The 72,089-nt window shown below is 38.2% G+C and overlaps 1 protein-coding gene across 1 annotated transcript; it reads left to right on the top strand.

Annotated features, from left to right (window-relative positions):
- Positions 1–13,628: 13,628 nt before the first annotated feature.
- Positions 13,629–34,238, top strand: LOC140170872 (leucine-rich repeat serine/threonine-protein kinase 1-like). Its single transcript, XM_072194079.1, has 18 exons — positions 13,629–13,653; positions 14,509–14,749; positions 15,107–15,733; positions 19,558–19,774; positions 20,021–20,134; positions 20,899–21,066; positions 22,393–22,641; positions 23,075–23,231; positions 24,231–24,501; positions 25,608–25,793; positions 26,287–26,528; positions 27,623–27,673; positions 29,623–29,776; positions 30,188–30,866; positions 31,469–31,804; positions 32,296–32,466; positions 32,709–32,795; positions 33,777–34,238. Exons 1-18 carry the CDS (start codon positions 13,629–13,631, stop codon positions 34,236–34,238), a joined length of 4,437 nt encoding a protein of 1,478 aa, XP_072050180.1.
- Positions 34,239–72,089: the final 37,851 nt, after the last annotated feature.

Genomic DNA, 72,089 nt, shown 5'->3' on the forward strand with positions numbered 1-72,089 from the left:
AGGGTTGAAAGTCCACCCTTGACTGAAGAGCCTCTAATGCATGATGAGAAAAAGCTTTCTCTATTTTTGGCAGCCGCTGCAATTTTCTTATTTTTCTGGCAAACGGTCGATTAAATTTTCCCTTGACTCAAGATCTTGATCTTGATCTTGATCTTGATCAATATCAGCGTGATATAATTAATTTTTTGATATGAGGGTATGTGTTAGCTCACGCGTTGCAGACGATTCATTCTCAGTTGGATTAAACTCGGTAACACACACAAAAAGTCTTCTCACTAAATTCTAGTGAAAAGATTTTTTTTCTATTTCTTTTTGACAAATTCCATAACTGTAGTGTACAACAAAATTCCAACACCCAAAGCTAATGTCCATATGTGATCAGCTAGAAATCCAGCAACAGACCCCGCAGCTTTGAGACAGAAATTCACAACAGCTCCGATGATCCCTGGAAGTGCGATCAAAGCTTTGTCTCCGAGTTTCAAAAGGAGATTGGCTATTTTCTTGAGCTGATCCTTAATCCAATCGGTCCAAGTTTTAGGCTTTGGTGGGGGTTCGGGTCCTGGTGATGGTCCAGGTTCAGGACCTGGGTCTGGTTTAGGAGGACCTGGTTTTGGTTCTGGAGGCTTCGGTGTGATTGCTGAGACTGCGGATTTGGTGGCTAACTCAATGGCCTCGACGACGGTTGCTATCGTCATTCCGATGGCTGTGAGCAGCGAAACTATGGTAACACCCTCTCGTCTAAAGAGTTCTCGAATCCGACTTCCCGTGGTAGCATCGCTGTCTATGAAACTTTCGATCGATCTTCGCAGACGCTGAAGCGAATTTCTGACCTTGGCATCTTGATCTGCGATGGCGTTGTCAAACTCTTTGATATCACTTTCAAGCTCCCTAGCTCTTTCAGCATCTTCTTCGCTGACAGGTAGCAGAGGCTCTCCTTCATCACCTTCGTAAGTTCGGTCAGTAAAACTGACCGAACTGCGTCCTTTAGACTTTAATTCTTTCAGTTCAGTTTCCTTTTCATTCCTTCTTCGGACAAGGTGCTCATAGACATCAGACAGCTTCTTGAGTTGTCCTTGTTCGGTTAAAAAATTTCGGATTTCTTCATGATCTACAAGAGGATCATTTGCCAGTTCATTGGCTAAGCCATCTGTGTCCTGGGTTGAATGATGAAGACTCTTCAAAACTCTTTTAGCGTTGATTGGTATACCAGCGGGTGTACTGGTAAGCTGTGGTACATCTCTTACGCTGACCGACGCTTTTTCAGCTTGTCGCTGTGTTTTTTTAGTGCTGCTCGAAAAGTCCGCAACCCCAAGGATATCCCTTAGGGAGGACAGTTTTTATGGTCTACTGAGCTCAGCAATGCTTTGCTGTCTTCGATAGCGCATTGTATCGGAGAGGTACCTGGCTATTATCAAAGCGCAAACCCATTAAAGCCTGTAGCATACTCATTTAGGCTCCGCTCAATTGACAACTCTGCTCCGATACAAAGCATTGACCAAAATATCGATCGAATCAATTTACGACCATGCTTGAATTAACAACCCCTTGAAACCTAATTACACCACTTTATGTAAACATAAACTTACACACATTATTTACTTTCTATTGAGCGCAGACATGACCAGAGACATGCTTATTTAATGACCACTTGAGTAGTTGATGAGTGGGTTGTTATGTACTTACTGAACACAATGGAAATTGATTTTGGTTTTACCATCGACGGTGTTTATAATCCTGCTGCTCTGCTGAACGCTCCGATAGATATCAGCAAACTCGTATACTGTTCGCTTGTTCCTATCGAACGCTCTAGCGTACATGAACCATTATCGAAGACAGCAAAGCATTGCTGAGCTAAGTAGACCATAAAAACTGTCCTCCCTTACAAAGCCTGTACCTCCATTGCCATAATTATCTTTTAAGGTGCTAGGAGCTAGAAATTTTCGAGGATTTTTGTCGTGGGTCAGTTTGATTTTTCTCTTATTGTATTCAACAAAAATACCTTTATCGGTCATTGACCATGTTGTACCGGACTTAAACGTTTTACCACCGTCTAATTTGAATGGTCTATGTAATTTTTGTTCTATATAATTTTTCCAGATGGTGGAGATCTGTGTATCGAGCTCTAATTTTTCCACGAATTTAATATTTTCAGTCAGCTCAGCAACTGTAAAATTTGGAAGTCTACCCCCACGAAGTTTTTTAAGACGCTGGGTAAGGTTTTCCATATCATCTTTACTGATATCATTTTTTTCCCACTCGACGCTTCCTCGTCGTCTCTGACCCTCCGTTTGTATTTCCCCACCACCAAAATCAGTCTCAGCCGGTGTACCACCAACTGCTCCCGTTACGTCTCCGACCGTGGCCTCGAAGTCATTAGGGTTAACATCTTCCATCGGGATCTCTTCTCGAGGATTAAAATTTGGCATCTTTTAGTTTTATTTTACGTATAAATAAAAGATGGCAACTGAATACGGAAATAAACTTCACCCTGACCGACAGCTGCGCAAAGCGCGAGGAGTCAAAGGTGGTGGAAGACGCAACATTCGGAATACGCACGTTCCGAGTACCATCGACCAAACCGGAATTCTCACGGTGAGATTTCCTGATCTTGGAAAAGATGACGTAATATACCCTGGAACCAGCAATCTTTGGTTCAAGATTGCTCTAAATTCCGTTGACGGCGGAAACCAAGATCTCAACAGGACTATCGTAAATAATCTCGGAAGAGCGATAGTGTCAAAATTGAGGTTAAATTGGAAGGACAGAACATCTTCACTCTGAACGATGCTGATATATTCCTATGCTACCAAGATCTCTGGAAGACGAGCAAGGAAAGAGAGAACGCCGCTGATCAGGGTATCCAGTCTGAGGCAGGTCGAAAGATAAGAATCGACGCTGGTAACAAAGGTACAGATGTCAAGGATGTTGCTGTAGGAAAGTCCTCGGCAACAACAACATGTTCTGCATCCTCTGGACTTTGAGATGCTGAATTCTCATAATCCATATTTCCAGCACGAGATGAAGGATAGGCTGAGTTACGAGCTGACGTTCAACAATTACGGAAGAGTCGTGGTGTCCTCGGATACAGCAGCCAGCTATTCCATCTCAGATATTCACCTCGAGTTTGATGTAGTCAAAGATCCTGGGCTAGCGATGGATCTCAGGAACAAGGTGAATGGAAAAAGCGTCGTCATGTACGACAGAGTCATCAGACACAGCAAGGAGTCGCTGAACAAGTCAGACACCGTCTGGAATATCGCTCTAGCACCACGAGCAAAGTCCATGAAAGGTATTCTGATTCTCTGCGTAGACCCAGCTGCGGATGGAGGAGGAGCCAATTACGCTCGAGATACCGAAAAGTTCTACAACCCAAAGATCAAGAAAGTTTCAACAACGCTCGACGGTATTCCAAATCAGCTGTACTCCTCTGGGATGCTGCCTCACCATCACTTCAAAGAAATTCAAAAGCACTTTGCGGATGGAAAATTCAGAACAGTTCCACACGTAATCAAGGAAGCAGAATTGGCTGATGTGATCTTGCCAGATTATCTCACGACCAAGTATGGACTTTGGTTGGACATGAGAACCACGGATGATGACACGTTGCACGGATCTGGTAGGAGAATTGAAGGAACTAGTCAGAGTATTCAGATCGAGATCGAAAAAGAAGCCGAGACGGCAGGCGCTTTGCACGGTTACGTGTACTACATACAGGATGCACAGGTGAATATCGAAGCCGGAAGATTGCAGAGTGTGAAATACTAGAATAAAAGATGTTTCCAAAACACGCGCACTCGGCTATAATCTGCGGAGCCACCGGCTGTGGCAAGACTGAATTTGTTTTGGATTTACTCGAGAGGGAATACAAGAATTTCTTTGAATACATCATAATCGTTTGCCCTACCTGGACGCGCAACAAAGCGTACTTAAACAGATTCTGGTTTTTTAAGGACGTTGATGTCATTCCAATGGATCCTAACTGGTGTCCAAAGTCCGACGATTGGCTGAACGATTGTTTGAAATTTGGCTACGAAACTTATGGAATACAAGACGGACACACACTTTTCATTATCGACGACTGCAGCTCTGACAGATCATTAACCAAAAAGAAACAGATGCTTTCTCAGCTAGCATTCTCGGGAAGACACGATAATTGCTCCGTTTGGGTGCTTACACAAAAATATAACTCCATCGTTACCGATCTCAGAGAGCAGACAAAATGGACAGCCCTGTTTTACACAAAAGATCAAGATAGTTTCGGCGAGACTCTAAGGGAGAACGATATAATCCCAACTCTAGAAGAGAAGAAAGAGATCAGAAAAAAGCTAGCTAAACAAAAACATTCCAAACTAATTCTAATTACCGAGCAACCGACTGAGTACTGGTGGCAAAAATAATCTTAAGATAAAAAGCAAGATGACTGAAATTGAAGATATAGTTAACGAGGCGATGACCGTGGGCGTTCTGCCCACCCTGAGCGAAACGTCTACCATAGGCAAAATGTCTACCTTAGGTGGAATGTCTACCTTAGACGGTACGGCTACACGGGAGGAACCTGTAAACACGGACTCTGCTAAAACGGAACAGCTGCGGGAACGGTTGATCAGCGTAGCAGAGGCAGGAAAAAGCAAAGAGTATTTGGGAAAGACCATAACCTCCGCTGAGATCGATAGGCTTGATCAAAAGAGCCTGATGAGACTCTACGCCAGATACGAGGCTCACATGGGTGGGATAGTGACCAGGTCAATGAAAAAGCACTTCGTTACCACTTACGTAAATTTGGTCGGACTCTTCCTTCCAAAAAATTTGGCGATTACCGATCGCGATGCTCTGGAAGAGTCTCTGAACGAAGGACCCTTTATTGATTTAGCTTTAAACAAATGGACCTGTGGGCTGTATCATAGTTTTGGACATATGCTAGCTCCGTTGGAGGCTATTCTGTTAACTAGCAACGGTGTTAAAAAGTTGACTTTCCACCAGAAGCGAAGTGCACAGTAGACGACTCCCCAAGTATTGATGTGATTGATTAAGATCCTGGAAACTAAAAAAATTCAAGAGGAATAAATACTTCCTCTTGAATTTTTTTTTTTTTTGGTTGGAGACCCATGGTATCTAAATAAATTGCTCAGGTGTTGCTCAGGTACTTGAGTAATTTGCTCAGGTGTTGCTCAGATGTTACTCAGGTGTTACTCAGGTACTTGAGTAATGTTACTCAGGTGTTATTCAGGTACTTGAGTAATGTTACTCAGGTGTTACTCAGGTACTTGAGTAATGTTACTCAGGTGTTACTCAGGTACTTGAGTAATTTGCTCATTTTTTTTCTAATAATAAAAGATGAGTGATCAAGAAACCAAATCAGTAGACATTCCGCCTAAGGTAGACGTTCCACCCAAGGTGGTCGTTCCAGCAGCGGACACGACGCCTCCGACAAAGGTGACGGCAGGAGTGAATCAAGCAAAAGTCAAAAACCCGAACCGGGTTGCCGCTGGAAAAGCATTAGCCGCAAGAAACAAAGAAAGGGCAGCAAAAATGAAAGCCCCTGAAGCAATGCAAGCAACACCATCCAAAGATACACCTGAGGCCATGTCTTCAGACGTGTCAAACTGGTTGTCAGGTCCAGTTCTTGTTGGAGGAGCGGTCGTCGTCGTTGGAGGGATAGTGGCATATGGGTATTCTACCTTAAACGGTACGACTGAAAGCCCACCCACTGTGACCACAGTGGTCGATCATCAACCAAAAGTCGATCCTTTCGGTGATTTTTAGTTACAATAAAGAAGATGGCAGAAACCAATCCAAACGTAAAAATGATCGTAAACGGCGCGTATCACGCAGCAACAATAAGTATCGGTGTATGGACTAACTCGTTCGTTATGAAAAAGTTCCTGAAATGGAAGCCGGCTAATCTCTCGCAGCTTGATGCAGAGGATATCGGAAAGTTGACTTTGAGTGTCTTTTCGGCTACGATGCTCAGAGATTGGCTCGTGAATCAAGGAATTCTTCCGGATCAAATTATGGCTTAGACATTCTGTCTATGGTAGGTAGGTATATTAAAAACCCTCTTAGCACTATCTGTGCTAAGAGGGGTTTTTTGTAAAAATAAAGAGAAAAATGGCGTCACTCGCATTCATGGTTGGCGGAGCCGTGGTTAACGCTTTGGCATTTTCAGGGAGCAATTATTTGTTCAACTCTCTCAGTAGTTCGGAAGAACGCAAAGACACGATCTCGCTCTCGAAAAACTTCAGCACGACCGAGATTCTTGGAATTTAGCACGTCTTTCAAGAATAGATTACATCAACGATCAATTAAAAAAACAGGGTCACGCGGAGAGAACCTTTTCGGACGTCGATGACGCGATGAGACAGTATTATAATTTAACGGGAATTTTGATGGATTCTTTTCCACCCGAACCACAACTTTATGATGGAGAGTATCTCGACGAAGATCAAACAAAATCGATTCAGAACGGGGAATTAGCTTTGCTCGGACTGGGATTGCTCGGAACCGGTGTGGTCGCTCTCAAATACTTTGGATAAAAGTATTTGAGTGGGAGCTGAACCTCTAATCTCTGGAAAATCATCGAGAGTTACGGAATAATTTCTTCGCTTGAGTAGGTAGAAGAGAACGTAGTGGATATTGAAATTATTTCTCTCGGGTTTATTTTGTAGATAAATTTTCAGTATATTATCAAGATCGCATAACAAATTAATGCGATCATGACAAAAATCAACGGGAAAATTACCCGTAACTTTGTAATAAATCTTGTGAATGGCGTTTGAAAAAACCAGGTCTGATCTCAAGACTTTTAACAAGTCTTTTTTACTCAGGAACTCGAACAATTTTTTATTTTTTTTTAATTTTTTTAACAAACTCGTCGATCAAAATCTCAGAAGTACTCGTAACATTTCCACTGTAGACTTCGATGTATTCTTCAAACTGGTTGATCTTGGTTTCGCAGTATTTTATTGGTTGTCGAATTTGATCGATGTCAACTCGTGGTGATTTCACGTTAAGAGGTGTGTCGTTTTCAAAACCACAATCATAGCACACGTCACCCACCATGTATTTTGAGTTACAATTTTCACATTTTGGTATGCTTTGCACTCGCGCGGGTTCTTTAAACAACTGATTAAATTCAGTACCGTATAGACAGATCGGTTTTTTGTTCTGTTTTCGGAGACGAGTTTTTTTTTTACACATTTGCAAAAACAACGCTTATATTTACTCGTACACTTCCTTTTTGTAACAATAAAAAATCTCCTTTAGACTGAATGTCTAAAGGAGATTTTTTGTTGGTTATGGTAGACTGTACGACTAGTCTGAGTCTTCGTCATGAATGGCAGGCTTTACAACATGTTCAAAACTGTGGTACATGTTCTCCGACGTTTTACTCATTTTTAGACCCGTAGGTTTAACATGAAGAGTGGAGAATTTATCTAGGACCAAGTTTTCTAGCGTTTTGGTTAGAAGTGAAGGACTCCAAACCCGGTTGTTATCACTAAGGGTGATGACACCGGATTTTCCGATTCTAGTCTCTATAAACTCAAAGTTGGTAACTTCATAAATTCCACCTTCTTCTAGTTCAACCCATTTCAAAATATCTGGCAATTTTTGCTCTTCATACAATTTTTCAAATTCTTGCTTCGTTATGCTTGATTGTTTTGCCATTTTGTTCGCTTTTTTTTTATTAATTAGGATTTTCTTAAACTGTTTTTATTTTCAAATCGGGGTTAAAAATAAAAGATGGCTGAAACTAAAATGTCTAAGGTTTACTACAGTCCGAGAGGGTATTGGAAGGGTGTTTCTGCGATAGACAAGCTGGCGAAAGAGGCTGGAGTGACGAAAGAAAAAGCTAGAAATTTTTTTAAAAAGCAGACTCAGTGGCAAATTTACCTACCACCTCTAAAGTACATTCCCAGAGCAAAATGTAACGTAAGTGTACCTAATGAAGTTCATCAAGCCGATTTGTTGTTTCTCCCTCACGACAGACCGAGTAAAGGAAAAAAGCTTTACAAGTACGCGTTGACTGTGGTGGATGTCGCGAGCAGATACAAGGAAGCTGAGCCTCTGAGCTCGAAGGAATCTGGGGAGGTGGCTAAGGCATTTGAGAAAATTTACTCTCGAGTTTTAAAGTGGCCGAAGCTTCTGCAGGTCGATCCTGGAAAAGAATTCATGGGCAAAGTGAACGAAGTGATGAAAAAGCACAAGGTCGATATCAGAAGAGGGTTGCCTGGTCAACATAGAGCTCAAGCAATTGTTGAAAGATTCAACAGAACTTTGGCTGAAAGACTGTTTGGTCATCAGTACTCGCAGGAAATACTGATGGAGGCTCGTGGTCAGAAAAATGTGAGGTCTACCGAGTGGGTGGGTAGGCTTCCGGATGTGATCAGAGCTTTGAACAGCGAAGAGACTCGGCTGATAGGAATGAAACCGGTTGATGCTATCAAGAAGAAAAAGATTGAAACGATGTCTTCAGCTCCACAGAAGTTGAAAAATGAGATTGAAATTCCAGGTAACGTGAGATTGAGATATCTTTACGCTCCCGGAGAGTTGGAGGGAGGTGAGAGAACCAATCCCATTTGGTCTCTGGAAACTTACACGGTTGGTAGTATCGTGAGGACACCGGGTGATCCAATTTTGTACTATTTGTCGAAGGGAGCACCAAAAAGAGCGTTTGTTAGACAGGAGCTTATGATAGTACCCGAGGGTACACAGTTGCCACCCGACAGAGTTTTGAAGTAAAATTTCTTATTCAAGTTTTTTAACACAGTAACCGTATGCATGTGTGTGAATTTTGTCCTCAAGTCTCTTTCGTTTGTCATCGTGCGGATCTAGGGCAACTTTGTTGACGGTTTCAGTGTACACCTCATGCTTGTAACTCCTAATCACATTCATCGTTCTCATCAGAGGTTTCTCATCGAAGAGACAACGCTTGTAGTCGTCGAAGGTAATTTTTCTTTCAACGACTGCTTTTTTGACACCCTTACATCTCTTTTCCTCTTTTCCCTCATGCATTCTGTAAGAGTACAACTTTGCTCTGAGACCAACAAATTCGGCGATTTGCTTTCCTCCGGCTTCGTCTTTGAACATACCGGGAACTTTTTGTTCTTTCCGGTCGGAATTTTCGACGGATGATCAGCTGGGTAGTTGGAGGTGTCGAAAAGCTTTTTCACATCACCCGAAATGTCAGTGTAAAAATCCTCAGTCTGAATTTCATAGGTTAGTGAGTCGGTATCAGTCATACAAAGCTTTGCCCTTCCACCATACTTCCTCTTGATGTAATTGTAGTGGAAGTCATACATCTTTGTCTTTGAGATATCCAGGATACTCATTCCAAGATAGATCGGCTTGTTGAAGTACAGTTTGATTTTCTTCATGTGAACAGCCACAAGATTTTCATCAAAGATGGTGTATCGGTCGTAGTTGGGTTTCGAGGTTAATTTCCGAGCTTCGGCTTCGCTGGTCACAAGATTGACATTGACGCGATTTCTGATGTTTTCCATAGTTTTGCCAAAGACGCTGTTGTTCATCAATTTGAAAAAATCCTTCTCAAAATCCGATTTGGCTTTTGTTCGAAGTCTGGTATTCTTGTCGATGTATGATTTCATGAAGGCTTCCTCTCGGTATTTTATCCCTCTGTGAACCTTGGTCAGTTTAAGACCAAGGTTCAAGTACAGCTTCAAAGCCACGTGGTGGACGACGTATTTTTTCTTGTCGTTCAAATTTGGAATTAGTTTTTCACTTTGTTCACGAGAAGTCTTTCCGGAGCTAGGGGATAGTCGTTGTGGCGATCGTGTAGCTCTTTAGGGTATTCCAGATCTACTTCAAGCGTGCATGGGATTTTATCCCAGGAGTCTAGCTCTTTCGGAGTCATCCACTTGAAATCACCGACCGGGAGCGGTTGACTCATGGCCCATCCGTAAAGGTTGTTCGCGTCGAGGTACTGAATGAACTTGGAGGGCTTGCTATCATCATAGTCATCTCCCATGTATTTGTTGTTGGCTTTGGAATATCTGGTTGAGATCATGGATACTCCACCTCTAACTCCTTCTTCAAACATCAAATACATGTTGCAATCCGTGAGGAGTTCCAATTTTACATCCGCCGTTTTCAGCATGCCGTCGTTGGACAATCCGGGGTCTGTGTAATACCAACAAGGATCTAGTTCGTAATTTTCCAGGCAGACTTTTCTGAAATTTTCAAACACGTCGGCTAAAAGGAGAACGTCCGACTTGAGATACAGATCTTGGTATTCCCTCATGGTTTCCATCTCGAAGGTATTCCAAACATTCTGCGCGTGCTGATAATCCTCGTCGGAAATTTCCGATTCGTTGAGTTTGGAGTAAAACGCTTCTTTAGAAGGGAGACTAGTTTCCCGTAGTTTCTCGAGAGAGTTGACGTGATCGTAAGGGTATACTCCTTTTCTCAGGAGAAGGTCTAACCTTTCATCTTTATAAGACTGCTGAAGATTTTTACAATTGTTCTTTCGCAACAAATGACAATAATCTTGATGCGTAAGACTCTTTCCAGTCCGTTTTCGATAAGCTTTCTTATAATCTTTGACGGTGTCAAACTTTCCTCCAACAAAGGTTTTGATAGCATCTTCATACCCTGTTAAATTTTCGACGAGTTTATCCAAGCCGGCAGACAAAAACTTAAAGCTATCAAGAAATCTGATTTCATATTTGATATCGACCGGTTTAATGCAGTTTTTGTGAGCTGCTCCTAAGAATTTTTTCTTAGGAAATGACACATCGGCTACAGTTGGATTTTTCTTGTCTTTAGGGGTTAGAGGATCTTCACAAATATAGCAGTGTGTGAACTCGTCTTCCTGATCGATGGGATCCATTTTCGGAACGAAAGAATTCACCACTATTTTTTTTCTGTTTGAGATGTACTTTTCCTCGTTGTTTGGAATACAGTCAATTTTACCCTCTGTCTTACCAAGATTTTTGATGAAGAGGTGAGAATCATAACCCGAAAGGTTGTGAAAGAATACCGGAAAGAACTTTGGTTTTCTGTAAGTGAAATTACACTCTTTGTGAGCAGCTCCTCTGAATTTCCCAGTAAAGTGACAGTGATCTCTAACGGTACAGTTTTTCTTGTTACTTGGAGTTAGAGGTTCCTTGCAAATGTGGCAGTGTGTGGACTTCTCGTAAATCTCTCGCTCTTTGGGACTAATGATCATATTTCTCGCATGTATGTATGGATTGTTTTCCAGTTTCCAAAACCTGTCGTAAATTTTTTAACGTTCTCCTCAAGTTTGTTCACGAAGATTTGAGATATGTCCTCATCCTCAAATTGTTTGGTGTACACAACCGGATCTTGGGAGTACACAGAATCATCGAAACACTTGATGTAGTAGCAAAAGCCCGAAGGTTCGTGCTTTTGGTATTTTGTCGTTTTTTGAAGGACTTCTGGTTGGCAGGTTTGAATCGGTTTCGTAAAAGATTCAAAATCGGCGTAAACGACAAAGGGGACGTTCTGAGATTTGAAATGATGTTTGAAATACTGAATCGTAAAATCGTTGTTTTCCGTTACTTTAGGCATTTCAATTAACACGGTCTCGTTATTTAGACAAAGTTCTTCATGCTCTTTCAGACAATCTTCGGAAGTGTAAGATGTGTAGCAGTTTCCGCAGTAATATCGTTTCGCATGGTTTTGATAATCTTGTCCATGCAGAAGTCTGCTCATGCTCTTAATCACGCAATAGTGCACGGTTTCAACACCATCAGATTTTTTTCCCGAAAACAAAAGAAGATCGACGTGATGCTCTCGACCGATGTGAGGACTCTTTCTTAGAGGAGAGATAAGATATTCATACTTTGTGTCTCTGCACGAACCATTTGAAATAAATCCTGCCACATTTACGGAAATTGTTGGATTGTTCCTTTCAAACTTGCCAATTTTTGAAAGAGGAGTTGGAAATTCGATGTCATCCCAGTTGAGAAGATCCGCTTTTGCTTTAAGCTTTTTGTCGATCCGATTTGGATTTTTGTCAACTGGATTGAGGGCTCGAGTAATAGCCCACTTGAAACACTGATCATCGCTATTTTTAAGATTGATGATCGCTTGCTTTTCGGCTAAAAATTCTGAAAGTGGAATATATGAAGCTCCTTGCATCGGTTGGTACTTGACCATGTGAATCTCTAGGGATACGATCTCCTTGAATATCCAACCACTCCCACTGTTTTGGAATGTGGCGATATTCTCTAGAATTTGACTCGTCGTGGTTTCGTAAAATCATCGAGATCCGTACCTGCTAGAATCTCCTTCGTGGTAGAACGAAATGCGCTACTTATAGCATCAGTTTCACCAGTTTGCAGGTTTGTTTTTTCAAACAGACACTTGAGAACCAAATGAACTTTTTCTGTCTGTTGTTTGAAAAAAGGCTGATGATGCTTTGCTTGACAGTTGCAAAGAAGGTGTTGGGGTCGTAACCATCGTGTCCACCAATCGTGTACTGTTCGACGAAGTTGCTGAGAGCCGAATCGATCTTTTTGGTCTTGAATGGATGACGAGGTTCTTTGGAAAGTTCCTGGATGTCGAGAATGTTAGAGGAAAGGATGAAATTTTCCTTGAGTTTCTCATTGAGAGCATCTTTGCTCAGTTTTGAGTATCCTCGAAGGCCTGCATTTTTTGCGAGCGTGTTTAATTCCTTTTTGGTGTACTCTCCTCTTTGTCGTCTTTCTTCATTTTTTGCTTCCTTAATCGCCTTGTAATCCGGAGGAGGCTTGCTGATTAATTTTCTCAGCTCTTCCTTTTTCAGTTTGGAGTATCCTCGATATCCGTTTTTTTTAGCGTATTCGCGAAATTCTTTCAACGTTCGTAATATTTTAATTTTTAAACGTCGAGGCATCTTATCTTTATTATACAAATTATATTTTCTTAAGCAAAAAAAAAAAAAAAATCTACGTTCTAGACATTAGCACAAAGATTTCTTTTTGTAGTAGTATTTTTTAGAAGCTGTTTTGTACGATTGTTGGAATTTCAAATATCGCTCTCTTGAATATTCATTTGGGTTAATCATTCCAAGCTCAATACACAAATTAGCATCGTATTGATTTCGAAGTGTTCGATTGCTGTAAAATCTGTCTGAGTTTTTCTTGTAACTAAGTTGAATCCACTGATCCTTGTAAAATACAAACAAATGCTTGTTTTCAACTTTTGACTCAAGAGTAATATCTTTTTCGATATTATGATATTTTTTAAACGCTTCCATTTTTTATTATAAATTTTTTTATTATATCAAAATTTCTTAAATTATTTTTTTAAATTAGGAAAAAATCTAAAAATAGTGCGTACCCTCTCCCAGCTGGTATTAACTAGTAAAAAATAACAGCGCCATCACTGTTTAGCATTTCCGCATTCCGATCCGACACACACATTCCAAACAGTATCGAAAAAAATTGAAAATTTTTTCAAAAAAATTGTGTCGGATCGGAATGTGTGTGTCGGATCGGAATGTGTGATGCCTTTAGGTATGTCGCCCAATTTGTATCAAAAAATCTGGCAACTGGATAAAATCAACAACAAAAAATTCCCTGCAAAACTATCCTAATGTACGTAAATAGGGTTGATCAGGCAACATGCTAACAAAGGAATGTGTGTTATTAAGTTTCAACTCCACAATGCCTCAGGCTAGGTTTCCGCCTGGTTAGACATATCAAATTAATTCTTCCCGCTTAGCATGAAACCACTTCGTCTCACTTCCTGCAACTCAACAGTGTACATAAGTGTGCTAGTCAAGGATTTGCGAGTTGCCTCCAGGCTAGGTTTCCGGTTAGACAAATTGATTGTTCCCCTACTTGGGTCAGCTCAAGGTCATAATAGTTGAAGACAGGATATGAGATACAGGGGGATTTTTTTTTGTGTAGAATATCAATTTTTTTTTTATTTGAAATGCAGGGGGAGGTTTTTTTGTGTAATTTGGATTGGGGTGGGTTGAAATGCAGGGAATTTTTTTTTTTGTGTGTAATCCCGTGTTGTTGTTTTTTCTGTATATATCCTGTGTAAATTGTTTTTCTGTATAATCCTGTGTAATTTTTTTGTGGAATTTTCCCTGTATTTTGCCCTGTAAAAATGAATCTAAGGTTAGGGGAGTTCTGTGATTTTACTGTGATTTGAAGAGTGGAGGTTTACACAGCAGTTACACAGCATTTCTGTGATTTTCTGTGTATTTGATGGTTGGGGGCGATTTACACGGAAAATGACAGAATTGTGCCCGGATGCCCCTTCCCCTTCTACTCACATAGACAATTGAATACTACACAATGTATGTATCTTCTATAATATGTTGTTAGGAAAAGAGATTAAAAAAGGCTATAAGGTCATCAAAGGTCAGGTTATAGGTCAATTGGTTCAGGTCAAATTCAGGCATCAATTTTGAATACATGTGATAGTCTGTTCCTAAATTCTACGGGCTACCAAAGATCCACAAACAGCACGCCCCCTTACGACCGATCGTAAGCAGCATAGACTCTGTTACCTACAATGTTGCTAAACACCTAGCATTCATAATCGGTCCATTAGTCGGTAAGTCGCAACACCACATCGTTAATTCCAAAGACTTTGTTGATAAAATCAAGGACATTCAGTTGGAAGAAGGGGAGACTATTACATCATACGACGTGTCTGCCCTCTTCACATGTGTTCCACCGGATGAAGCCGTTGATGTTGTGAAGGAGTTTCTGATCAACGACAACACGCTAAGCGAAAGAACAAAGCTTAATCCTGATCAAGTGTGTTCATTGTTAGAACTTTGTTTGAACACTACATATTTTGTATACAATGGAAACTTCTACAGACAACGCCATGGCTGTGCCATGGGTTCCCAGTTTCTCCGATAGTTGTGAACTTATTTATGGAACGCTTTGAACGCCGAGCCTTGAGTCGTATACGGGTACAGCGCCATCGCATTGGTACCGTTACGTGGATGATACCTGGGTAAAGATCAAGGAAGATCAGCTTGTTCCATTTTTGAGCACATCAACAACGTGAACCAACACATCAAGTTTACGCAGGAGGAACCGAAGGACGGAAAACTCGCGTTTCTGGATTGCCTCGTCAGTATCCAAAGTAATGGTGAACTGATCACTTCTGTGTACAGAAAAGACACTCACACGGACCAATATCTCCTATTTGACTCTCACCACCCATTAGTCCATAAACTAGGGGTTATCAAAACGCTATTCCATCGTGCGGACACTATTTCATCGAATGAAGACGCCAAGACCAAGGAACACAAGCATTTGAAATCTGCACTTGGTGCTTGTGGATACCGCAAATGGACATTTGAGAAAGCGCTTCATAAGCCAAAATCGCCAACAAAGGACGACGCGTCACATACTGCAACAGCAGGGGAAGAGAAACGACGACACAACGTCACCATCCCCTATGTGTCAGAGCTCTCCGAGAAAATTCGTAGAATTTTTAGAGGATACCAAATCCCTGTCTCCTTTAAGCCCACCAACACACTGAGGCAAAAACTTGTTCACCCTAAGGACAAAGTCCCGAAAGACAAACAAAATAATCTTGTCTACGCGATCCCATGTACAGACAATGGGTGCAAGGACTTATATATAGGGGAAACCAAGCAACCGCTGGCTAAGCGCATGTACCAGCATAGAAGAGCAAGCTCCGGTTGTGGAGACTCGGCTGTATATTCGCACCTCAATAGTACCAACCACACATTTGATAACAAGGACGTTGTCATATTGGACAGAGAATCGCGGTGGTTTGAAAGAGGTGTGAAAGAGGCTGTTTATGTGAAGCGGGAGGAGCCATCTTTGAACAGAGGAGGAGGTCTACGCCACAACTTGGCGGGGGCCTACAGTTCTGCAATCCAAAAGATCCCTCGACGTCTCAGTTCTGTGACCCCGTCACGGGTCACTGACCAATCGCCGCCGAAAAATCAGACGGCTTGAGGAAGCATCCAGGATAGGATGTGAAACGTCGCCAGTCAATAAATAGTAAGTCCAGTTGACTAGATTTTAATTAAATCAACTTGATATTTTATTTACCTGGATGACTGAGAATATACACAAAAATAAGTCTGTGATATCATACATGTCATAATTAGGCATCAATTTTAATATTTTGTCTGTTACTGGATATATAATGGAAATGTGTGAGGTGGATATACTAAAATACCTTGGGATGTAAATGGTGAGTACAATTTAGATTGCCTAGTTGAGTTGGATTGGGCAAATAAATATAAAATAGTTACCAAAATCACAAAAATGAAGCTTACGGAAAACTACCTAATATGGTGGTATAGGTGACAAAAAATACAATCTTTTTCAACATTGCTGTAGTGTGGTTGTGGTAACCTGTTACCTATGGCTTAATTAAGTTTCAGTGACATAGTGTTGCAAGTTCAAAATACAAAATATAGCTCGACATTGAAAATAGAAGCATTTTACCCGGTTCGTTTTTTGATAGTTGTGGAGCACCAAGTTCACGAAAGTCATAAAATAGACACAGGGACCACTTATTCCCATTTTACATATCAACATTATTTCCCTAATGTGTTAGCAACACATATCCAAATTTTTAACGAAATCCGTTGATAGTAAGCTTTCCAAAATGAAGTGAATTTAAATCATCAGTGATGTACCTCCTTTTGGCTTCTATCTTCAAAAGCATGTAAGCTACATTGATACCGATGCCACCAATAAAACGAGAAGATTTGCCCCTTCATTTTGCATACCACTTTGTCCAATTTTTTTTGTAATTTCTTCACAAAATGCACAAAATGCAACAAAAAAAATCAATGGGTGTAGTACCCCTTAAGCAATATCAAAAATTAATGTCAAGCATCTCACAACAGATATTTAGTTGGCTTAGTGGTTTTGCACAGTGCTTTTTAACCGGGAGGTACCGAGATCGATTCCCACCTCTGCCTGCAATTTTTTTCAAGACTGGGAAATAATAACCTGATATTCGCCGCTGACATTCGTACTGCAGAAGCGGAGTTGTAACTTGTTAAACTTTGCTCCTTCCGTAAAAGGGTATATTATTTTGGCACTACATTATTTCTTTTTTTCCACATTGCTGGTATTAAATATCAAATGGTCATAATTGGCGGTCACTTCAAATCATCGCCAACTGAACGAGGTTCAGGAATGTCCTCTCATTGTTAATTGTTGGTTAACCCACCACTTGAACCGGATTTAACCAAAGCAAACAAAGACTTAAGCTTTTTTACGAATGCTATACATAAGTCTAAGCTTATTATCCTCTTCAACAATAGGATTAAAGATTGGTGCTTGACTGGAATTACGTGCTAGTGTTATTGGTTATTGTTAAAAGGCAATAAGGTGTGTAATAAGTTTCAAATGAATAACAACAAGACAAGTGGCCGAGTGGTCTAAGGCGCTTGGCTCATAGAGTAGAAGCCGTGCGCCGTGAGTTCGAACCCCGCCTCTGCCAAACTTTAAATTTTCTTGATGTCCTTTAACATGTTTCCATAGTTAGCCATGGTTAGCCATGGAGATCTATTCTGTAGAACTGACCGGTTTATTGGGACGTCTATCGACCATCGAGGAGTAATGGCGTATGAATGGGGGAGATCTTTCATCAAAACTGCAAAATAATCGGTGAAAACATGTCATTTCTGCATGTTACTCTGAAATTTGCAATTTTTTGGCTATTCAGCTTGGTATTTTTCAATGGTTTTAAAGCACCTTTTTCAGATGCCATTTCAAAAAAAATAGTTCCTCTCTTTTATTCAAGCACTGCCTAGCTCTAATTAGTGGCATTTAACCTTTATGAAGAGAATGCAGCCTCTTTAACTCATAACACTTTATACCGTTATTATTTATCGACCAGTCTGACAGAACCATCATTGATGAACCGATTTCGCAGAAAGGATTTACCTGAGTGGCTGACGACACTGACTGATCCGTCTTCAGTGGAGGCAGCACAGCTGGTTTTCCCCAATGTCATGCAAAAACGTTTGATCGATCTCAACGTTAGTTATAACCGGCTTCAGTTTATACCCGACTCTATCTGCAAAATGCAACAACTGCAGAAACTTGATATTTCAGGGTAAAACCACTACATTTCGTACAGCTCTGCCCTGATTTGTTGAAATGATCTTGAAAATAGAGAAAGAGCTTTAAAGTTTGAATAATTGACGTTTTTCTTATTTCATGACTATTTGCAAAAAAAAATTTTGAGTAATTTTGAAATTGCAACCATTTTAGGAAGTTGGATTGTTTTATACATTGGTTTACTTTTTAACACAAATAAACACAACAAGACACATTAATATGGTAAAATATGATCTTGAGATGGTTTGTTTTGCCGTGTTATCATTAATGCGTCAGGGTTTGTCTGGCGCCCCCTAGAAGGTCTTGGCTAATGAGATAAAATGATCTAACTTTGAGATTTATACCACTTTATAATGAGATAAAATGATCTAACTTTGAGATTTATACCACTTTAAAGTCTCACTAATGGTAGCGTATGTTCCGTGGCTTACTTTATCTGCAGTTTGTTTGAATTTTGCATAAGTTACCCACACATGGGCATTATTGAAATTGATGTATATAAAAGAAGTTCACAGGATTTGATCTTCACACTTTCCAGATTTATGAACAAAGATACTTTATTTTTGCCGATTTTTCAATTCCAAGTACTGCTGATTTATCGGTTTTGACCATAGATCAGCACCTCGCTTTTATATATTGTTCTTATCCTTTTATCCAGTTTCCTACCTACCCCATTAGTTTACACTTTCCACGCAATATACAGTAAGCCAAAGAATTAAGGTACCAGTTGTGTTAAACCCTGCATATCCTAAATAAAGACAAATGTGTCAAAATTAAAACAAGCATCCAATGTCTTTACTCTTTAGCTCTGATTTAAGACCTTATTTGTTGAAATTGATTGAGAATTAAAGAAACGGTAGTCCAAAACCTGCGCTAGTTATCTTGTTCGCGAACGCTTTGTGTACAAATCAATAGGGGCATGCAATGTGGTAAACTGCAACTTTTAAATTTGCATCTTCCTTGGGTTTTTGGATCGCTGTGTCTTTATTTCTTGAACAATGTCAACGAATAAGGTCTTAAAATTGAGCTAAAAGATGCAACTATTGGCTATTGGTTCCAATTATAACATATCAGCCTTTGTTTAGGATATGCAGGGGGTGAACGTAACTGGTACCTTAATTTTTTGGCTTACTGTATTAGCGATTAATACCATATTCAAATCAAGTCAAATTAATTCAAAATCAAATAAACTTTATTAAAAAACCCACTCCCTCCATTATTAATTCGATATACCATTTGATGTAGATGTTATATTTTTAACAAGAAAATCGGAAATCCTTTCAGATGTTTTCCCTAATACGAGTATTTTTGACAATGTTTTCACATAAGTATTAAAATATCAATCTTGACGTTTGTTTTAAAAACAAGTAGGCGTTTAAAATTTTACTGTCAATCCTTTCATTAATTTAATAATATTGCAATTTACCTCGTATGTGCGCGTTGCTTTGGAGTTCAAACGGGCTTTCAATGATCTAAACTCGTGGTTTTTTTTATTATATTTTAGTAATAAAGACATCACCGAGTTGCCAGAAAGGATGGGAGACCTAAAATCTTTATATACGCTGAAACTAGAGGGAATAATGATCAAAAAACCTCCTGGACTTGGAAAATTGTGTAACAACGGCGATGCTAAAGCTAAAGAAATCACCAGGGCTCTTAGAGAAAGGCTATTCAACATCATGCCATACAGGGGTGTGAAACTCGTGGTCATGGGTCCAGAGGTAGGTACCTTTTTAAGTGAAATTAGTATGGGGTTGTAACCAGTAACCAACAACCCGCTGAAAAGTCTCGAGGAAGTTTAATTTTATCTGCAATTTTACTAATAGCGCACAAAGAATATGTAGACAAAAGGAAGCTTGACTTCATAGCACTCTTTTAATCTTCCAGAATTTTGCTCCATGCTCCAGTCCATATCATTAACCGCTGATTGAGCTTTTTACCGTATTTGATTTTATTGTCATTTACAGAAAAGTGGGAAGACGACACTTTTACAGCAACTATCTTCAAGGAGAATTACTTCAGACAATGAAGTAAATGTGTTTGAGTGGACGTTAACAAAACCAGGACCGAGCCTGCCCAAGGTACTCTCAAACTAGACTTCCATGCTTATTTTTTGAACATATTATACATTTTGACAATTTTATACCAATTATGAAAATTCAAATGACCTACGTGTAAAAATACAGAGAGTGTGTTCAACAAAATAACATTGTAATAACTGTGTTGTTGCAAGTAAATTAGTATTCATTATTTGCCAAGTGAGAGGGGAGGGGAAATTGATTTCCGACACCAATTTTGTAGGCAGCAATTAATGCAATGTTCAATACAGCCTACACAAAATACTAGATGGATATTTCCATGTGCTTTCAACAACGGGATGATCGATTGGTTGACACAAGTGGCTTATGGCTTTTCAGTCGCACCCCTTTGAAAATTAGCATTATTAAATATAAGACAACTATAATAATATACGAGGGTTATTCAAAACAGTTCTACATCCATCGTCACATCTCTGTTATCAGTTAGTCTTGAAAAGGTTTTATGGGGATATCCAAAGCTACAATATGATGCTTACTAGAAACATTTGGCTTCAGTTTTATCCATTTCCGACGTGTCAAATCTGTATCTGCTTTAACCAATATAAACAACCAAAAATCACATTTTCTTCAAATAAATTTTGTAGCCAAGATTTAAGAGCATCATCATGGGTAATTTCAATATCCTGACACGAAAGATAACAGATATGTGATGATGGAGGTAGAACTTATTGAATGACACCCATATCTCATAAGTCTGTTTCCATGTAATATTGTAATACCAGTAATTCCATTTTCTTTATCATCAGGCTGACAGAATTGATTTTACGGTGTGGGATTTAAAAGGGAGTTTTGAAAACGCTTCAATAATGCGGACTCTTCTTACTTCAAACACAGTGTACCTTTTAGTTTGGGATATTCAGGACAAACGTAAGAAGACAATGGATCACATCAAAGATATTATTCTGAATGTCAAGGTAACGTATTAGTCTATCGGAATATATTTGCTTGAAGTAAGTGCTTGCATCAGGAATTGCATAGGTTGTATGTTTTGACAACCATCTTTTTACAGTAAGCCAAAGAATAAACGTAACAGTTGTATTTACCCCTGTTTATCCTAAATAAAGACAAATATATCAAACAAGCAGCCAATACATGTAGCTCTGATTTTATGAAATTGGTTGAGAATTAAAGAAACGGTGATCAAAAACCTAATGAAGAAATGAAATCAAAACTTTGGAATGTGGAATGTCGTATTGGAATAAAATACACTAAGAATGTAATGGTAGCATACGCCATCGCGATAGCTGTTAATTATACTAATTACATAGTGCAGTTATGCTGATTCGACCTTTGCAGTACTGGTTAACAGGAAATTACTCCAGCAAAATCAATCGATAAAGTCTAGCCCATCCTCCACATTGAATGGTGGACTACACTTATGCCCAAATATGGCACTTGCCAATCAATAATCACCCTCTTGAAATCCCCTGACTCGCTCCACAAACCAAATTTATTGACAGATATGGGAGTTGTTTTTGCTGTTATCTGTCATTTACATATCAGGGAGGTACGAACATTTGCAGATGCCCCACCTACTCAATTTTTAGCCTACATGTAATGTATACATTATTCTTGATTGACAGCAAGTATAAAAAATATCCATCAAGTGGTTTAACTTTAATGCCTTTCAGAAGAGAGCGGTCCACAAGTGAGTGATAGCCACTAAAAGTTGTATTCGATTTACACAGGGAATTTTGCAGGCCATGCCGTACCCTTCCTTACTAAAACATCAAAGTGCGAACATTTCCAAACATCTAAATTAGCTAAAAATTTCGGGCATGGTTACAAAACTATATTTTCTAGAATTTCAAAGAGTACAACAAATATTGGCCGGTTATTTTTCACACAGTGACGTTATCTAGGCAATGCCCTATACCTCTAACATACACTGTTTGTAGAGGTCACACGTCAATGGTGAGAGAACTATGTATTCTGTATAGGAAAATGGACAGTAACTGCAGTATAAGATGTAATATTCTACAACTTAAATAACACACATTACAAACTAATAGTGGTGAGTAAGCCCTTGAATAAGCCTCAAATTGGAGGGAGAAAAATGGGTGCTGCTTACTACTTTCAATTATGCCAACAAATGCAGTTGAGTTGTGATCAAGAAAGGTCGGAAGCATTGAAGTACATGGCTACGAAAAAGGAAAGACAATCTCTATCCTATAAAAATGTTGTCTCCAAATCTTATGGTACTATAATATCTTTCTTCTTTTGTTTTCTCTTCTTCTCAGTTTCAAGCACCCGGATGTAGTATAATTGCTGTGGGAACTCATGCAGACCTAGTTGCTAAACGGGACAAAAACTTGGAACTCGCCAAGAACCTTGACCAAAGCGATTTACTTCGTGACCTCATTTACAAAGAAGAGTTCGTGGATGCTTCCAAACGTTATGGTGTTGGAATGAACGTACTGATCAAAACCATTCATAGGTTTACGTCGGATATGAAAACAAAACAAGGCGATGCTCTACTTGGTAGACAGGTAGACTAAGATCACGTTTCTGTAATTTTTGATAAATTAAAAAGTTGATAAGTAAGGTTACAAAGAAATATTGTCGATATCTTAAGGTTACGTTTTGAATTATATTTATATTTATATATATTATTATTATTATTATTATTATTATTATTATTATTATTATTATTATTATTATTATTATTATTATTATTATTATCATCATCATCATTAATATTATTATTATTATTATTATTATTATTATTATTATTATTATTATTATTATTATTATTATTATTATTATTAGCGGTGCGTATGTATGCGGATAACAACCAGAGTGTGCTCAGTCCTAAAAGCAAGTGGTCGGCCGCTGTTTCTCTGTTTTCCTAAACTCTTGGGTTTAAAAGCAAATCAGGTATCATTGATCGTTTGACAACTTTAGCATAATTTTAATTCCTAGGTTCCTGCGGCATACATCAGACTGAAAGAGAACTTGCAGCAGCATCGGCAACAGAAACAGGGACTCGGCCAACCAGTCATGAGCCATGAAGAATTCCTGAAAGAAATGGTTGAAAGCGGAATGGATGAATCCGATGTAAATGCAAATGTGCAAAATGGTACGGTGCAGTACAATAACCTAAAGTATAGGCCTGCTTAATTGTGAACTTGTCATCTTAATAATAAAGGTCCTTGACCCTATCGATAGGTTCAACACCACCCACCCCCCACCCACCCCATTTTTCTTCATCAAAAATGAGATTTTGTGATCCCCATTTTTCTTCATCAAAATCGAGATTTTGTGGTATATCAGAAGCAAGCCCATATTTTTCTCATTTATATCCCAGTGTCTAGCTCGACCTTAATTCTGGTCTTGTTAATTTACATTCTGCATTATGTTTCACTACCTGGAGAAAAGTGATCAAAAATTGAATTCCCTCCTGAGGTTCGTATCTGTCAATGAGTTGACCAGATCACAAGGATGTCATTATAGCTAGAGGCAGTATATAACACAAATGGGTCAATGAGTTACATAAAAATGACCTTGTGTGGTATTTGGCTCCCAGGAAGTGAGTTTCCCTGAGGCAATTTGTGGTTAAATCTTGAACCCTCACTACAAGAGTTATTACCGTCGATGTGGTTGAAAACAGTGGCGTAGCCAGTGGGGGCCAGGGGAGCCTGTGCCCTCCCCCCCGCTCGTCATGGCCGTCGGTTCATGTAAGGCCGTCGGTAGACGGAAGGCGTTGGTGAAATAGAAATTGGGTTGACAATATACTACTTTTTACCCAGGGTGACAGAAAAAGGGGATAATTGTAAAAAATGATGAAAAATTGTGAATTACACCTAAAATTCTTTTGTGTATTTATGTTGGTACTGCCTATTATCCTTTTCTTTTCTTTCTTTTTTTTTTTTTTTTTTGCTCTTCACTTTTTCAAACCATGCAAAAATTAGTTGGGTCAACAAATCACAACTTCCGTCGGCAAAATATATTTTCGTCGGTACATTTGCAAGTTTTGCCCCCCCCGTTCAAAAAACCTGGCTACGCCGCTGGTTGAATAAGGAGGTGAGACATGATCAAATGCAGGTAACAAAACGTACTATATGTCTTTTTTACTTAGTCCAAACATTTCTTCGAGAATCTGGCAGCCTTATCCATGTCAGCGATCACACCTACGGCCTGAATAATCTGTATTTCTTGGATCCCAACTGGTTGTGTAAGCTGCTCCTCTCCGTCATCAATCTCGAGATGGGACGTGAGACGACAACAGCAAAAGTAAAGCGGAAGGAGCTGATGAAGTTATGCAAGGAATTTGGCTTCGGCAACAGCTTTAAGGAATATCAAGATATTCTTAGCCGTTTTGATATAGCTGTTCAGATAGATAAGGACAGGTAATGAAATCTCAATAAAAACAAACATAATCACAATAATTGGCAAAAGTTTTTGTAAACAAATCAAAGAAATATTGGTTGATATGATTTTAACATAGTCCAATTGAATGAGCAATTCTCCCACTCCCCCAGCTTCCTGATTGAACTTGACGCTGGAGGCGCTGTTTTGAGCTTTTGCCCTTTTGTATCAATATTGCGAGCTTAACTTCTGTTAATTGGGAACTTAAAGGCGATTGCTTGGTGGTATAATTTCCAGATAGCGAACATAGTCAAATTGAATGAGCAACTCTTATTAATAGTGCGAATGCTTGGAGGTATTATTTCCGGATAGCGACATAATCGTTAAGAGAACACACTGTTCCTCCCTGGACTTCCTCGCGTTATTCTCGTGCTTTCTATAACTTCTGATACCACGGGATATACATAATCATTTCTAAGATCCGTAAAATATGTTCATCAAGATTGTCAATAAATATAATATAATTTCATTTATACCTCTATACCTCTCTTATTGGTGTTGAGGTGTTGCCACACTGGAGGACCTAAAATCCGTTCAGTTGTCAGTCCTCTAATCTGGAATGAAATCTATATAGTAGGCCTAGGAGCGTTTTGAAGCTTCCAAGTAAACGTCCGGGCCTCTTACAAGGTTCGTTTTGAAGCTTCCAAGTAAACGTCCGGGCCTCTTACAAGGTTTTTCTTTGGTGGTTCGAAGACTGGTACTAAAAGGTCACTATTGAACAGTATGCTTCGACTATATTTAAATACGTATTTATATGTTTACATACGCACGTGATCAACTCCGCGCTGCCATAACGGCCTGTAGACAGTAAGTCTGTACATTTGAATGCAAAGGCGGTAAATAACGCGAGACTGTGCAGTATGTATAGGATATGCGCTTCATAGCTGTAAATCCCTGTTTGTTGCTTAATGGTTTATATCTGTGGGCTTATATGGTGTGTCTTGGGCCACATGGGGCAGCGAATTCATATCAAGTGTGCTGAGATTTGTGGATTTTTGCCTATGCGTAGCGCACTATATATTACTGGGTTTTTTTATTTAGTCCTCATAATTTGTTCATGTGTATTGTTATTTTTTTTAAATATTAGTTTTTTAAGACCATTTCACCTGCAACCTCGTCAAAGTAGTACTTATTCCAGGGATGCAGAAAGAGAAGTCAAATCACACACACTAAAGCGTTGGTACACAATGGAGCTGATTCCGCCCGGATTTTGGGGCACATTCGTGTGTAGACTTGTAGGTGATGTTAACCAAAGAGCACGTTACACTAAAAGGTATATACCGGATTTTGTTAAAAGAAAAATAATTTTAAATTAGCACTTAGTCATCAGTGCCAGTCCATTATGCTATCATATTTTGGAAAACTTATTTGCACTGATCACATCGGGCCTTCTCAACTAGTTTATTTGAAGTGCCAACATGTCAAATGAGGACTGTGATGTATCGCGTGTGCATAGCGAATAAGGTGCATTGGTGCTTTATTGTAGCTCCAGGGGGCAGCGCCCCTGGAAGCTCCTGGATTGTAGGTTTTAAAGGCCCAGATTATTCACACTTTTTTGTTGTGAAAAAATTATTGAAATTATCGTGCGCCACTTCAACTGACTCCAACCGTGCGCCACCAGTTGAGAGGGCCTGGATCACATAGTATACTCAATCTGTCGAGCTAAACTGATCAAATATAAAACATCGATGCCGAAATAAATTAGCCATAGGAGAGCAATGTCAAGATCAAATTAACGGTTATCCCTGATTATTATACTTCAACAGAGGAAGCAACAGAGCGGGTGACAACAAAGTAGATGTTTGGATGGACGCAGTTTCTTTATCACAATTTGATGGAAAGACAGAAGTCAAATTAGTCAATTTTACTTCCGACGAGAGCACATCAGGTTGCAATGCTAAACAAGGAATCAGTGTCTCCGTACAAAGTCGGGACGAATTAGATTTTCAACAGAGGACGGGTTTTATAGTTGACCACATCGACTACCTCTTGAGACATTGGTACCCTGGTGAGCGTTAATAATTTGCATTTCTAGATTTGGACAATACCAACAGCTTTCAAACTAATATGCCCAAATATTTTTCTAGCAATTTCCCTTAGCCATTTCGAGCCTTTTTAGGTAGTCTGCTCTCCTTCATAGGCGTAGATCCCGTTAGATATTTTGATAGTGGGATGGTCCATACAATCATATAGGACAAAACAGATGTATCACTGTATATATATTCTCACTTCAGATAATTCAAAATTCTGCCGCCCGTCTCATTACATGTACTAAGCGCTATGAACATATCTCTCCTATTTTAGACGAACTTCATTGGTTGACTGTTTAGAAAAGAATTCATTTCAAGATCCTGCTGCTAACATACAAAGCTCCTAACTACATCTGCAACCTCATATCATTATCCACTAACAGCTCTCTCCGTTCCGCTCACCAGCTCGCTTTAAAACCCGGACCGCTTGTCAAAACATCTTCCTATGGCGGCACCCTTCCTCTGGAACAATATCCCTTTCACTATCCGTTCTGCTGTCTCCATTGATCAATTCAAGACCAAGCTCAAAACTTTCTTGTTCAATTAATTGACTCTGTATTTCTTGCTTATCATGTTCATGTCATTTTGTAGTAGTTTAAGTTGTAGTGTAAGTTATTATTATTATTATTATTATTATTATTTTTATTATTATTATTATTATTATTATTATTATTATTATTATTATTATTATTATTATTATTATTATTATTATTATTATTATTATTATTAAAAAATCAATAACAGTGTTTAATAGTTGTTAAATGTGTACATGATATAATTTTTGAAAGATTATTTGCTTTAAAAAAAAGATGGATGTCAAACAATAAAAAACAAAAGAAGTCGTGATATCAGAGTATACCAAAACCCCTTCACGTTCAAAACTGGAAAAAAATAAATATATATATAACTCGATCAAGGCGACAAGATTATCCTATACCAACAGACACGCGACTAAGGGTGTATTACAATTTAATGTAACTTGTCTAATTAATTGAAACCCTTTACAAAACTAAAGCTAGCATTATGAAGTAGTTTATTTGAACCTGCGTGTTGGAATATTTTATTCCAATAGATATGGATGGGAACTCCGTCAACAGCTTCTCGGCAAGAAAGGCCTCTAAAGGTAAGACGGCAGCACATCAGCGCATCATAATATTGTAACATTTGCTGAGGAGGACGCCCTCATCGTTTTAAATTTTAGATTTTTATACGATTGTAATGTACTTGAATGAAATAACTTAGCTTTCAAAATTTAATCCTTTAGAGGCTGACATTTTGTGGAAAGGAAATACAACTCTATAAAAGGTTACAACATGACTTCAAGCTGCACATGTTTCCCGAAGTTTTTCATTACGATCTTAGCATTGGTCACCTCTCAAAATTCATTGATTTAATATCTGTTAAAATTAATATAGGCCTACTCAGACATTTTTAAGCCGCAAATTACGCTTTACTCACTAGTATTTTCAAACGCTTTTAAAACGTAATCAAAGTACTAAGCATACATTTACATTTCAAATAGAAGAATGTGACAGAAGATGTTGAAATTACTACTGCAAGTGTCTGATGAACAAGTTTAAATCATTTAACAGAATGTTCGTCTTGTTTAAAACCAATTAATTTTACTGACCTGACAGTTTCGGCCATTTTGGTCGAAGGCCATCATCGGAGTGATGGTACTTGATCCTTCCTTCTAGTTGATTGGTCACCAACAGAGGGCGCACTAGCCCCCAGAAATGGATCGTATACGTAACTGAGAAAATGGGCCCCTCATCTCTGTTCATGGTGTTAGGAACTCTCTTTCTTATCCACATGGATTCTTTGATGCGGCGTGCCCCCGAACATGCCGAATCACATTCCTTGTCGAGGATTTTGGCGCCGTTCTAATTGATAACATGGTAATGCTGAACTTCGTGGTCTGCGATTTCTAATTGTTATTGTTCGCTTTGAGATTGTTTTCTGGTTTGTCTAGTAAAGATACCTTTACTTTTTGCTACTTTGTCCGATTCCTGCTTATGTTCACCCAATCTTGTTAAGTAGTGTCACGATTGGCGCAAGGTATTTCATACTCACAATCGGTCGTACAAAGAGGGTCTCTTTTGTCCTTGGGGCGGACTAACAATTTCCTGCGAGTGGTCGTTTCAGACAATTTCTCAAGATAAGGAATGATGACAAGTCCTTTGTTCTTCTCTGTGGAGTCCTTGCTCTTGTTCGGTTTTGCAACATCTTTATTGTCCATTTTGCGTTTTACCTGGTTAAACTACTCAGGGTAGCCACATTGTTTTAGGGCGCGTTTGATTTTGTCCTCTTCCTGTTCTATATCCTTCTTTTCCGTAACAACACAGTTCATCCTATCCAACAGCGTGCGGACCACACAATCTTATGATGTATTGGGGGATGCGAAGCGAAATTGAGGTACTGGTCTGTTGATTTCCTGTAAACCAGCAGTTTAACAGGACCATCGGGTTTGCGGACGATAAGTGTATCGAGAAACAGTATTGACCCATCATGTTCGTTTTCATGTGTGAACCTAATATTGTCCGTAGGGTCGGTTTGATTCAGATAAGTGGTTAAATTATCAACCTGGTTTTCGTTGACAATCTAAAAAATGTCATCGACATACCGTTTCCAGAGCCGCGGTTTACAGTCTAATGGGGCTGTCGCAATGGCTTGTTCTAAAAACTCCATATATAAATTCACGACCACCGGGGACACCGGGGTCCCCATCGCTGCACCAAATCTTTGTTTGTAGATTTTCCCTCGAAACAAGAAATAGGTGGTGGTGAGTACAAGCACGGTTCAATCAACTAGAAGGAAGGATCAAGTGCCATTACTCCGAAGTTTGCCTTCGACCAAGATGGCCAAAACTGTCAGGTCAGTAAAATTAATTGGTTTTGACAAGAAGAACATTCTGTTAATTGTATCACACAAACCTGATGAATTTCTTCAAGAATAAAGTTTAAATCATCATAGAAGAATTTCATTAGAATAAGATGCTATTCCAGTATTACTTGTGACGTCACATCTAAAATGTAATAACGACATATTTTATTTATTCGTTTTATTGAATAGAAGCAGCACCTGAACGAATAGTACCTTGTCCAGAGTGTGTCAAAGCAGGGAAGGTCAAATTTGATGAAATACATAAACGGTCGTATTTCTTCAACTTCAAAGACTTGGTGGAAGCTGTTACCGAGAAAAGACAGAACGTTGTATCATGCAAATGGTAAATGATTGAGTATGGTTACCAAACACAAAACGTTCACTACAGAAAACATTTAAATGTCGGGTTATATAAACATGATAAAGGGTATAGAACGTTTAGTTTAGTTAAGGTTTGTAACCCCGGATGAGGCCCGTTATCCTAGGTTTACGTCTCTTACCTGGGGACCATAAGACCGAAAACTCGGCAGAGCTAAAAGTCTTTTCAGATGCAACCGGGCCTATAATCCATGTCCCGCAGGCTAGTTGCGGTTTGGCTGAATTTTTCACACTGCCGATTGCATATCGTTTATTTTAACAACATATAAGACGTGATTATCACTTCTGAAATAGCTTAAAATATAGCAGCGCACAGAATTACCATTGCAAATGCCATATAACTATTATTATAAATCATTTTCTATTTTGCCCAAAGCCATGGTCATTTGATCCGAATCCAAGATATAGCACCAGATATATTGCTGTTGGATCTTGGTGTTAAGGCACTGTCGGATAGGGAGCTAAAGGAAATAGAGCAGCTCGGAAAAGGAGGATATGGAGTTGTATACAAAGTGAAGTTTGAAGGCCGGGAACTTGCATTGAAAAGTCTTGTCAATGAAGATTCAGACCTCAAAAACTTTACCAACTTCAGGAAAGAAGTCGTCACAACCTGTCAGATGAAGCATCCGTGCATCATTGAATTGATTGGTGTGTCGGTAGAAAAGTTGAGTTTTGCTCTTGAGTTAGCCCCTTTTGGTGATCTACATGCTTTCATCGAGGGACAGATGGCAAGTAAAAATAGAGATCCGGTAGAGATCCGTTCATCTCAACGATTCTTCAAAGGCACTCCTTTGGATCGCTTGTTCACCTTCAAAATAGTTTTCCAAATCACCTCTGCCGTCGACTACTTACACCGAGAAGGCGTTATTCACACCGATTTGAAAACTGATAACGTCATGGTGTTTTCTACCGACACCGACCAGTGCATCAATGTCAAGTTAGCTGATTATGGTATATCACAGAGGAACATCCGATCAGGTGTGGTTAGAGGAGGTGCAGGTCGACACGCCTTTGTTGCACCGGAAATTGGGAATAACAAAGCCTATAACGAGAAGGTAACTGTAATCACAAAATAGAAGCCCCATAATTGTACATCAGTTATGGCGTAGCGCTGTTAAATGAAGACATTGCCTCGAGTGCCATTACGGACCCCGGGGTATCCTGAACATACATTGCTGTCCATCTCCCACTGCGACCCCGAAGTAACGCCCACCCCTTGTCAGTGGGACTGTTTGTGTTTGGCAGTGATATTGGTGTGCGTATTTCGTTGATCACAGTATCGAATCGCGCGCAAATTAAAGTGACAAAACATTTCTTTGCATAACTTGACATACATTTGGTTCATTTGAAAAATTGAAAAACCTGTAAATAGAGGAATCATTTTGCTACCCTCCCAATCTTCTTCGTTTTGAAAATCATTTTTGTTGGTCAAAAATTATCACATTTTCCAAAAATTATGCTTTCAGAAAAGTTGCACTTTTCAGCATCCTATACATGTATTACGTACAAAAACGTTCTTGATATCATAGAATATCATGTAATTAACATTTGACAGAAATCGTATATTATGGCTTTTAATATTTTTAGCGCTTGATATAAGTTGAAATACAGTATTGCAATTATAATATTGTCTTTTTATCATTATAATATGTAAAAGGCGGATATATTTTCTATTGGTATGATCGTCCTACACTTATTGAGTGGCGTTTCTCCGGCTGGGAATGAACAAAACATCACAGCAACACTCAACACTGCGGATGGTGAGCGACGAAGTTTTAAGTTCAAAGACTTCCAGGTTCTACCAAACTTTAAACAGATGGAGGAAGTTATGGAATTGTGTTGGAAAGAGCAGCCACAAGAGAGACCATCAGCCGCAGATATCCTCAGACGAATGAGAAAACCGCAGTTCCTTTGCCTCTACGACGCAATATATTTGCAGAAAGATGAGAACGAGAAAGCGCTATGTTTTTCTCACTCATTTCGGCGCGGCAGGGTAAGTTTGATCGCAGTCGCTCATTCCTTTCTGTATTGTTTGAGGAGGGTTGTCCTAAAATTAATTGGAGCTGGGAATTGCAGCAGTACTAAAATATGGGAATGCGAACAAACCCCGGGGACAAACAGATGGTGTTTTAACAGCACTGTTGCTGACGACCGATCGAAGGATAATCTTGTGTATCCTCGAGGAGATTACATTCTTTTTGGAGATCGTTTGAACGCCCGCCTGCTTTGGATCATTTCCTTCCAAAAGATAAGCAATTTAGTTTCGCTTATCTATGTAGGAAGCCGTTTGTAGTCTGACTGTAGTAATTTATTGTTCCGAACGTCAGTATCAAACAAGAACACTGTGTGCAAAACCTCACAGAAAACAGACTTGACTACATAGAGGAACAAACATTTAAAAAACATGAAGCTAGGAGCCCACTTCACGCTACTTCATAAAATAGCGGTGTTTCCTGGTGATGTGATTCTTTTCTACCCATACAGGGTGGTGAAGAATATCTCTGGATCTGGTCACACAACAAAAACGACATTACCACCCGCACCAGAATCGATGTTGGCTTTCCGATGTTCCCTGCTGAGCGTTCCAGCCTTCGAGTTCCAGTTGTCAATTCAGCCATCACCTTTGACTCTGGAAGCACACATTTAGTATCTCACGTGAGTAAATTATTGTTACTTTCTCAGTGCAAGTAGTAAATTATATTACGCCAATTGCAAGAGTATGGTGTCTGTGAATTGAATGAGCGATAAAAAGAGACAGGTGATTTAAATGATCTCTTTATATTAAATTCATAAATACCCGGGGTAAAATACCTGCATATTTTGCATTTATATTGCCAACAAATGGTGCCTGTAATAAGATATGCGTGTAAATTTTCATTCCTTGATTTAAATTCCAGTCCGCAGGTATCTCCATGTTGACGATTCAAGATAAAGCCAGAGAAGTACACCAAGGGCACGATGTTACCAGCCTTCTCCTAGTTCAGGTAACAACCTCCACCTTTAACAACTATTCTATCTCCGCCACCATCACCACTAGTTCACTACCATGAACCACCATTGCCACTCGGACCATGGCACCATCATTACTACCGTTTGAGTCTGAAATATCCAACTCTGGTCATGCAATGTCTCAATCTGTCCACAAAAGTCTTGATCAACCAATGGCAAATCTATCCGAAACAATAACAACATGAGTGCCAATAGGTACGTGTAGCTCAATCATTAACCTTTGCAGTAAAATCAAATCTGATAAAACCCATAAGCCTTTGCCTTTAGACCAATCATATCGTTACAATGATGTGATCGAACATCGTTACTGCGCACTTCACAAATGATGTTCGCTTTAAACGATATGCGCATCGGTGTGGTGCACCTCTTCCAGTGCTATTGTGAAAAACGTTGGTGACAATGTATCTCCATCCCTTCTCTCTATTCTCACCTCTTTGGCAGGCAACATCATTATCTCTGTGCGTTATGGCTACATTGATATCAACTTAGTGGTGTTAGAGACTGTAATCAGTTAAACCATTCTCGTTACCCATAAGGCTAGAGCAAATATTGTACCGTCCAAAAACGATTGTCAAGATGCAAGTCTTACCAAATGGCATTTCCTGAAAGACGTAATTGCCGAAATTAACCTACTTGGGCTAGTTTGGCGTAAACCGGGGATGGGGGTAGTTTGAGCCGTTAACCCTCTCCTATTACGGGTCGTTGTCGAGTTCCTACGGGAAGATCATTTAAAACAAACAAACACACAAGTAGTAGAACAAAGGAAAACCAGGATTGATATTGAAAAACAAAAGAGCAAAGAATGTGCATAAATATTTAACTAGCTGAGAATTTGTGTGTACAATGTCCACAAATTTGTCTTACCTTCCTCAACACTCTTATAACGTACACCTTTCACCCTAAATATTGCTGCAACTGTCTTTATTCTACTGCATGTTTTTACTTAAACCATCTAGGTCCGAAATACAGTGGAACATTTCATTTATGCTGGAACAGAAGACGGGACAATGCTAGTATTCAAACAGAAGGCAAACAATGTGTATGACCATATCAAAGTCATCGATCTACCTATTTCACATCTATCAAACATGGCGTGTAGATGCATGTTATACGTAGAAGAAGAATCATTGGTATTGGTTGGCTGTGGTAAATCAATAATCCAAATAAGTGCAGAGTCCCATACACTACTGGAGAAACAGTTACCTTCATTAAGTTCTTTCATTAAGGGGATTGCTTATTCAGGAGGCAACATCTGGTGTTTCCTGAATGATTCTCCTGACTTGCACTGTTTCAATATAAAAGCGTGCAAAGTTAACACCTTTCGGGGGACTCAATATCTTCATCAGAAGATGATGAGGAACCGGATTGGAATTGAGAAGATTCTCTTAGAGATCAGCTTCCTCGTGTATCTCTGGTAGAAAGAAAAAAGGCATCTCTTCTTGCCCATGAGAAGCCAGTACATGCAGAGCATATACAGAGCTTGATAATACATTCCATGCTAGACATGGATGGTGTTATATGGATAGGAAGAGTTAATGGTGAAATAGTTCTGTTAAAACCAGGAACAGCTGATCCCGGGGTGGAAAGTATCGCCACACTAAATCCAGTCCTGGAATATTCAGGACTGCAAAATTCTAGTGTTGGTCCAGTTGTGTATCTGAGCAAAACCAACAAAAACAAAGTTTTGGCTTGCAGAGAGATTTGTGGGGAATGTCCTGGTTATGAAGTTTCAATATGGGATAGTTGGGGAAGCATGGAAATGAAACGCTTCCAAAGCGCAATAGATATAAATCGATAGACATAAGTTGATGTAAAGGGCAGAATAAGAACTAGAGCTACTGTATAAAGAAGCACAAATATCAGGTGGCCGCTGATATGGTTTTTGCAGAAGTATTAGGGATCATTTTCCCCGAGTTACAGACCAATCAGAGCAACTTTGAATGGTGTATGGTGTTGGTATGGGGACTTTATAACAAAGTGTCTGATGATTAAAACAAGGCGGTTCTCGAACCACAAGTCTCGCCTGCTTTCGCGATTACTTTTGGCAGAAGTAAATGAACCTGTAACAACCCATGGTGATTTGCCTGTTCAATCTTAGCTTGATTGGACCAATACTGAAATTTGAGCTTTGACCCCTAAATTTTGGTGGTTCTCGGCTGGGCACGATTACCTGGCTGATTTCATTACATTTCCGACAGTTTTTACTAATTTGACCTCAGATGACCCATAGTGACCCCGAAATGACCTTCCAAAAATTTGGTTCTAAATGAAAACGTTACACAAATACGTATCTGAAAAATAGTTAAGATGTTGACACCATGGAATATAAATTCTTCCATTCCAAGGAGATTGTTGTCCAGCCAAAATTTCTCCATCGTGTCGTCTGACGATCGCCTTTAGGCGTGAAACTGAAAGTAACGACTTCTATTCCTGAAGTTCTAAACTTTAAGTTTTTATACGCTCTCCCTTTTTGGGATTGAGCATCATTGTTGCTGGATGTTAATATAATATCATAATCACGTTGTCTCGACGTATAAAGCACGTGGTTAAAACGTGGTTTAAAAGTCATGAACTAGCCCAAATACAACGGCATCTACGGACGTCGTTAGTACGCAAATTTATGACGTTGTTTCGACGTATAAAGCACATTATTACAACGCCATATAAATGTCATGTCATGTCGGACGTTGATATAACGTCATAGTGACGTTGTTTCGACATTCACAACTTGACGTCGAAACAACGTCATAATGACGTTACATTACAACACAGATACGAGTTCACAGATTTACGTACTTACAACGTCCATATATTACGTTTCTACGACTTTAACTTTTAGACAACGTTGTAACAACGAAAAATTGTTAGCTGGGTAAGTATGTTGGAAATGTGTTAATGAAATAATATTAATAAAGTTGATCAAGTACACCTGCAGCTATAATTTGCTCAACAGTTTATAGTCACTTTTTCGTTTTAATCCTGCACTTTATAGTAACGTATGTTACATTTATTAAACATACGGTCTGAACCTTTGAATTTCAAAAACAATTTCACGGAATATAGGTATGATAAACAAGTTGAAAATGTTAATACCTGGGCGTGTTTTGCACACGCTTTATTGTACGCTTGTCTTGCTTTGTATCAATTATGGTATACTTACATGGGGGACTGCATGTAAAACATATCTTGATAAAATACATTTGCTCCAAAAATGGGCCATGAGAACCATTTCGAATAGCCATTATCGAAGCCATTCTGGACCATTATTTCATCAATTCAATATGCTCAATGTTTTTGATATATTCAAACTAGAACTAGGTGTATACATGTATAAATATTCTATTAAACAGCTACCATGTTCATTTGACAGTTTCTTTCTAAAACGATCCGATATTCATAGCTATCACACAAGAAACAGTAATATAATCAAACAAGAAACAAGAAAGTATTCACTGATCATTCAATCAGGACTACCGGCCCACTGTTATGGAATTCCCTGAACGATAACCTTAAAGTAGCAAACTCAATAAAATATTTTCGAAACAAATACAAAACACAGCTAATCTTATTTTATAACTAGTTCTTGGAGCCCCGTTTTTGTTCTTGTGTGATAGGCTTAATATACTCTGTTTGTTTGTTGTTGTATTAATTTAGTTCTGTAAAGGCCCGGTCACACTATGACGCCAGATAACCAACGAAAGGTGACGAACGTGAAAATCACAAAATGTTGACGGCAAAATTCGCTGACGAGTGGTAACGACCTTTAGCGACAACACGACGGCAAGGGACGAAAGGCTGCGGCAGGAAACGGAGACTAGCGACCAAAACCGGACGTTTTCTGGGCGGCGAGTGACGTTGTCTCGACGGAGCCCGACAACAAGCAACGAAGTCAGCCGGCTGGCAGCGGATTTGCTTGCGGCAAGGAACGGCAGCTGACGGTGGATTGCGGCGATAATGACGTGCCTCAGCAGCCGACATCAAAGCCTGTGTTGTTTGCCGTTGTTTTTTCGTCAATGGTCGTTGACTACGACTACCAACGAAATTGTGACGCCCTCAAAACGACTAAAGACGACTTCGCACGGTATGGAAACGTCAAAGAAATGAGGATTGCGTTCTCCAACGAAATCTGGACGGAATCACAACTACTTCTTTTGCTGTCACAAAATTGTCAACATGTTGAAAATTTGCCGACGGACGCGACGAATAATTTCGGCCGTCTGCGGTCGCTAACGGATTCGTCAGCGACAACTAACGGCAACACACGATGAGTGGCGGTAAATTCAAAATTGCAATTTGCAGCTTAACGTCGTTTGTTTTATTGTATTTTTTCGATGTTGAATTTCTTTGTATTTTGTTGTTTTTTATTATGGAAATAAAGATTCATTCATTCATATAATTTGCATAATAAGCCGTATATTTAATAGACTATGCCATAGTCGATTTTTGATAAATAAAAGCATGTTATTAATCATGATGTAAGCATTCAGTTGAACTCGAAATTATACTGATATTTATTACATCAAAATACTAGTATAAAATTGTTATGAAAAAGTTTATATAATGATATTAGTGACAGTAAAAGTAAAGTGTACTTAGGCTTATATTATTGAATGCAACATATCATAAATAATTATATTGGCACTTCAATACTGAACAATTCAGATTTTGGAATCTACCAGTTTATTAATCGCGAAAGTCCAGGTTAAATATAGACTATGGACTTTGAATTTTAAACGGGACTTTGAACAGGCAAAGTCCCTAACACACGCACTGTCAATCATACATGTTTATCGATCCAATTAAACCGCAAGCAATTGAATATATGAATACAAAACCCACCCAAGTCCATACGTTGGCTAAATTAAGTTAAGCATGGGAAATTGTTGCTATACATAGGCCTGTCATATGTATGAAAGAACAACTCAAATTCATCCTCTGTGTCTATTGAGCATGTGAAAAATAGCATGTATGAAAGAACCACCCAATTCCATGATTTGAGTCTTGTAACACATTGATTGAAATCCAGTATGTATAAAAGTCCACTTGTAACACATTCATTGCTATAGAGTGACCTTTGAAAAAAAAATGGGTTTAATAAAGGAAAGTGTGTGGTTTATATAACATGGCAGAATGCTTATCAACATTATACATATTGTGTGGTTTATTTTGTATTATCTTACTAGTGGTAATCTCATTCTAACATTGTTGTCTTTGTATATGATTAAAAAAACACCCAAGTCCAAAATTTAAAATGAACCCCACGAAGTCCCTGAAATGCTAATCGTCATACCTAATACAGGTTAATCCACACATTTGCACGTAAAACTTACCACATTGACCAGGTAAATCTAACTGAAGGAATTAAAATGATACACATGTTTTTCTCTCAAAATCACTTCCCATGGACTTGGGTGGGTTTTGTATTCATGTATTCAATTACAAGACGCGCTCATGTACATGTACGAGAGTTTAATGTTCCCGCCAACACAAAGGGCGGTATAGTTGTGTATCATGTAGTTATTTACAAGGTACACAACTATACCGCCCTTTGTGTTGACGGTGCCCGGAGGATTAAAACCATAACGAGATCTGGGCGACCAATCACAAGCCAGATCCATTTAAAGATGCATTACATCATGACCAATTTTAGTAGGACAGAAATCCGACAATCTCGACCATAGACAGCCGTGTTAAGCATGTAAACCGCAATCCAAAGTCAGTAGTCCACTTGGGAAGCTAACAAACAGAGGGAGTACGGTGACTGAAAAGATCATTTGTGAAAATCTATCAGTTGTGTACACATTAATTAAATCAGAGTTTTAAGCTTAAATACAATATCCAGAGTATGCACGATGGGCAAGTGGACTACGGAGTAGTCTATATATTTAAGGACACTTTGGTTCAGTTTCAGTGTTTGCAACCACTAAGGTACGTGTTAACATGTCGGTTTCACGAAACCTTGCGACATATTTCAATGGTATTTCAAAAACTCAAAGTAGGGCGTGATATTTATATTTTCGCTGCTTTGTATCAGTATAGATTGTTACTTCAAATATCAGTCATATTCCAACTGAACGTCTGGTTAAGAAGGAGCAACATCAAATATCAAAATTATTTCATCTGCGACACAGTATTTTAACCATAAATCCCACAAACAACCTTACGTGGTTTATAAAAGGAATTAATGCAAGATTTAAAAACATTACCATTTTTCTGAGTGTAGTCTGGTTGTTTGATTATGCAAAAGAAATTAACAATGGAAGTTAAAGCATTCCTGAAAATTATAAATGAATGTGTGCGACACGAATTTTTCCAAGTACTGCCGATTTATCGGTTTTGACCCAGCAGTGAAATAGCAAGATTCACCTTCATTTGGGTTTGAATAGTCTGTAGTTCAAAGTGTTTCGTTCGCTTCGTGCGCAAGTGTCCTAGTGAGACCAGATCAGAATATATGTGACCGTGCAGCACGAATGAGCCGTAAATGTCCTAAATTGTATTCTGAGTTACAGTGTAAAATGTGCATGAAGGTCGTATTCATCGGTACCTCAAGGTGGCGCGACACCTATCTCATTTGATAGTCAAACACCAATCAATAATCCTATTTTTGAAGAGGATAATAAGCTTCTACCTTAGATATCTATAGAATTTTTAATAGCTCTGGTCTTTGTTTGCTTTGGCTAAATCCTGTTCAAGTGGTGGGTTACCAGGCATTGTATTTTGTATAGGTACCGGGTGTCCCCAAAAAATGTTACATGTAGATTTTTGAAAATAATCTTAATAATGTTAACAAATATAAATATCCTTATCATGACATAATCTATGTACCCTCTACTACAGTAGTACCCCTGTGAATGTCAAACTCACAATCTACGTACTTATCCCGCATTCCAGGCATTCCTGACCAAGCTCTTTACGTGACATAATGCAACACGAGGTTCATTATCGCCACCGTGCATTTTGGCGGGGCACTTGAGTAGGCCCAGGCATAGCATGGCAGATGTAGTAGGCTATTTTGATAAACAAAGAATAAAACTTGTTCAGTTCTATTTCAGTCAGAAATGTAAAAACAAACAGCAGCGATTTCAAATCAACAAAATCCAAGCAAGGTCTAAATGCAAAAGATTGTTATTTATTTCACTATGTTAATAACAGGAGATACAGCGTGCAGAACTGGTTTCACCAAAAACGTGTTCTTCTTTAATGACCATCTTCCTTTATTTTTACCACCAAGAGTCAAGAAGCCCTAAAACTGATTTATTTTCAGTGTACAATATTTAATTTTTCAATATGTTTCTTTTGTGCAATAAGTTCAATAGTGAAAAATAACAAAGGTGTGCTTATGTTCAACTTTGGTTGTGCGATATTTTGATGGTTAGCCACTCTGGACGCCCCTGTCATCTTGGGCTCATAAGTTAAGCTGCTTTTAAGATACGGAATTGAAACTTAGCAGAAAGTTACAAGAAGGATGAATAAATAATATCTGAAAAAATCACATTGTTTTGTTGTACCATCACAAAATGTGGTTCATTTTCTACATGTAACCTTTTTATGGGACACCTTGTATGTATAACCAACAATTAAAAATGAGGGAACTTTCTTGAACCTCGTTGACTTGGGGATGATTTGAAATGACCGCCAATTATGACGTTTTGATATTTATTGCCAGCAATGTGGAAAAAGAGACACATGTAGAAACGAAAAAACCTACCATTTTGTTGAAGGAGCAAAGTTCAACAAACCATAGCCCCGCTTCTGGACATCGTTTGAAGTCAAATGATATACCATTTTAAAGCTTATGATGTATATATATTTTTTAAATACGAAATAAAACAAAATTGACCGGGAGAGTAATTTACGACTCATTCGTCGTGTAAAGTCACATATTCGCTCCCCTCAGAAAAAAACAATGCTTCCGTCGCCAATGAAAATAATTGCTGCACATTATACTGCGACCAAAGTTCATATTTCAACCTTTGAATTCAACCTTTTCTTCAAAACACATATAGATTCAAAATGGCAGATTCTGTTTTCAAAGTTGTCATAACAGGTCAAGTCAATGTAGGGAAAACAACTCTCATGCAATGGGTACAAAACAACAAGTTTGTCGATGTCACTAAGTTCTCAGTACATCCAGATATCATCAAAAAGTCGCACACTGTAGGCGACCGATCTGTAAAGGTGAGCTTGAATAATATGACAGATAAAACATGTCTGTAAACATAATAGGTAATGCTCTAATTAAGGGATCGGATAGCAACGTTTGCACGTTTTTTTTGTGAGAACACATGGGACATCGGTGAGTATTGAATTGCATTCTGAATACGAGAAATGTCCCTCTGATATCAAATAATTTTGATTCGTGATACAATAAAAATGTTATGGCAAATTATTAAAAATGTATCTTTGAACAAGTTCATTAGGAATGTTAATTTAAACTGTGAATTTTGTTCATTTTGAACAATTCCAACTAAAAACAAAAGTGATTTACTCACGTTTTAGTGACGTTTCACCACTACACTAGTGGTTTCATCAGACTGGCAAATCTGATGAGTTGCCCGGATTACCCGGATTGGTCAGTCAAGAAAGACAAAACCTTCCTCAAAACAAAAAGATGACAGTGAAAAAAACAAAGGCATGGTTGTGGTCCTCTATATAGAGGGCGTATCCGAGCGAGTCTCCAGGGTGTTAAAAAAAACACGGGTTTTCCACAGCCATGAAGCCACACCATCCGCAGTATGCTCGTTAATCCGAAGGATAAACTTCTCCCTCAACAAAAAGCGGAAACCATTTATGAGATCCCCTTCGGTGACTGCCCTAGTCCCTCCATTGGTGAAACTGGACGCCTCTTTGGTATCCGACTCAAAGAGCATAGCACCAGAAAGAGGTGGAGAAATTTGAATCAAAACCATTTACGCGAGCAAATCGCAAATCTTCTGTCACGGACATTCACAAATCTGCTATCACTGATCACGTGGCCTCTACAAATCACTCCATCAATTGGGAGTACTCAAAAGTTATTGATCGTGATGCCGATAAGACCACCAGGTGGCTGAAAGAAGCCATTTGGATCCGCCGAAAAGGACATGACACTCTAGACAAGGACGAGGGGGGCTACGCACTCAACAACATCTTTGGTCAACTCATCACGTCATTTACGGTGCATTACGGAGTAAATCACCTTCGTTTTTAGTTTTTGATATTTAACAGTCCTCGAAGAAATCTGTATCAATCTAATGATATGTACTTAAAGTGTATGTAGCTGGGAGGAAAAGCCATTCACTGTTTGAAAATGTCGACATTTCGAATTGAAGATATACATTTACCCCCCAAAAAAAGACCTAAAATTCTTATATTGCGAATTTCAAAAAATCAAATTTGATATCAAAAGGACATTCCTCGCATTTAGAATGTAATTCAATACTCTTCTGTTATAAACGCCCTCTGGAATCAAGTACATTAAAACCCCATGTGATACATTAAGTAACACCTATCACGGTTAACTATTCTGAGGAATGTGGGAAATTGACGGGATTTGTCATTTTCGGACTATTACATTTAAAGCCATATCATTTGTTGAGGAGGACGCAATCAATATTTTTCAAAATTTAGTTTTTTACAACCCGGTTGTCGCACTTTTTTATCACGATATGCTTACAAGGCACATACCCAACGGGGTAGATCCAAATTCAGGTTTGAGAATGTGCTACAATTTGTTTTAAGAAACAATCCGAAGAGTTCCTGTACAAAAAGATAACCAAACAACTTCATCAAAATCATCAACAAACATAAGTAGGGCAATTTTATCACGATTTTGATCAACATTTTGTAAATACGAAGCCTAACAGCTATAACACCAGTGTCGACTTTTCACATCTGTATGTCAACCAAATTCGTCAGTATGTCAGGTATGTGGTATCCTAACTTCCACACCACGTGTTCTGGTAAACTGTTGCTTCGCAGGGCCGGATTTACCATAGGGCCGGATAGGCCCGGGCCCAGGGCCTCCAAATTTTGAGGGCCCCAAAATTGCCTTGTGCAGTGTGCATCTTCCATTTTAGCCGAAAAACACCATGCTTTGGACCAAAATAGGGTACAAAAATTACATAAATTGTCCTAATGGAATCTAAAACTTGGCCACATGAGTGCACATGCCTTCCTCATGGTGCGTTTGGGGGCCTCCAAATTTTGGCCTGGCCCAGGGCCCCAAAAAGGTAAATCCGTTCCTGGCTGCTTGTCCTTTTAATGGTGCACCCGGCCTCGAGGAAAATTACCCTTGTTTTTAACTCTACTGTTGCGTCGTCGTAATATTAAAGTTTGAATTTTGGATGACAAATCTAGTCTCAGGGAAGTATGAAAAGCCGGGATGAAACGGGAAGTGGGGAGGGATATTGTACCTCCATAAAGTCCGATTCAGACTCCACATTGCAGCGCGGGCGATGCTATAAAAACTGAAATCTGAGCCAGGTTTTTGCGGTGAAAATTCTCATTGCGCGGTGGAAATTTCGGTTCGCGATGGAGTTGGATTTGTTCAACTTTTTCGCATCAGGCCGCGACATCGCATCCGTGTAAGCCTGTGATTGGCTGCTGGAAAATCAAGATCGGGAGAATGCTTTTTAAACATCGCAGCATCGCGCGATGCTGCGATCTCTTGAAACCATCGCAGCATTGCATCGCGCTGCGATGTGGAGTCTGAATCGGACTTTCCTTCAACCTTATTATTTAACGTTTTTATACAATATTTTAATTGCTTGTATTTTTACCAGATTCATTGGTGGGATACAGCTGGTGTAGAACGATTTCAATCTTTGTCAGACTCCTACTATAGAAACGCATCAGCAATTGTTCACGTGTTCAGCATTAACGACAGGTCATCATCTTTTCAGCTGAAAAAAACGGAAGAACATCTTCGAAATATTTATGACTCGGATACCTACCAAAAAGGTATGACATGAGACGTATGTAATCACAGAAATGTGTTTCTTATTGAATCCTTTCTTTTGAAAAGTTTACAATCATGTATGTAGTCATAATATCCATCATGCAGTTATTGTTGCCTATATGTATGCACACAACACAGGGGCACTCACAATAGGCAATTGGAGATATAGGAGATGAACTAGTTAGCGTCATATATCAAAAGGTATAAAAGTAATGATTTTAGTACTTACTCTATGTTTCAATTACTTATTCTTTTCAAAATATCTGAATTTTCAACACAATACAAGCTTTAATAACGGGGGACCATACATTTGTATGAGAAAGAAATCTACCATCTATATCCAAACTCCCGTGTTATTTCAATGCACATTTTGCTTCAAGAGGGCCGCATTTGAAAGAGGGGTGTCCCGAAACCATAATAGGTACAAATTTAGTACTTTCGGTCAATCAAGTTCTCTACATGTCAATCTTTAAATCATTATCATAGTCCTTATAATAACGGGGGAACGCCCTGATGAGTAAATGACAGCAAACCATTGAAAAATACCCCAAAACTCGGTCAGTGGAGCTCCGCTCGTACATGTCAATAGCGTCATTATCGATTGGATTAGTCGACCGTAGCGGACAATTCGATCGTTCATTGGATTAATATTATCACGTGGTAATAAATTTGCATTGGACAATCGATTACTATAATGGTTTAGTACTGCATATCTCGGTTAAATCTTCACTAAGCGGGGTTATGGCTGGAAAGGTCATGGTGAATTTGCCGTGGACATAACTGCACTATGCCCTGTAAAGAGGCCCTAGATTAAATAAGACATTGGAATTTCAAAAGGTCCGTTAAAATTTAGCACTAAATTTAACATTGCATATCACTCACACTGTTACGTAAACATTGTATTTAGTCATATTTCAGCGCTGAGTTGATTTTTGCTGAACCATGAAATGGTATCAGCCTATATGAGTGAATGTTACTAGCTTACTTACTAGCTTACTGGCTTACTAACTGACTACCATTTGGTCTGAAATGGACATATCTCTAAATGCCACGAAGGTATGACCCCATGAGTGGTGTCATACGAAAGAGGAAAACATAAAGAATATAATAAAAATATTTCCAAACGTCAGAGGTCATGCAGGGGTCACAGGGGTCAAAAAAAGGTCATTTTAACCGAACATGCTCCGAATTAGCTTACATTTAAATGCAATGATCCTTATGGCATTCTAAACATGTTTAAAACATTTAAAAATGTATTTAAGGTCATTGAGGGGTCATAAAGGGGTCAAAGGTCATGGTTTTCAAAATGCTACAATTGAGCTGAAATTTTAATGTAATGATCCTTATGACATTCTAAACATTTAAAAAATGTTTTAAAATTCATTTAAAGTCATTAAAAGGGGTCATAAAGGGGTCAAAGGTCAAGTTTTTCAAAATGCTCCAATTGAGCTGAAATTTATATGCAATGATCCTTATGACATTCTAAACATTTTTAAAACATTTTAAGATTCATTTAAGGTCATTAAGGGGTCATAAAGGTGTCAAAGGTAAAGTTTTCCAAAATGCTCTGATTGAACTGAAATTTAAAAATGTAAAAATGTATTTAAGGTCATTGAGGGGTCATAAAGGGGTCAAAGGTCATGGTTTTCAAAATGCTCCAATTGAGCTGAAATTTAAATGTAATGATCCTTATGACATTCTAAACATGTTGAAAATATTTTTAAATTCATTTAAGGTCATTAAGGGGCAATAAAGGGGTCAAAGGTCAAGTTTTCAAAATGCATCAATTGAGCTGAAATTTAAATGCAATGATCCTTGTTACATTCTTAACATGTTTTAAATATTTTAAAATTAATTTAAGGTCATTAAGGGGGTCATACAGAGGTCAAAAGTAAAGTTTTCAAAATGCCAGCTTTCCACGATCAAGGTATATTAAAACGGCAATTAATGAAACAGTCTTATTAAAATTAATACTATCCAGCACAGTATTGCTGCTTGATCAGATCGTCACAGTCATCCGTCTAACTTACTTCGTGCCCTAGCTTGCAAAGGGCACAGTTGCTTTAGTTTATTTTATATTCTTTACTTTTCCTCTTTCATTAACACCACTCGGGCGGTCATACCTTCGTAGCATTTCGAGATTATGTCCATTACAGACTACGGGTGACAGTGGTAGGCCTACCACAATATACTGCCGAATCCACATGGTTCAGCTATGGTGCGGTTATCGCTCAAGTTAAATACTCTAAATCAAATTAATTTCTACATTAATTGCTGTTGTAATGTCAATTACAAAGTAGTCATCTTTATTTTGCTTCTACCCAGGGGATTCTACTCTGTGTGCTTTTCTCCGATTTGCATCCTTTTAGTGTGCTTTTAGGACCACATGGTAGGGGGGGTCTGAAAGTACATCGGACCCACCACAGCGCATGCAGAATACGAGAAATGTTTATTTATTATTTATTTATTTATTAAGGTATAAAACAATCCAGGAAGCAGGTCACAGACCTGATACGCCTGGGTAACAATTAAAAAATATATAAAATCAACAGACAAAGCAACAACAAAATGCATACAATAGCATAACATTCAAAACCAAAAAAGAAATCACAGATTATTAAGACGCTGAACAACTTGAGGAATGGTAGATTGTATGTACCTGGTTCGCTTACAGCGAGGAGGATCAATCTGTTGGGCATACCTAAGATTACTACCGTGCCGATCACCTTTGGATTTAGGCAGCATTTGAGAATGTTTAGCAGACGTTTGCAAACCTTGGCCAAATCGCACCAACAGCTGATCTATCCTCTCACATAAGGAAACCAAACCTAGTTTCTCCAAAGCAGCCCGATAAGATGTGTAGCTCTGGCCCAGGATGATACGAAACATCCGCTTCTGGACGAGCTCCATCTGCTCAGACTGTGCCCTGGAGATACTAGTATGCCATAACGGACTGGCATATTCCATGATAGGCCGAATGTACATTTGATAAACAGAAGATAAATCATCCCACGAAGCATTGAAGCGTCTCAAAACATAAAGCATATTCATTCGTCTGGTGGCGCGAGATATCATTGAATTGACTTGAGTAGTCCAACTAAGATCACTTTCTAAGGTGATAACAGGAAGTTTCATATTCTGAGTGACAACTAAAACAAATCCATTGAGAGTCAAAGGATTGAAGGAATGCTCTCTTTTCAAAAAACTGATGTGCATGATATGACATTTGGAAGGTTTTGGTAGCATGTCAGTTTTGTTGCACCACTCACCTAAACCATCAAGATCTTTTTGCAGTAATGTCATTCTGATATCGAATATTTTTGATTTTTACAATGTTTTGATACATATTTTTCCCCAGGTTTTTTTCCGCTAAACTATTTTTTTGTTGAAAACTTGAAAAGGAAAGGTCAAGTTTGTTTCATATAATGGTCGATTTTTCATTCCAGCTACATACATAGCATTAAATTAATGAAAGACTTAATTTTGGTAAAAATCTGCTTTTTCCATATGAAATATTTCTCTGATACTGAAACACATTATTTTTTATTACAACATAAATAGGCTTTAGTACAGGTACAGCTTTCGTAGCTTTTAAGTCTGTGTTCGAATCGCCCGCTGTGTATCGCGAGAAGTCTACGTGTAGCGCTTTTCGGCAGCACATGAAGTAGGTTATTAAGGCGGCGGGATCATTTCTGCGTAATTATAGAGTGTCCGGGGATTGACTCTGTTATTATAAAAAATATTTGAAGAAATCAAAGAGCCCTTGGAGTAAAAAGTATAGTGTAATGATTGATATGCACAATTTCATCAAAAGACAAACGTTTTATATAAATTTTGAATGTAGCCTGACGTAGCCAGGATTTCACGACCAGGGGCACAGATTGCAAATGCATATTATCGATTTACGTCATCAAACATTTGGTAGAAGTTAAACAATACTAGAAATAAATCTGTTGGCTCCAGATAAATATTTCCCAGTTGCCATAAAGCCCCCGTCTGTTAACTATGCCGCAAAGCCATAAACAGTTGGTACGCGATTGACGCCTTCTGCGTATTCTTTTTCGGAGGTTGAGGTCAAAGGTCACGATGACGTCACTTCCTGGTCAAAGGTCATCACGGGTCAAAGGTCATCATGGATCAAAGGTCGTCACGGGTCAAAGGTCCGGTTTGCATATTCATGAGATTGGCGTGGCTTATTTGCATATTCATGAGATGGGCGTGGCTAATTAGCATATTTGAATATTCATGAGATGGGCGTGGCTAATTACCATTTTGAATATGAATTAAAAAATTGAACAGATTAAAAAAACAATTTCGAACAAAACATTAAAACAAAAATTAAAAAACAAATTCAAAGAGTGACCTTTGAGGCGGAAGTGACCTTTGACCCGAAATGACCTCTTTTTGTCCTAGAAACACCAAAATTTGAAAATAAGGACAAAATTGCCTACAATAATGCGTCGTATCGGCCGTGTTGCGGAACGTATCGGCGTCAAACTCGGTTTCCTTGTTAAGGGTCAATTTACGAACGACCCGTGGGGTCGAGAGATCGACTTGTCGATGCGCTTAAAAAGTTATTTCGTCTAGGGAAAATCGTATATTTCGCTCTATACTACGTATCGAGTCGCTACCATGCAAAACGGTGTACACCCATCCTCTTGGATTTTGCTCTCCTTTGGCTCAGGGTACCTTTCATGGACCCCTAGGTGAGGTCACAAGAAAAAAATTCAAATTAATTTCTACATTAATTGCTGTTGTAATGTCAATTATCATGGATATCTCACATGCCAAAGTAGTCATCTTTATTTTGCTTCTACCCAGGGGATTCTACCCTGTGTGCTTTTCTCTGATTTGCATCCTTTTAGTGTGCTTTTAGGACCACATGGTAGGGGGGGGGGGTTCTGAAAGCACATCGGACCCACCACAGCGCATGCAGAATACGAGAAATGTTTATTTATTATTTATTTATTTATTAAGGTATAAAACAATCCAGGAAGCAGGTCACAGACCTGATACGCCTGGGTAACAATTAAAAAATATATAAAATCAACAGACAAAGCAACAACAAAATGCATACAATAGCATAACATTCAAAACCAAAAAGAAATCACAGATTATTAAGACGCTGAACAACTTGAGGAATGGTAGATTGTATGTACCTGGTTCGCTTACAGCGAGGAGGATCAATCTGTTGGGCATACCTAAGATTACTACCGTGCCGATCACCTTTGGATTTAGGCAGCATTTGAGAATGTTTAGCAGACGTTTGCAAACCTTGGCCAAATCGCACCAACAGCTGATCTATCCTCTCACATAAGGAAACCAAACCTAGTTTCTCCAAAGCAGCCCGATAAGATGTGTAGCTCTGGCCCAGAATGATACGAAACATCCGCTTCTGGACGAGCTCCATCTGCTCAGACTGTGCCCTGGAGATACTAGTATGCCATAACGGACTGGCATATTCCATGATAGGCCGAATGTACATTTGATAAACAGAAGATAAATCATCCCACGAAGCATTGAAGCGTCTCAAAACATAAAGCATATTCATTCGTCTGGTGGCGCGAGATATCATTGAATTGACTTGAGTAGTCCAACTAAGATCACTTTCTAAGGTGATAACAGGAAGTTTCATATTCTGAGTGACAACTAAAACAAATCCATTGAGAGTCAAAGGATTGAAGGAATGCTCTCTTTTCAAAAAACTGATGTGCATGATATGACATTTGGAAGGTTTTGGTAGCATGTCAGTTTTGTTGCACCACTCACCTAAACCATCAAGATCTTTTGCAGTTATGTCATTCTGATATCGAATATTTTTGATTTTTACAATGTTTTGATACATATTTTTCCCCAGGTTTTTTTCCGCTAAACTATTTTTTTGTTGAAAACTTGAAAAGGAAAGGTCAAGTTTTTTTCATATAATGGTCGATTTTTCATTCCAGCTACATACATAGCATTAAATTAATGAAAGACTTAATTTTGGTAAAAATCTGCTTTTTCCATATGAAATATTTCTCTGATACTGAAACACATTATTTTTTATTACAACATAAATAGGCTTTAGTACAGGTACAGCTTTCGTAGCTTTTAAGTCTGTGTTCGAATCGCCCGATGTGTATCGCGAGAAGTCTACGTGTAGCGCTTTTCGGCAGCACATGAAGTAGGTTATTAAGGCGGCGGGATCATTTCTGCGTAATTATAGAGTGTCCGGGGATTGACTCTGTTATTATAAAAAATATTTGAAGAAATCAAAGAGCCCTTGGAGTAAAAAGTATAGTGTAATGATTGATATGCACAATTTCATCAAAAGACAAACGTTTTATATAAATTTTGAATGTAGCCTGACGTAGCCAGGATTTCACGACCGGGGGCACAGATTGCAAATGCATATTATCGATTTACGTCATCAAACATTTGGTAGAAGTTAAACAATACTAGAAATAAATCTGTTGGCTCCAGATAAATATTTCCCAGTTGCCATAAAGCCCCCGTCTGTTAACTATGCCGCAAAGCCATAAACAGTTGGTACGCGATTGACGCCTTCTGCGTATTTTTTTTCGGAGGTTGAGGTCAAAGGTCACGATGACGTCACTTCCTGGTCAAAGGTCATCACGGGTCAAAGGTCATCATGGATCAAAGGTCGTCACGGGTCAAAGGTCCGGTTTGCATATTCATGAGATTGGCGTGGCTTATTTGCATATTCATGAGATGGGCGTGGCTAATTAGCATATTTGAATATTCATGAGATGGGCGTGGCTAATTACCATTTTGAATAAGAATTAAAAAATTGAACAGATTAAAAAAACAATTTCGAACAAAACATTAAAACAAAAATTAAAAAACAAATTCAAAGAGTGACCTTTGAGGCGGAAGTGACCTTTGACCCGAAATGACCTCTTTTTGTCCTAGAAACACCAAAATTTGAAAATAAGGACAAAATTGCCTACAATAATGCGTCGTATCGGCCGTGTTGCGGAACGTATCGGCGTCAAACTCGGTTTCCTTGTTAAGGGTCAATTTACAAACGACCCGTGGGGTCGAGAGATCGACTTGTCGATGCGCTTAAAAAGTTATTTCGTCTAGGGAAAATCGTATATTTCGCTCTATACTACGTATCGAGTCGCTACCATGCAAAACGGTGTACACCCATCCTCTTGGATTTTGCTCTCCTTTGGCTCAGGGGTACCTTTCATGGACCCCTAGGTGAGGTCACAAGAAACAAATTCAAATTCAATTTCGTTTCCGAATGGCGGGCCATCTAAATTTGGCGAACTTGACCAAAATTGGGAATTTAAGGTGTCCAAATGACAAAGCGCTCTCTTTGAGAGGCATTTTCTTCTTAATTAAATCAGTTGTGACCCTCTTTTTGAATGTGGTCACTCACTGGCTGTGTCTGAAATGCCTAATGCCAAAAAAGATTGATTTCGGAATTTCGTTGGGATTTCAGGGGGGTCAAAATCAGCACTTCGTACTGTTCAATCAAATTATCTTTGATTTTGAAGGACCCATGATAATGTCACAGTGCACTTATATGTCCTAATTATGTTCAGAATGGATTAACCATGTGCCAATGTCTTTGAGCAATTCAAAAAAAGAGAAATTTCTAGACCCCCTACAGAATTTTAGGCCCCCTAAAGTGGTTCAGCCACAAATGGCGCTTAAAATCGGCAAATTTTGACACCTAATAACTTTAGGTGTAGACCAGATATGAATTTCTAGTCTTTTGCATCTGAAATAATGTAGTGTAATGTTACTAGGAACATAAGATTTGTTTTGTATTTTTTGTGTTTTGATACTAAGTTGATGGTCCCAAAAATCCCAATTTTTGACTAATAATGTACAGGTTATGGGTACAAAATGTCAATTTCAACATACCCTTTTTTCTATTTTTGATCACTTTATAGCTTTATACTTTGTATTTCTCATGCAAGAAAACATATATAATTAGACACCAAAATCAGACGTTGTTAACTATGGTCAGAATTCAAAAGGTCGTTGACCTATGAACATTTTTTTCGTCATAGCGCCCTCCTGAAAGGTCTGACACATAACAAACTATACATTTTGGAATCCTCATGACCATACGAGTAATTTGATATATTACTTCGTCGTCCGTATTCCATAGTGGCGTATAGTGGGGCGCCGCGAATAAACAACTTTTCGAGAAAATCGGGTTTGAAGAAATGCCAATTTAAAATCGAGTTGTGTAAATCAGACATTCATTATATTTTGTAAATGATGTGAAATTTCTGTAGTAAACTAAAGAGATTTTATTGTTATATATTTTCAAAAGAAATAAATAGATACTATTGCTGGCAAACTGAAAATAAAACTATACGTCACTATGGAAAACAAACAAAACGCAATACCCTACCCTAACGTTAACCGTACGCCACCTCGGTCGCCGTGTAATCCCTATGGCGTTACTTTTCGTCGTTCGTATTCCATAGTGGCGTATAGGTCCGATACGCGTACGCCACTATGACATACGATGTTTTTCATTTTGCCGATATTTCATAATTATAAAATGTGTATAAAAAGTGGCGTATGGTCGATACGCCACTATGGAATACAAAAATGTCACTTTGTAACTATACGCCACATTTAATTAATTAATTACTAATTAATTAGCTAATTATGACTGATGAGACTTAGAAAACATGAAAGAGAACATCATTAAAAACATGTGCCAATTTTCAAAAAAATGACCAAAAATCACTATACGCCACTATGGAATACAGCCGACAACTTGACATAATTGGGAGCATTCTGAAAATTTGACCCCCATAACCTGTGCTTTGCATGTGCATCGTTGCCAGGAAGTGCATTTTTGACCCCTTAAAAATCCATACATAGGATTAGAAAGTAGTTTTTTCTTATTACTTGACTCAAGAGCAACTTCAAATATCAGGATAAATAATACAAATGGCTATAAAGTGATCAAAAATATTAAAAAACATCATACTAAAATTGGCATTTTGTACCGTATCCTGTATGCATGGCTAAATGACTATTTTTGAAAGCGTCAACTTAATACTAAAACACAAAAAACGCAAAAGAAAACAGTATGTTCCTAGTAACATTAAACTACATTCTTTCAGATGCAAAAGACTAGAAATTCATATCTGGTGTACACCTAAAGTTATTAGGGGTCAAAATTTGCCGATTTTAAGCGCCATTTGTGGCTGAACCACTTTAGATGGCCTAAAATTCTGTAGGGGTCTAGAAATTTCTCTTTTTTTGAATTGCTCATAGACATTGGCATATGGTTAATCCATTCTGAACATAATTAGGACCTATAAGTGCACTGTGACGTTATCATGGGTCCTTCAAAATTTTGACCCCCTCTGAAATCCCAACGAAATTCCAAAATCTATCTTTTTTGGCATTAGGTATTTCAGACACAGCCAGTGAGTGACCACATTCAAAAAGAGGATCACAACTGATTCAATTAAGAAGAAAGTGCCCCTCAAAGAGAGCACTTTGTCATTTGGACCCCTTAAATTCCCAATTTTGGTCGAGGTCGCCAACCTTTGATTGCCCTCCATTCGCAAACGAAATGGAATTTGAATTTTTTTCTTGTGACCTCACCTAGGGATCCTGAGCCAAAGGAGAGCAAAATCCAAGAGGATGGGTGTACACTCAATCTGTTTTGACATGGACTGACCCGGAAGCGACCCTCGGACCGGCAGCGATGCTCGGCCAGGAACGACTCTTCGCGCGACCCCTACGTCTCCTCCGACCTCTCCCACGTACCCATATCTAAACGCTTCGATCGCTTACATTAAAGCTCCCCAGCAAATGTTATAATATGGCTTTAAGTAACTAAACGTCTCGAACCACGACGATCTCGCGGCGTAACGAGTCGATGAGTGAGTCGACGAGCGGCGAATGGAGTCAATGAGCATTGGAATGAGCGAATGTGCTGTGAATGATGAGTTAATGAGCGGTGGAATGAGCCAATGAGCGCGTAAATGAGCGGTGAAATGAGTCAATGGACGGGGCATCACGATATAGATCCGGATTGAACCGGATAAAACCGATTCTCCCATTTTATTTTTAAATCTTTTTTTAATTATTTTTTGTTCGAAATCTGTTCAATTTTTTCCATTCATATTCAAAATGGTAATTAGCCACGCCAAAGGCAAAGGGTAAGCCCTAATACAAGGATACGCCACTCCTCCCTACATCATACATAAATTCGCCCAGTCCCATTTTCCTAATATGAAAAAAAATATGGAATTTCAGTTCGGCAGGGGTGGGTAGACGTTCGCCTTTTGTATCTCTTTCCTTGTTGGAAAGGTATAACGTTGTGGAGATAGGAACATGTACGACCATCCGGGACCTACTCTGCCATGTTTGGCTGAGTAACGGTACATGAACCTTTTGTGCCTATGTAAATTATCATCTGACAGGTATTGTGTTGAGAAATGACCCCACGACTTTCACGTGCTTAGAATTGTACCATTGACATTTATCAAATTTTGACGTTCGGACAACGATCGGATCTTTCTATATATGAAGAGCTTATTTCCAAACCGTGTTAAGTCCACCCACCTTCAAAATTGAGATTTTGATGAAAATGGGTAGTGAGTAACTAGGGCTATCCAGCAATGTGTGTGTGTTTTTCCAAAATTAGTCAAGTTCCGAAATATTGACACACAAAGTATCGATTTTTTTCCAAAACGTGTTAAGTCCAATCCAGTTTTGTAGCAAACTGTGTTAAGTCCACGAACACTGCCCTTGTGGGCAGCTTGTAAACAAGTAGCACGGCATAGGGCTTCCAATAGTTTATCGCCAAAGTTCTGCATGATTGATAACTCTGCCTTGCTTTGCGTCTTCGTTCTTGTTTGGTCCTGAGTATACCTGAATTTGGTCTGCATAAAAAGTTGTTGTTGTTTTTTGGGTGTTTTTTTTAAATATTAGTAGGCCTAGTTTGTATGGGATTTCTTAAATATTTGATAGATACCTCCAGAAAGACATGAACAGGGTGGGAAGGGGGAGAGGTTGTGATGGTGGTAGAAGATGGTGGTAGAGTTAGTTTTTGATATCATTATTTTGTATGATTATCAAAATGTGCTACTAAATTCAAGGTATTACTTTTAAAGTTAAAGGTGTAAAAAACTTACGACTGTCATTAGGGTGGCAGCATGGGGGAGGGGAAAATTGTGATAATGTGATAAAACAAGTGGATATTTCAGGTCATCACTTATTGTCAGTGAAATGATGTTTATTCAATTCTGAGAAATGCAATACAACTAAGTTTTGAATTTTGAACGATTTTAAACGTCAAATTTTGGTAAAAATGGACGGGAGGAGGGGGTTCAAGATGCAAGGTGTTTTGTGGCAAATTGTGTTTTATAGTAGAGAGAATCACATTTTGTATGTTTGTAATAAATCTGTTATCTTTTAAGACTAGTTTGAGAAACATATGGCTAGTTCTGTGTTACAGATACTGTATTTTGTGTCAAAATGTGTTAAGTCCATGCCAGAAATTGCGTTTTGTGTCAAAACGTGTTAAGTCCATGCTATTTTTAAAACAAATTAATTCATTAAAAAAAATAAAAGTCTCTAGATTTTAACTTAACATGTTTTTATGGTCCTATATATGTCATCTTCACTTCACTGTAATTTTATAGAAATCAAACTTTTTTTCATTGCCATAAAGAAAATTCCTGATTTTCTTCAAAGTGAATCTTGTGGACTTAAGGGCTGGGGTATGAACGTTTGGACAGTATTTATTTTGGGACATTAGAGCACATCAGACATATCGAATTGCATTCTGAATATGAAGAATGTCATTCTGATATCAAATAATTTTGATTTTTGAAATTCGCAATTTAATACACATTTTATGGCAAATCATTAAAAATTGATATTTTTATATTTAACAGTACTTGAAGTAAACTTTATAAATCTGATGATTTATACTTAAAATGTATGTAAGTGGGATGAAAAGAAGACGATAAATTGAAAAATTTAAAAAAAAGAATTAAAAATATGAAAATAAAAAAAAAAAAAAAAAAAAAAATTAGGTCTTTTGGGGAAAAAATCCATATCTTCAATATGAAAGGTCAAAATTTTCAATTGACCGTCGGCTTTTCCTCCCTGCTACATACACTTTAAGAATATATCATTAGATTTATATAATTGACTTCGAGGACTGTTATATATCAAAAATTTGAAAAATATCAAATTTTTATAATTTGTCAGAAAATTTGTATTATATTGTGAGTTTTAAAAATGAAAATTATTTGATATCAGAAAGACATGCTTCGTATTCAGAATGCAATTCGATAGGTCTGAGGTGCTCTCATGTCCCACAAAAATACTGTCGAAACGCAATAAACGCTCATTTTGGATCCCTTAACACGGTTTGGAAATAAGCTCTTCATATGCAGATCATATTCGTTGGCCTGATATCTGGCCTTTAAACTTACCAATATTCTTCAGAAACTTGCTCATACATCTTTACGGTATGAAATAGACGACATTTGTGTGATATTGGCAATGTCAAAGGTTACGATTATCTGGACTATTATACTTTACGGGGAGTCCGAAAATGAACTATGGCAGGGGCTGAAATTCATGTTTTACTAGCGCAATCTCTGTTTGTAACTAAAGCATTTGGAGTTCCAAGACAATCCAGCGTGTATTTTTTATTCCAACGGGCAGCCGGTCGGTCGGTCATGCGTGAATTATTCTTGTTTTATACAGGTGTTTTACGTTTCATGTTAATTTACTATTCCTAATCCACTACTCCGTCATTTATTCACCTTAAAGTAAAATGGACATGACGAGCCCGGGATGAGGCGAGGACCTTGCGGGGTCAAATATATGTCAGATGCCTACACATAATACTAAGCGTATGATGGGCTATGTATCGTATCCCACAAGCTACCACATAAAATCTCATGTAATCATGGTAATATACTGCAAAGCATTCTTGGTAGGGAAGATTGTTGCAAATGGAAAAATTCAAAGCGCCCTCGCCGCATCAGGTCAAGAGGTCAAATGATGTCAATGATGTAAACAACTGTACAACCAAGCAATACCCTCCAAGTAAATGCAAGCGTTTTCACAGCAAATCAACAGGGGTCGTCGAATTGAAGGTAACGCAAATTGGTACAATATGATGGTCAATATATAGGTTCATTAGTAGGGAAAGTGTGCATAAATGTGAAAAATATGTTTTTTTTAAATGGAATTTTACAGCTCTTGCGGTAATGGTATGACACATGCCAAGTGACCCAGGAACACAATGAAAAGGTCAATGTTCATCATTATTTGTTCTGTTGCGTTCAACCATCTCCACCATTTTTTTCAATGGAAGTTCCTCTGGCCCTAGTGGAAGTAAAAACGGATACTATGGCCAGAGTTCTAGGGCTAGGGGTGGGCCTCGAACCCACACCTCGGCTACATATAGAATACTCAAGTCCAGCGCGCTAATCCACTGGACCACATGACTGTTTGGTAGCCAAATAGAATTTTAAAACTATAGGCAACTCCAACATTGATCGGGTATAGAATAGATTTATCACATTGAATTCTCAAGCGCATACTGACAATACGAGGGGCATATGAATGATCACAATACATAATCGATTTTGATTTCGTGCATGTGCTCTGCAAGATAGGTAGTCAGCCTACCATTTTTCTTGTAAGACGGTCTGGATTTTTGTAATTTATAGTAAAAGTCCACATAGGTCCCCAAAGTTTCTTTCATATATAAAAAGATTAAATTCCCATAAAGGGGAAACAGTCTTTAGTAATACTCAAGCATGCATTTTTTACATCGATTTTTCATAATCTTTTAGGCATTTATTTTTATCAAATTCAGAAAATATTTTGGCGTATAGAAAATTGAAATCAAATTCTCTGCCTCCTAAATGACACCAACCATACCACAATTGGGTATCACGAATCGTAAACGAAATGCAGTTAATATTCATATATTCCTTTATATATAGGATGCTTAATTTTTTACACAAACAATATTTCATCGAAAACCAGCCCACTCGGCTATTTCAAAAAGATAATCAGACTTCCTCAGAATGTGCACTAATTAGCATTAAAATCAACGTATTTCAAAAACATTTGGTTGAAGTTAAACAATACTAGAAATAAATCTGTTGGCCCCAGCTAAATATTTCCCAGTTGCTATAGAGCCCCCGTCTGTTAAGGGATCTAAAATGAGCGTTTATTGCGTTTCGACAGTATTTTGTGGGACATGAGAGCACCTCAGACCTATCGAATTGCATTCTGAATACGAAGCATGTCTTTCTGATATCAAATAATTTACATTTTTTGAAAATCACAATATAATACTAATTTTATGACAAATTATAAAAATTTGATATTTTTCAAATTTTTGATATATAACAGCCCTCGAAGTAAATTATATAAATCTAATGACATATTCTTAAAGTGTATGTAGCAGGGAGGAAAAGCCGACGGTCAATTGAAAATGTTGACCTTTCATATTGAAGATATGGATTTTTTTCCCCAAAAAGACCTTTTTTTTTTTGGTGTTTTGGGAAAAAAATCCATATCTTCAATACGAAATGTCAAAATTTTCAATTGATCGTCGGCATTTCATCCCACCTACATACACGTTAAGTATAAATCATCAGATTTATAAAGTTTACTTCGAGTACTGTTAAATATCAAAAATATCAATTTTAATGATTTGCCATAAAATGTGTATTAAATTGCGAATTTCAAAAACGATATGTCTGATGTGCTCTAATGTCCCAAAATAAATACTGTCCAAATGTTCATACCCAAGCCCTTAACTATGCCGCAAAGCCATAAACAGATGGTACACGATTGACGATCTTCTAGAACACTAATTAGCATTAAAATCAAGTTGTTTTTTACGTATTTCAAAAACACTTGGCCCGATGACGAATGCCGCTGTGAAGACACGCAGAAAGAAAGATGAGATCAAGAGCAGACCAGGTTGGAGTTGCGCTTCATGCAGCCAATTTACCACCCCTTACGAGAAATAGAATGAGAATAGATTAAATAACGACATGTTACACATCGAATTCATAAAAAAAAAGTCTGTTCTGGCCTATGGGCCGATAGATTAAGAACGATGAGAAACCGTTTGAACCATAGACGGCGGACGCCCCCTACAAATTCCGATAGAAGTAAGAAAAAGTAATATTTGGGCTATTCACTGTGCTTTGAGCCAAAATATGTCACTGGTCCATCAAATACCAAAAGCCTCCTTTATTTTTTGGCTATCATAGTCCAAAATTTAAAAATGTCCATCTCAAACAGGCACAAAAATTATGCTCGTTAATTCCCCTAAATTGAAATGATTCCCCGCCACTGGTTTGAACACTGTAGTACATGTCTTACCATAACTCACATTTTCGTTTGTGCAGTTTTACGCTTTGTCGTTGGAAACAAAACTGACCTTGACGAGGAAGTAAACATTGAACACGTCAAAAACACTATTTCGGGTCTAAATTTTTCCAGGAAACCGCCTCTACTTTTGGTGTCGGCAAAAAGAGGCAAGTATTCTTATAAAATACAGTGCGCACAATAAACGATGTCAAGTACCGTAATCAAAGGGCATGACGGCTCTGATCATTTCCTGTAGACGAATCAAATTTCACGCATTCCTACACCTCAATGGCAGCCATTAGCTGGGTCCCTGTCGGCTCTATCTCACCTAAAATGTGAAATGATGCGGCTTTGGAGGGTATTTTAAACTGCATTCTATCACCCGTGTTACACGTAGACAAAAGAATGATGACAGTTTACAACACAAAAGAATCTAACCTCAAATTTTAAGCGGGTTTAATCCACCCAATTGGGCACTCACAACACCAGTTTGGTGCATGCGGGGACCCAGTAATGGCCGACCAAATCCTGACGATGACTTGGCTCGTTGGATTCGTCTATATGACCGCATGGTTCTCCTTCATTTCTGATCAAGTCTCATATTCGCTGGGCTCTACTTTGCCTCACTAACACTACCGTACGTATCTTTACGTAATCACCGATATCGCTTCTCTGTATTCACTCGAATGACAGTACAGCGTATGTGTAATTCGGGCCAGAACATGAGTTCTAATTTGCTTGTTTATTTGTTTGGTTGATTAATTAAAATAGTGTTCATTTATATTATATTTTGTATTAGGAGATGGGATAAGCGATGCTCTTCAAGTTATAATTAATGCGGTTGCCAGAAGTGGACATCCGTTTTTTCCTCAATCAGATTCAGGAGAAAGGGACGTGGTGGAAGTGTCAATGTCAAAGAAACCAACGACGACGACGAGACCTCCATGGTGGAGAAAATGTTGAAGAAACATTTTGTTCATTTATTCATTCAATTACTTTAATCATAATTTTCAAAATCATATATAAAAACAATAATATATTATATACATGTATGTAGCCTTAATTGAGAAATGTATCTGAAGCACTACAGGGTACCCATCAGCTTTAGTGTCTACTGAAACGCCTGCTTCTTCCAAATTCAAGATTAGATCAGCTTGAATTGACTACAATTAAAAGTATAAGTATTTTATTATTAAATTAGATTCAATTAATGATAGATATTGCACAAAATGTTTGGACATATAAGTGGAATAATGATAATTACTAATCAGAATAAATAATGTAACTCAGTATAATTATAGATTTTTGAAAACAAGAGGAATGTATAATGATGTGAATATACCACATGAGGGTCATTCAATAAGTTCTACCTCGATATATAACTTTAGTTAGAAATAGTTCTGTAAATGGTAGCTTATTCAAACTCATTATGATTAGACATTGACACTCCACTTACAAACAAGGGCAAATATAATTTTGATACCTTTTTAAGATTTGATACACCGGAAACGGTAAAAAATCATAAAACATGAATATGAAAATAATTATGTGTATCCCACCTACAAGATTAGCGCTTGATATGCAAGTGTTATGTTTACAAATTATAATATTGTAGCCAAGCAGCAAGATGACAAGTAATAAAATGCACTTAACAAAATGATGCAGCATCCATTTTTAAACACCAATGACATAAGATCATCAAGGGGTCACTTCCGGTATAAAACGAAATACCTTCAAAATGCTACTTCTACAAATTACGTAGGACAGTGATGCAACTTGCACACATGCATTGTTATTACCCAGTGTCTGTAAATCATACACAGATTTGAGGTCAAAGGTCATTAAGGGTTACTTCCCGTGTAAAACCAAAGGGTTTTCCTGAAACATGTCATAACACACAAACTCTTGGTTTTCCCCTTTCTCTTATCTCTCATGAAATAGATTTTCAATTGTAAACAAAGATGAATAATCAAATTAAATTACTCAGGGCACATCACACTTTTAAGATCTGTCTCAGAGGTGAAAGCTAAAGATAAAGATACTCAACCACCTTGATTGAACAGATTCATCAGGATCGGTATAGTAAACTGGTTAACAAAGTTCCTTGTATCTGATCCAGAAAGTTCACTTACTTGTGTACGTTTCAACAACACCTGTTGTCTTTATCAACACTTGATTGGTAGTGACTGCTACTGACAACCGACGCTAGAAGTAGTTCCAGCGTTGATCTTAGAGTTGCCAGTTGATTTTCCTCCAAGGGATTTTTTAATTTGGAACTGCGATGGAACTGCGATGGGCAGCCCGGTATCTCCGATTGCAGCTAACATTTTCATGGAAGCTCTTGAACAGCAGGCGATCGCTACGGCACCCTTAGATTGTAGACCTAAGCTATGGTTGCGTTATGTGGATGACGTGTTAGAGGTTATTAACAAAGATTGCGTCCAACAACTTACCGACCACATCAACCAAGTTGACAAATCGGGGTCAATAAAGTTTACTTTTGAACAAGAATCCCAAGGTAGCCTCCCGTTCCTAGACACGCTGATAGTGAAAAAAGACGACGGCACTGTAAAGCTACTGGTCTATCGTAAGCCAACGCATACAGACCAATACCTGAACTATCAGTCCCATCACCCGTTACATCAAAAACTTGGTGTGATACGCACATTGTACAACAGGAAAGACAGCGTTGTGACTGAAGAGGAAGACAAAGTGGAAGAAGAAGAGAAAGTCAACGAAGCCCTTAGAACATGCGGGTACCCTGATTGGACCTTTAAGAAGGTCAAAGACCAGTTACAGTGTGTCAAACCCAAGAAAGTTAACAAAAAGACTGATGACAAGACCAGAAGTAAAGGCATGGTTGTGCTTCCCTATGTTAAGGGTGTTACTGAAAGAATTTCTAGAGTCATGAAGAGTTACAACATTTCTACTGCGATGAAACCGCACGACACTCTCAGAAAACAGCTGGTACATCCTAAAGACAAACGCGATCATAACAACACCACGGATGCGGTATATAAGATACCCTGCAAGAGCTGCGATTTGTCCTACATAGGCGAAACAGGTAGGAAGTTTGGCACAAGACTAGAAGAGCACAGAAGTGAGGTAGAGAAAATGAGCAAAACGGTTACCACCAGAGCAGGTAGAAAGGAATCGCTGTCAGCTACACACAAGTCGGCCATCACTGACCATGTCGTCGACAAGAATCACATCATTGGATGGGGGGAAGCTGAGGTCATCGGCACGGAGCAAAATAGATACACTCGCTGGATAAAGGAGCCTATAGAAATAAGAAAGTGGAGGGGCACCACCATGAACAGAGATGAAGGACAGTACCAACAATCTCACATATATGATGACTTTCTGAAACAGGGACCTAAAAAATCCCTTGGAGGAAAATCAACTGGCAACTCTAAGATCAACGCTGGAACTACTTCTAGCGTCGGTTGTCAGTAGCAGTCACTACCAATCAAGTGTTGATAAAGACAACAGGTGTTGTTGAAACGTACACAAGTAAGTGAACTTTCTGGATCAGATACAAGGAACTTTGTTAACCAACTCAACCACCTTTTGTGACTTGCTGTTTTCAAATTACTTTCGCTGTGTTCATTTGTTGTGACATTTTAATAATTTTAATGACACTATACAAGCCCAAAAGAGAGAGGTCATTCTGTGAGATTTGGAAAGATTTTTCAAGTATATATATATTATCTCAGATTATTTGTGACATGTTCATATCGTGTTGCATATCAATGAACAGCAAATTTATTCCCTTTTATATTGACACTACTTTTGAAACAGTCACCTTTTCACGGCTGAATGTAGTGGGGTCTCAAACAGATGTGCCAAGTTGACCATTATCAAGGCTGTCAACTTTTTGGAATTATTGCTTGGTGTGAGACAAGCGGCGTACCGGGATTTGCCGACTCCAATGTTCATTTTGTACCATGCTGGAGAATGTGAATAGCCGGGGGGGTAGGAGCAACAAATTATTCATGATAATGCGTGAGATTTTGCTCATTTTCCAGCTTTTAGCGAGAGATTTACTACCTAAGCATGAGATTATACTACCTTGGCGTGAGACCGTGAGAAAGTGACCCAAATGCGTGAGACTCACGGCCAATGCGTGAGAGTTGACAGCCCTGCCATTATTCTGTGCAGCAATCTGCAATCCCATATCTTCGCAATCTGGGACCTATAATGCAATCCTCCAATATGACAAAACTCGCCCCCACAGAGCCAGGGTAATCAACGACTACCTACAGCATATGGTAGTAGAGAGAATGGAATGGTTTGCCGTCAGCCCATACCTCAACCCGATGCTGTCCTGTGCAAACCAGAGTAGAATGCAATCACATTGAATGACCTATGAAATAACGAATTATGGTTGAAGAATGAAATTTCATCCCAAAGATCGTACATTATAGCTTTAAATGCCACTTTAAGAAGCAACCGGACCAAATGACATGCAACACAAGTGTCTGTCGGGCCATTCAATAGCATTGCTAGTACAAGGTGTCCTATAAAAGGGTACGCGTAGAAAATGAACCGCATTCTGCAATGGCACAACAACAAAATAATGTGAATTTTTCAGATAATATTTATTCACCCTTCTTGTGATTATCTCTAAAGTTTCAATTCCGTATCTTAAAAGCAAATTAAAAGGCAAAACGAACACATTCTTGTTTAGGCCATGATATTTTAGTCTTCCAACCCTTTCACAACTTCAGCTGTGGAACTTCCAAAATGTCCCGCTAAAAAGTAGATCTTTTAATTTTAGAAAATAATTTAAAAATCGCTCTGGATTTTGTGTACCGATCATGCTATAGATATTCATAAGACTATATGTTGTGATCACATCAGGAGGATGACACTGCACAGGTTAAATGTCGTGACACAGGTCACAGTTCGAGAAGTATGATATACCACCGACGGCCATTTGCGGAAGCATTAGCCACGCACAGTGTCGACACCATGTATTATAAATATAAACTTAATACTCCGTTGGTGAGCGACGGGCAATAATTGGTATTTCACCGAACACGAGAAAAGGAGTCCTATCTGATTGGCTAGAAATCAATCGCTAGATCGCTCAGTGTAAAAGCACAAACTCAAAATGGAGAGATGTATTCAATTCGATTGAAATCAATATTCTATTATTGACGCAGATAAAGAAAGTGGCATAGTGTGTCGATATGTATTGTATTATAGACTTGTGAATGGGCTACACGTGTTCCTTTATATAATTGTAATTCTCAAACAGTTGAATATATCACAAATTTTTTTGATGAACGATTTAAAAATCGTTATGGATAAAATGCAGTAAAATATATCCGCAGCAAACAGCAATCGCCGCTAATTAGTGTATTGCATTTCCAATTAGTGTATTGGAAACAAAACCTGGGTTTTACCTGACAACCGAATTTTCTTGTAATGGCAATATCATATGGGGTACTGATCATGCGCAAATCGTAAAAACGTGTAGAATAGAAACTCTGTGGCAGGCTCTGTGGTATCTCATATCGTCTAAATGGTATGCTTAGCCTGAGTCGCTCGGCCCATCTCGAACAACGTCGCCATGCGTAGCTGTTGAAAAACGAGAGGATTCGCCGTACTATCACGGCAATTTTTGACACGAAGATATACAGTGATATAGGGATGATGACGCTGTGCCACGCCAGTGACCTATAGTTTGGTTATTCAGGTAGATTAATAATATCCTTGCATATTATGGTGGCATACCATCTCTATGACCTGAATTGAAATAGGTCATATATTTCCCGGCGTGCGTAGTAGTACTAGAAATATTCTGACCTATTTCAATTCAGGTCATAGAGATGATATACCACAACTGACCCGATGACCTTTTCAGTCTTAATTCCCGGATATAGTTCCCTGATCACACTATATATTTGGTTGACATGTCACGTCATTCGCCGTAGAAGTAGTAATGTTACAGGAGTAATTACCATAGCAATTGGTGAAAAACATTTTTGAATGTATTGCCCTGTACCATAAGTAGGCTGCACTCATTACCTGTCATGTGTGTAATCATTGAATACAACGCCGCTCTTTTCAAAGATACTAATCAGACAGGCGCGAGTGAAAAGTACATGGACTCGGCATAAAATTTCCAAAGAATTACGATCCAGGTCGTTATGCATATTCTTTGATAATCAATGATGGATAGGTCTAGTGCAGAGCCATACATTCAGAAAGGTAATTTTTGATGTTACATAACTACTTCTACGGCGAATTGCCAAGCAATTTGTCTGTATTATGTCTATTGTTAAAAAAAAGTTTAAAAAGAAACAAAATCGAAAATAGATACCAAAACTGAAAAGATTAAAAGACTCATTATATACTTGCAAATATGAAACTGAGCATTATTTTTTTTATTATTTACATTTTAAATTCTTATTGTTAATATCTCGTAACTATACAACACTGCACATCGTCCACGCCAGGTCAAGAATTATTTTGTATCAAGCACGTGTCTTTATAAACTGCCCGCCGGCTGCTGAGCAAAATGAGCTTATACTTGCACTCCGTGCTCGGTGAGGGATTGGTAAACACCAATCATTGGCTAAAAACCAATCACGCCAATCGCTAATAGCTCAGCGATGTAATTATATTCAGCTATAAAGTTTTCTTTCAAAATAAACTGGCTAAATCTATTGTCACTGTATTGTTGAAGGTCAAATCTTTCAATGGTCTGTATTGAATAGTATACTCATGGACAATAAGATCATATTCCTCCGTAGCATATTGAGATGAATTGATTTTATTCCTATAACGAAAATATACTATAATGTTGTGATATGATGGTGTAGGTTCTTTTGATGTGATTTTATTCTCAAACCCTTTAATATATGCCGTTAATTTTGCTTTTTGTACAAAACATTTGTCAGACTTGCAGTTGAATAAATATGTTAAAAGAATATGATAATCGTTACAGTGTGTATTAAAATTCCACTCTGCGTCTTGAAAACAAAAACTGACGAAAAATTAGTCATTTCAGTTGATAAATGGCACAGCTGCATTCGCACTGAGGAAGAAGCGTGTATTTTTTATGGTAACCGGTGGTGTGCTTCGCCTGAGTCGATCGTCCTATCTCGAACAACTCGCCATGCGTGGCTGTTGAAGAACTAGTGTAATCGCTCTACTATCAAGGTAATTTCTGACTAGCTATATGTAAATTGTCGGACTTGTCACCTCCTTTTGTGCCTTTATTTTATATCGGTGACTATACATGCTGAAACGCCCCCTGTATTTGAGATAAATTACAAATTAGCATATCAGACCAGGTAGCGATATTATTGAAAACAAACAAATAATTATTATTGTCATTGTAACGGATAGTTCAAAGTCTGTCATTTCATATCATCAAGTATGATAATTACAATGAAGGTGTCATGTATGATTACAAGCTCATATGCATGTCATCGGTGTGGATTTTGTCACTTTTAATAACCACGTTCTACCACGTTCAGTGGCCTAAATAGCTTTTCGAGATCAGGTTGCACACAATTTCATATGTACCGACAGCCGGCCTAAAAGGTCAAAATGTTTTTCCAAAAAATGGCCTTCAAAACAAATTTACTTGGTTCCAAAACACTTTTTGACGTCAGAATCATTACACTTTTTAGTGAATCTGCAGTGATTGTAGGCAATTTTAGATAAGGAGTCTTGTTAGAAGTGACTATACGTTACTCAGTATGTACAGATGGGTCACGGAGGCACTTGGCAGCATCACTGTCCACTACTCCGAAGAAGTTGATTTAAATATCCAGCGATCTGCTCTAGGTAAGCTCTCGTAAAAATGTTTGAAATTGTGTGAAAATAAGAGTTGGTCTGATTATTTTACTAAGTTTTTTTTATTAAGTTACTGCTACAGCTGGTCTTATAATTTAAGCAAACCTTAGAATCGAGATTAGGCCTACACCATATTATGTAACTGTACATGCAATTCACGCTCTTAGGCGGTACAATTCATTAACATTTGTACATACCTTAATGCAATGTACCATCAAAGGTCTGAAAATTTGTTATAAATGACACCTGAGGAATTATACAAGGGAAAAGCAGAGAGAGATACCGAACTTAGAGTCCCACAAAGGAGGAGGAATATTGAGCGGGAAAGGAAATGGATAGCACGAAATGAACAAGATAAAACAGAATTACGTTTATTAAACTTATTGTGATTTTACGGTCAGAACATACACTTACTTTGAGCAAAACAATAGATGTTTGTGTTACTACATTTTACCAGAGTTATCACTGATAGCCAGATGAGTCAAGTGACTCTCTTGATGGAGTAAATTAGCACTGACTCTCAATAGGAGTCACCTACTGTCACAAGAGAGTCGGTTGACTCTACCCGTCGAGTCAATTGTCGTCGACGGAGTCAAGAAATTTATGACTCTTCAAGAGAGTCAGACTCTGGAATAGTTTGGCTGTTGAGGGGATTTGCCATTTGGTCTAATACCATTTGGTCTAATATCCATTTTGTCTACATCCATTTCGTCTAAACCCATTAGGTCTATATCCACTACGTCCAATAATCATTTGGCCCTATAACCATTTGGTCCGATAACCATTCGGTCCGATAACCATTTAGTCTAATAACCATTAAGTCTAAAACCATTGAGTCTAACAACCATTTGGTCTAATACCCATTTGGTCTATAACCAATAGGTCTAATAGCCATTTGGTCTAATACCCATTTGGTCTACAAACCATTTTAGTCTTACAAGCATTTAGTTTATTAATAAATAGACGAAATTGTATTAGACTAACAGGTTATTAGACCATACGAGTATTAGACCTAACGGTTATTAGACCAAACGGTTATTAGACCAAACGGTTATTGAAAAAATATTAGACCAAATGGTTATTAGACTATATGGTTAGTAGACATACCGGTTATTAGACCAAACAATATTAGACTAAATAGACATTAGACTATATGGTTATTAGACTAAATGGCAATTAGCCTTTCTGGTAATAGACCATTTGAATATAGACTAAATGGGAATTAGACCAAATGGTATTAGACCAAATGGCAATAGACCGCTGTTGACACCATGGAATGTATATTCTCCCATTGCTAAGGTATGGTGGTTCGGCCTTTTTTTCATCCTGTCGTCCGACTATCGCCTATATGACGTGAAACTCAAAGTAAGGTCTTCTGTTCCGGTAGGTATATACTTTGAATTTTTATCTTGATGTGTATCATTAATAATATATTCTTGCTATTTTCGAACTGTCGGAGTAACTCTGTAATGGAGTTAGCGTGACTCTATAAATGGAGTCTGGGTTACTCTCGAAGCAGAGTCCAGCCATTACGCGACTCTATGTCTAAAATGACTCCATATTGGGAGTCAAATGACGCCTGTGTAGAGTCATCAACGGTGTCTCCTCTGCGGTGTCAAGACAGTTTATGACTCTTCAAGGGAGTAGGATGATATGGAGTCATTTTAGACATAGAGTCGCAGAGTAGCTGGAATCTACTTTTACAGTCACCCTGACTCCAGTTTGGCTTACAGTGTACATTATAATTACGGCATAATTAAATTCGATATAATTCCCGTGCTCCTCATGACAACTCGCCATCATGAACAACAGACCAAATCCAAACATGTCAGAACACGAAATGATAGCGTCCGCATTGTTTGGAGAGTCAATAGGAAGTTATTAAATTCTCTAAAATGTGAAATACATCTCCCCACGGTGTTCAATTGATTTATGGATAATGCGGCGTGTACTCGATGCACGTCTTTTATGACTTGCGACACAAGATGAAAAAACGATTTATCGTCACATTAAATTTAAGGGATGGGGTATGAGCGTTTGGACAGTATTTTTGTGGGACATGAGAGCACGTCAGACATTCAGAATTGCATTTTGAATACAAAGAATGTCATTCTTCTGATATCAAATAATGTTGATTTTTTTTTTTAATTCGCAATGTAATACAGGTTTTATTGCAAATGATTAAAAATTGATATTTAACAGATATTATTGAAAACAAACAAATAATTATTATTGTCATTGTAACGGATAGTTCAAAGTCTGTCATTTCATATCATCAAGTATGATAATTACAATGAAGGTGTCATGTATGATTACAAGCTCATATGCATGTCATCGGTGTGGATTTTGTCACTTTTAATAACCACGTTCTACCACGTTCAGTGGCCTAAATAGCTTTGTGTAGAGTCATCAACGGTGTCTCCTCTGCGGTGTCAAGACAGTTTATGACTCTTCAAGGGAGTAGGATGATATGGAGTCATTTTAGACATAGAGTCGCAGAGTAGCTGGAATCTACTTTTTACAGTCACCCTGACTCCAGTTTGGCTTACAGTGTACATTATAATTACGGCATAATTAAATTCGATATAATTCCCGTGCTCCTCATGACAACTCGCCATCATGAACAACAGACCAAATCCAAACATGTCAGAACACGAAATGATAGCGTCCGCATTGTTTGGAGAGTCAATAGGAAGTTATTAAATTCTCTAAAAATGTGAAATACATCTCCCCACGGTGTTCAATTGATTTATGGATAATGCGGCGTGTACTCGATGCACGTCTTTTATGACTTGCGACACAAGATGAAAAAACGATTTATCGTCACATTAAATTTAAGGGATGGGGTATGAGCGTTTGGACAGTATTTTTTGTGGGACATGAGAGCACGTCAGACATTCAGAATTGCATTTTGAATACAAAGAATGTCATTCTTCTGATATCAAATAATGTTGATTTTTTAAATTCGCAATGTAATACAGGTTTTATTGCAAATGATTAAAAATTGATATTTAACAGTCCTCGAAATAAAACATAAAAAATTGAGGTCTTTTTGGGAAAGAAATGTATATCTTCAATATGAAAGGTAAAAATTGTCAATTGATCGTCGGCTTTTCCTCCCAGCTACACAGGCCTACTCTTTAAGTACATATCATTAGATTTACTTCGACGACTGTTATATATCAAATATTTTAAAAATATCATATTTTAGTAATTTGTTATATACCGTGTGTCGAAAGTCCGTTCCGCCTATATTCCGACTTCCCATGGAGCGTAGCATCAATATGGAAGTACCTCCTCAGTTTATTTGCCTTTGGGCTACTAGCTGCAATGAATCCAAAGGCGCGTTGCACAGAAAAAAATATGTCGGCCGTTGTTCTAGATTTTTAGAGCTAATTTTGTATGTATTGACAGATTCAAAGGTCTGCAAACCTCGGATTTCAATAGAAAAACAACAATAACCGAGGTTTGCATACCTTCGGAGGTTATCGACCATAAAGAGACAACAACTTCAAATAAATTGCTAAGTGACATTTTAATTAATCTAAAACAATAGCCAGTAACAAATTAATATCAAATTAATTGTGTAAGTTTAATTTAAAGCATGTTAAAATGGTTTTCTTATGGGGGGAGGAACAGACTTATGACACACGGTATAAAATTTGTATGATATCGCAAATTTCCAAAAATGTAAATTAATTGATATCAGAAGGACATTCTTCGTATTCATAATGCAATTCCATATGTCTGATGTGCTCTCATGTCCCACAACATATCAGTTTGTAAGCGCTCTTTTTAAAAGTCATTGAATTTACGACCGTATGACAAAACAGGCGAAAATAGTAACTTTTTGCACAAGATTTGCAATTTAAAGAGAATTAACCATTGCTCATTCTAGTGACTCTAGTATATGGACAATATAAGTGTGCTTTTTCATTTAATGACATAAAATTTGAAAAATATTGTAAGGAACACTTGAGGTTTTGACTTTTGACCTACATTTCTGTCAAAAAATGTGCTTGGATAGGTAGTTTGAACAGATTTACCATATTCGCCTTGCTATAACATTGAATTGTGTTATATATTGACCTAGTGACTAAAAGTGTTTTTAGGGGGAAGTGTTAGCTTTCGTTTAATATAAAAAAATCTGATTGGATGAAGGGAACACTTGAGGTTTCGACAAAAACCAATCAAAGAGGCCCCTTTTTTAGCTACAAGCTTCACGGATCCCACATTGCTATGCACTCAACTGTGTAGTGTAATCAAAGACTGTGGTGGAGACATTCTGCTTGTTGTTCTCTGCTTGGAAGCTCTTGGGACGAAAATGTGTGTTCAGGTGTATCGAGGTGGAAACTGTGCGCATGATGGTTTATAAGAGAATCGTTTTTGTATAGAAACCTTTCCATATGACAATAATGTCGAAACGCTCATTCTATAGCCCTTAACTGGGACATAATAAAAACCAAGTGGAATGACGTTGACAACTGAGATAATTGCATGAAAATTGCCTCGGCAATGTCGTCAAAAACGTGTGTAAAAAATCCGTGCGTATTTTTGCCGTATGGTAGCACAAACTTTCTTTCTTTCTTTCTTTCTTTCTTTCTTTCTTTCTTTTGCAAAAAGCTGCAATTTTCGCCTGTTTTGTCATACGGTTGTAAATTCAATGAACTATTAGCGCTTATACGAATTGATATGCTTTCTTTCTTTCTTTATTTATTTCTTTATTTCTTTATTTCTTTATTTCTTTATTTCTTTATTTCTTTATTTCTTTATTTCTTTATTTCTTTATTTCTTTATTTCTTTATTTCTATATTTCTTTATTTCTTTATTTCTTTATTTCTTTATTACTATATTTTGTGTACATATGCAGCAAATAAGCTTATCCGATATATTCAAGATGAAGCAACAGATTCATTGAAGATTTATGAGTACATAAGCACTATTCCCAGGCAAGCCTCTGCTATCTTCTTTGATCAACCTGAAGAACAATTTAACCAAACGAGCATAAGTGTCGAAATTCTACAAAAGCGGAAAGATTTTCTACCAGAAGCATGTAATCGGGGACTAAAACATGTTGTGCTGACGTTGTTAGAGCGAGGATCAAATCCGTACACCAGAGGATCAAAGGTATATAAAGATATAACTTACGGAAACG

Source organism: Amphiura filiformis, chromosome 15 (assembly GCF_039555335.1).
Source record: "Amphiura filiformis chromosome 15, Afil_fr2py, whole genome shotgun sequence".
Classification (NCBI taxonomy): Eukaryota; Metazoa; Echinodermata; class Ophiuroidea; order Amphilepidida; family Amphiuridae; genus Amphiura; species Amphiura filiformis.

What these genes read in the sequence shown, in the direction of transcription:
- LOC140170872 (XM_072194079.1), top strand. Translation starts at nt 13,629, where the DNA reads ATGCCTCAGGCTAGGTTTCCGCCTG. An exon ending in CTTGAGACATTGGTACCCTG is followed by an intron (nt 26,529 to 27,622) that starts GTGAGCGTTAAT and finishes TTATTCCAATAG; the next exon opens with ATATGGATGGGAACTCCGTC. An exon ending in GCACACATTTAGTATCTCAC is followed by an intron (nt 32,467 to 32,708) that starts GTGAGTAAATTA and finishes TTTAAATTCCAG; the next exon opens with TCCGCAGGTATCTCCATGTT.